Source organism: Eulemur rufifrons, chromosome 25 (genome assembly GCF_041146395.1).
Source record: "Eulemur rufifrons isolate Redbay chromosome 25, OSU_ERuf_1, whole genome shotgun sequence".
NCBI lineage: Eukaryota > Metazoa > Chordata > Mammalia > Primates > Lemuridae > Eulemur > Eulemur rufifrons.
Genome location: NC_091007.1, coordinates 1,606,350 through 1,667,718, shown reverse-complemented (window position 1 = coordinate 1,667,718; position 61,369 = coordinate 1,606,350). Strand labels below are relative to the sequence as shown.

The window sequence follows — 61,369 nt, the reverse complement described above, 5'->3', positions numbered from 1 at the left end:
GACTGGCTTAGGACTGGGCAGGTGGCCCCGTTCTGACCGAGATGTGAGGTCGGCCGGGGAAGCATCTGGGAAAGGTTTTCGTGCTGAGAGACCCAGAAGATAACGTCCCACCCCCGTTCCCCCCGGTCACCCCCATACTGCCACGTCTGAACACAACACCTGGAACTGCCACCGACAGCTGGTCGGGAGCGAGGCCGGCCTGGGGTGAGGCTGCCGCACCGGAGGTGACAGGCGGAGGTCGGAGCACCTGGGCTCCCAGCAACAGCGCCGGGCGGGAGAGGAGCCCCTGCAACCGCCCCCTCGGGACTCCCCGGTGGAATCAGAATGTTTTATGTTCAACACCCTCGAGAGATCTGCTTTGGGGTGATGGAAAGTGTGATGTCGTAAGACCCTCAACTGTGGAGCTGGCTGAGCTGGGGCGGGGACTGAAAATTCCATCTCTAGCGAGTTCCCAGGTGCTGCTGCTGCTCCGCTGGGACCACACTGAGCCCGGCTCGTGTCTGCGTCCGGCCCTCCCGCACCAGCCCCCGAGGGAGCCTCGGTCCAGCCCATCCGCTGCCATTTCCTGCCGAGATGACCATCGCTAAAAACATCCCCAAACGACAACTGGGATGATCTTAAAACCCCGATGTCAGAAGATGTTGGGCTCTGCCTGGCCCGGCTCAGAGACAGATGCGGTGAATCCTCTGGGTGGCGCCGTGTGGACCCCTCGGCCGGCCATCGGCATCCTGAAACCGCTGAAGGGCAAAACTGTCAAATGCCAGGTCGTGGACATCCACGGGGTGCATTTTCAAGGGTGGTTTCTGTACAAACGCGTAACTTGCCTTACAACACCCTCCCAGCACCCGAGCCCAGCGAACCCGGCACCAGCTTCCCACGTCTCCCCTGCGACCTCCCCTCCGCACGGCTGGCCGCCGCCACCTTCCCGCTCGGCAGGACAAGTCCGGCCACCGTCGCTCTGCACTTGTCTGTTTATGTGGTACGTGGCCTCCCTATTTAAATGTGTGCCCCATGATGACAAAGGCACACGCGTGTGACTCCCCACGGCACCAAAGTCTCATCTTTGATGTGCCAACCACTGAATGTCTCCGACTCCGCTTGGCCTATCACGTGAACCGTGGCCGAGCTACTGAAAAGAATACACAGGAAACAGACGGAGTTGGAGAAGGTTCCAGAACAGTGCCGGAGCCAGACGCCACACTGCTACAATGTTACGCCAGTGCTACAATGCCTGTTTAATTGAAACCTTGTAATAAAAGTTTAAATACATAAAATGTTTTTTTATCAAAAGAGCATCTCCCACTTGCCCAGCCTGATGCCCGGGGACAGGCGCGTGGGAACTGGCTGTGTGTGGGGCGGAGAGATGGCAGGTCCAACCCGGCGGGTTTCTTCCTCCTCCGAGGACGCTCTGTGGGTGGGCTCAAGAGTCCGGGTGCCGGGCACCCACCCCACGCGGCTCTCTTCAGCACTCGGGGTCCACGGCAGCTCCGCGCCTCGGCCTCAGAAGACGAGGAAGAGCAGGGCCTCGTGCCTGGGCAGCACGATGTTCTCCACGGTGCGCTCCATGGCGCGCACCTGCTCAGGGGAGGCCGTCAGGAAGGCCAGCGGCCCGATGCGCTGCTCTGCGCAGGAGTGGCAGAGGTAGCCGCCCTTGTTTTCCTTCCTGTTGCTCTGCAGGGACGGAGAAGACAGACAGGTGAGGGGAACCATCAAAGAACAGGATTTTCCACCAAAAAGCGCAGAATTATCGTCGTAGCTGCCCAGGGACAATGCGCAAGGATTCTGGTGTCTGATTTTCACACAAGTGCAAACCCTCCCACTTCCCACAGCGCTGTCTTCTCAGACAGACTCGACTCTACCAACTTCCCTTCGAGCAGGAACCACAAGTCATCCAGTGGAGATGAGCCCAGGAAAACTGAACTGGGCCCTCCAGGGAAGCAGCCCTCCCCTCGTGGGCAGCCACGACCATCTCCAGACCGCGGGCTCCGGCACATCCAGGCGGCGTCACCTGTCCTGCCCCGGCCCACGGGCACACCTCACACCCCTCATGCCCGACGTGGGAAAAGCCCCTGATCCCCCTCCCCCACAGCGCAGAGAGGCACCCGCTCACACGCGACTACATGCTGCCGAGCCCACGTACGTAAGTGATGGGCAGCTTCTTCATGGTGAGGACGGTGTCCACGGGGATGGCGTTGTTGCACTGGCCCACGCAGCAGCGAACCACTCCTGTTTTTAGCACGTTACTTGTCAGCTCTGCCTGCAAGAAGTACTCCTGAGAAGGAGAGAGAGAGACAGAGAGTGAGGGCGGTATCTCTGCTACACTCCACCTGGAAACTGCGACAGCTGAGGAGCTGTGCACACGCTCTGGACGCACCCCGAGTCCCAGAAAGACGCTGGCCGCCCCGTCCTCCCTTACTTCCGCCAGCTTTTCCCTGCCTGCAAAGCTACGGGCCGTCCACCTGGCTTCTTGGTAAAATTCATATTAAAAAAAAAAAAGATTTAATGGGCAAACATGTAAAACTATTGCCTGCAATGACATTTCAGGACGGGATTTTATCTTATGCTAACCCATCCTCAGCTGAATCATTAGAAAATTATGTGCACGTTCACTTTTTGAGCCAGGCAAGCTGACACAGAGGACCTTAAATAAACTTGCCCAGATCAACCCCGCGCATTTCCACCTTCCTACGCCGCTGGCTGTACCAGTGCGTAAGTAACCTCGCCTCAGCCTCAGCTCCTCCATCCAGGAGACGCAGGTAACACGGCGCCTACGTCACGGAGCCGGGGCTCTGTGAGGGAGAAACACCCAGCACACGCCACATGCTCACGCCTGGCGCAGAGCGAGCACCCAGACAAAACGCCAGTGACCCCCTAGGCTGGAAACCACAGGACGGGGTGGTCGGCTTCGCCGCCGCCCCGAGGGCCCCTGCTTGCGCTGGGACACCAGCAGGACCACGCCGTGTGCTGCCGTGAATTATGATTTCACGTTTTCTGGATCACGCCTGGCTGCCGATCTAACTTTCCTACAATCTGTGTCCCACGTTTTATTTAGTCTGCTCCCTGGCAGGACCTGCCTCCCTGCTACAGAAAATACACAGACACTCAAGCTCCAACCGAGTACTGACAACTAGCAGTATAAAAATCCTTTTTTAAATAAAAGTATAGATTTTGTCGAAGTCCCTCTGACTGTCATCGCCATTGCAGTGTCATGAACCTGGGGCGGGGGGCGAGCACTTCTCACCTGGTCCACTGCTCTCGAGGGCTCCAGGACCTCAGTCGCCTCGCCCTTTCACCTCTTGCCCATCCAGTCCCTTGGTGCGAGTACTCAAGGTCGTTTCCAAACTATTTCCAACAAGGTGAGCGTCCTTGTACGTGTTTCCCTGAACACTGCGCGTGCTTCTCCAGGGCTGGAGCTTTCCAATGCTTTAGACCCACTCACCATTACAATTCCACACACATGTGCACACGTGTAAGAACCGGAAATAAAAGTTTCACAAAATACTATTCAACTTTCCATGCAATGCACTCTGACTTCTTTTAGATTTTATGCCGTTTTCTTTTGACCTTCCGGAGCCCTGAGAGGTAAATCTGACTGCACCGAGATGTCACACCTCAGTGGGACAGGGTAACGGCCAACGCTGACTTGCCCTGTGAAAACACCCTTTGAGGCCCAGTTACTGCTGTTGTGCCAGTTTGACAGATAAAGACGCCCGGGATGGGCTGACCACAGAGGCACAGAGCGGGTGAGCCACACGTCCCAGGTCACACAGGGGAAGGAGTGAAGGTGAACCAGTCCTGACCGGGCCTGCACCCTTCCCCGTGAGCAGCCACAGAACGGCCCGGATTTAGAAATTAAGAAAAGTCACAGTTATCTCCAAACGAGAGGTCAGCAGACTGTAGGGCCACACCCAGACCAGGGCCTACTTTTGTAAATAAAGTTTTATTGGAACACAGCCATGCACGCGCGTTAACAGACCGTCTACCGCTGCGCCTGCACCACGAGGCCGAGCTGAGCAGCTGCCACAGAGGTCACATGCCCTGCAAAGCCTGAAATAGTTACTTTTTGGCCCTTTACAGAAAAGTTTCCAGATTACTTATGTGCCACTAAAGACGCAATCAAAGAAAAGGGGCTTTAGTCTGGGCGCGGTGGCTCATGCCTGTAATCCTAGCACTCTGGGGGGCCGAGGCGGGAAGACAGCTTAAAGCCAGGGGTTCGAGGCTGCAGTGAGCTAGGATCACAAAACCGCACTCCAGCCCGAGTGATAGAGCAAGACTCTATCCCCCGCACCTCCCAAAAAAGGTCTGTTCTGGTTTCCAACAAAGTTGGAAGACTACATGGTTTATACTCCAGCCGTGAAAGGCAAAAAACAGACGAAAGTGAGTTAAGACAGCAGGGAGAAGGTGTTTTGGGGGACAACTAGTGAGTGAGCCAGTGCTGACTAGCTCACACTTCTGCGTCTTGGCCGGTGACAAAGGCCGGACACCTGAACACTTATCCTCCCCTGGCCTGGACGTGCGTTGTGGAAAAAAACCCGTTGGTGGCGGCTGCAGCAGCCATTTCTGAAGGGACAAGGAGAAGTCTGGATGCAGAAAACATTCTTGCCATTTTTTCCCTGAGAGCGTTGAGAATTGATGGAGAAAGGAAGAAACTAAGAAATACATGAACACCGCTGATATTTTAAACAGAACTTCTTAGACTGAATTAGGAAAGAGCTTAGAAAAGAACGTTTCTGTTCCTGTGGTGACAATTCTTGCACCGTGATCCGGCTCTGCACACTCAAGAAGCCCTTCCCTTCCAACCCGGGACCCCGGTCCCTCACGCAGACCAGACAAAACCCAGGCGCTGCCAAAGTAGCCCATGCCACCCAGCCCGCTTACCCCGGCCAGCGTCAGGATGTTCTCCAGCGACTTGGTCATGATGAGACGTTTCTTGGCACGAGTTACTGCGACATACAGTAGATTCCATTCGTCCTCAGAAAATGACTCTGAAGAAAGGGGAAAAAAATCAACTCAAAAGCAGCTTACAAAAGCTTATGTTCTCACCTAAATGTTCACTATCCCTCACCCATCCCCCCCTCAAAAAACCACTAAAGGTTCGCTGTCTGTTTATATAAAATTGTCCTACGCAGGCCAACTCCAAAAACAAACCAAAACCTAGCAGACTGCTAGCACAAAATACCGGGTTTTATTTACTCCTGCTCTGTAAATCCTAGGGTTGTGTTAATTGGTTATCACACCGGTGACGTGCCAGGTGGATATTTACGTTCACTATCCCAGTCCTCCCCGCAACAAGCCTGTGAGACACACAGGGAAACTGAGGTTTGAAGAGGTGAAGTTGCTCGCACAAACAAGACCACGCATGGCTCTCCAGGGCCGGGAGCTGGACCCAAGACTGCCTGTGTCTAAAGTCCACACTCTTTCCGCTTCCTCAGGCTGCCTCTCTGGACAGAGTCCAATCCCGAAACACCTGACGGTGTCCCGGGACACGCACACAGACAAGTCTGCACGGCCCACGCCGCACCCGTCATCCAGGTCACGACACCCGCACAACAGCAGGGACTCGAGAGCAGCGTGGCTGCGGACACTCTAACGGCCACTGAGCCACACACTCCGAACGGGCCGGTGTGTGCTATGTAAATTACACCTCAATAAAGCTGTTGCCACAAAAAAAAAAAAAAAAAAAAAAAAATCCAGTATGTAAACATGTAAACCAGCAGGAAAAAAAAAAAAAAGTGGTAGAAGAATAAAAAACACTTCTCCCCCTCAATAAAAGCAGCTAGCATCTCCCGAGGGCCAGTCCTGACCCCACCGCTCCAGTCCACGCTCAGCACCACGATGCCAGCCCATGACTGCCAGCCCACGGCTGCGCTCCCCGGAGATAAACAGCGCTCAGTGTCTGTATTCCCGGCCCCCCAGTGTCTGCTGTGCCCCAAATTTTGAGTCCACAGTTAACAGCTTTTGTTTGTTTGTTTGCAGGGAAATTTCAAAAGGCTTTATTCTGAGATTTAAAACCAAAACAAAAAGCAGACAAACGATAAAGAGTGTTTACTATTTTGCCTTTTACGATTTCCTGATCTCTTTAATAAAAAGCAGCGAAATTAATCAAAGAAAGCACAGCTCGGTAAACAGGTGACTGTGTGTGTGAAAGCTTCCCCGAGACCGGGCTCCTTACCGACACGGAAGTGGGGAAGCTGGGGCAGGTTATGCCGGGCACAAGGCACTTTCACGAAATCATCCAAAACATGCACAGTGTCGAACTCCAAGCCTTTGGCTTTGTGCACGGTGCCCAGAATGTATTCTAGAGCAAACACACGGCATGTGGTTAGATGGGGGCTTCGCAGGGAAAGAAACAAAAGAACAACAACAAAAAAAAAACACACAAAACTGTACATGTCCTATTTGACCCTTAAAACTCTAAATTTTCTTGCCTATGTGCAGTTTTGTGGGGACAGCGGGACAGAGGAAGCCACAGTCAAAAGGAAAAGGAAAGGAGGGGAAAGTAGAGAATCAGTTGCAGGAGTCAGTACCTCTCAGAATCACACTCCAGAGGCCAAAGGGACTTTACGCACCCGCTGTATTTTACACGTGCGGGGACAGAGGGGACAGAGGGCTGTGTGCCTTGCCCAGAGTTACAGGTGGCAGAGCTGGGACCAGGGAATCCCACCCTACGGGCTTGGAAGGAAAACAGAATAAAGGGCCCCCGAGTAAGAGCGAGAACTCTGCTCCCCTTTCTCTTGAACGGCGAAGCATCGCTGCTCACAGGGGGTTCACGCAGGCGAGAAACATTGGACACCTGCGTCTCTCCTGGTGGGAAGGTAAAAACTGGCCACGTCCCTCACCTGCGAAGTCCAGGTCTTCGATGTGGCACTTTTCTATCCTTTCCACCAGCTCCGGAATCCTGATGTTGTACTTCTCCACGACCGCGATCTTCGCCTCCAGCTCCTTGTCCTCGGCCGCGGTCACGTACCTCTTGAAGCCGCTGAAGCCTTCTTTGTGCACCCACCTTCTGATAAACTTGTCTTTGATGACGAGGTTTCCTGAGGGGCACACACCACAGGGTAATGCGATACGGGCAACACGCCCGGAGGTTCTCGTCCTCACCTGCTTCACAAGGGACCGGACACGGCGCAGCGAACGGGAGAAAAGCCCTACGGAAGCGCCAGGTGCTACCACCTGGGCCCCCACGGAAGGGCCAGCGTGGGAAGCTGCCGGGCGAGAGGGGCGGGAGGCGGCCTGTGACCAGCGTGGGAAAGAGACGGGGGCCCCTGGGGGAGGGACGGGGACCCTGCGGGTGCCTCGGCAGACTCCCCGTTCTTCGTGGGAAAAGGGCACCGCCTGGGTCCCCTTCTCCGGAAGGAGAGCGAGAAGCCTGACCCGGAGCCGCCCTTCCCTCTCCCGCCCGACACCTGACGCGCCCCGCGGCCAGCGGGTACTCACCTTTCCTCCGTTCCTCCTCTGGCTGGAGGAGGATCCAGATATCGATGATTCTGTCCAATCCAAATGATTTGATCCCCTGAAAAAGATTTTTGGTGGGATCTTTGCTTTTTTGTTATTTTCTTGTTTTGCGGTCATCGTTTTAACAAAGCAAAATATGCCAAATGTAGGGATGGGATTTTGGAATGAGATGGTTTCTTGGAAGTGAATCTCAAACTGCACCCAAAGCATCAACTAGAGAACGGCTCCCGGCCGGACTGCTCTCTGTTCTGACAGGCCAGCTCCCGCAGGGGCAGCCCGACCGCACCCAGCCGGCCCAGCGCGGACGGGGAAGCACCTGCGGAGCACCAGGCCCAGCGCAGGAGACACGTGACAAGGGCTGCTGTCCGTTGAGGATGGACACGTAAAATCAACATAAAACAGAGACTGAGGCCGGGCGCGGTGGCTCACGCCTGTAATCCCAGCACTCTGGGAGGCCGAGGCAGGAGCATCGCTTGAGGTCAGGAGTTTGCGACCAGCCTGGGCAAGAGCGAGACCCCGTCTCTACTAAAAATGGAAAAATTAGCCAGGTGTGGTGATGCACACCTGTAGTCCCAGCTACTCAGGAGGCTGAGGCAGGAGGATCACTTGAGCCCAGGAGTTTGAGGTTGCTGTGAGCTATGATGCCACTGAACTCTAGCTAGGGTGACACAGCAAGACTGTCTCAAAAAATTTTTTTTAATTAAAAAAAAAAAGGAAATATGACAGTATCCATAATTCACAACCAGATGTGTGATCACGTTGTCATGACACACACTACAGGCAACAGGTGGAGGTGAGAGAGGAGAACAACTTACTTTATATTATGCCCAGCAGGGATGATATTCTAAAACTATTATCCTCTTACAGTAATGAAAATGGCTAAATTATGCTATATCCACTAGATAAAATATTGTAAGTTTATTAAAGTAGCAATGAAAATATATGCTTATGTGTTGAGTGAAAATAGCATACATTTTTACGTATACTATAATTGCGATTATGCAAAAATACACATCTATAAGGATAAGACAAAAATAATTAGCAAAAACGAGAATTATTATATGAAATACAGGGATCATGTGATTTTTTTTTTTTAGTTTCCAAAATTTCTATAACACGATTATATAATTTTTATAAATAAAAAACTCAAAACACATTTTGATTACGATTCACTATTGTATTTACTGAGTGCCTAACACACAGTACACCCTGGAAAATATTTTTCCCATAAATGAGTATCTTTTAGTGGTGTGACTTTGTTTCACAGTTTAAAAAGCCATGGAGGTGCCCTCTAATCCTCCTAGCTCCCCGTGGGACAGGCAAAGGAGAACCACTACCTTGGTCTTAGAGGTGGAGAGAATGAGGCACACAGAAGTTGTGACTTGCCTCGGGCCACACGAAGCTAGTGACAGAACCTAGAACCTAGACCTAGAACCAGACCTAGAACCCCAGTGTCAACTCCACGTGTGGTCGGCCCAGCTGTCCTGACGCTCAGGGACAACACACGACCAGAAAAGCCTGCAGCCTCATTTGCAACGTCAGGGTGAGAAGGACGTTCGTGTTTTAAGGAGCGGAGGACAAGGGCCTCGGTCCTCACGGGGTCTGCTCCGTGGGGAGGTCCCGCCAGCAGCAAGGAACGGCAGGGCGGAGACTGCAGTCGTGGCACCGCCTGACCAACAGGGTGGAAACCCCACACGTTCTTGCGCAATAACCTCAGACGGGCTGGACACGTTCACGGGGTCTGTTCATCGGCAAAGTCCCCGTGCAGGACGCCGTCAACAGAAACCTCCCCTCACCCCAATCAGATGTATCCTCGAAGGTACTTCTCCCTCCGTCACTCGCACAGCCTCGTCGAACACGTTGGCGTTGGTCCGGGACAGCAGGGCCACCTGCCCCTTTGCGTCCCCTCGGATGCCACCTTTGGGGGGAGAGCACAAACTGTACGGCAAATCAAAATAAAGAGGAAAGCTAATTTTTGCGACAAATGAGAGAGGAGTAACTGAAAGCCTTACTCGGATGGTTTCCTCCGACCAGAGTCTTTTTCCTAACTCGCTTGCAAACGTCCAAGATGGTGGCTCCCACGTAAGCTATCTCCACGCCAAATCTGAAACTCTGGCGGAAAACAGCAAAACAAAGGGAGTCAGCGACCGCCCAGCAAAACAAAGGGAGTCAGCTGCGCGCTGCCACTGCCGGGGCCTGGCCTTGCCAAACCCGGCACACGACTCCCACTCGCCCGACACGGAAAGGGAATTTGGTCCGTTTACTTTCAAGATCCTTCACTGCCTGGACAGGCTTCATTCTCCGTTATCCCCCAATGCCAACAGTAAGCTTTTCTTTTAAGCAAACCTATCCTTTTTTCCAAATCAAATCTAGTGACGTTTAAATTACACAAAGGGTCAAGAGAGGGCAGGGAGGGTTTCTCCCCTTACCTTTGAGACCCCCCTTACCTTAACTTTACAATCACCATCCGCACCCACCAGCCACGAGCAGCATCAGTGCGACCCGGCCCTCCCTACACGGCCCCTGCCCTGCTTGTGCTGGTTTTTCTGCCTAGAACTCCTTTTCTTCTACCAAAATCATTTCCTACCCTCCAAAACTCAGCCCCAGACCCTACACTCCCTTGACCATCCAGCTGGAAAGACACTGTTCTTCCCCAGCTGGTGGTATTTACTGCCTGTTTCTATGCATTCGCAACTTCAGGCAACAAAGTTTCATGTGCTTTGGCAAAGAGCAATAATACAGCCAAAGGGAAATCAGACTTTTAACAAACAGTAACTCTTCTGAATGAACCGTAACCCAGATTATAAACATCCGAGAGTCCATACTGAGATAGATGAATGACTGACTAAATCAGTGGGAGAGAAGAGACAAATCTCCTCCACAGAACAATTCCAAATAAGTTATGAAGATTCTCCGACACGTGCTCCGTGAGTGTGGACTGAGGATAGGGGCTTCCCACGGAGCACACAGCGTGCAAAGCAGGGCCTGGCGAAGCCTGCTCCGGCCAGGTGATCAAGTTCAACACTGACAGTCATGAACTGCACTGACTGTATATACGCTCGGTATCGTGTGACGAAAATGGCCCCTCCCCTCTGTGGTCTTCCTCCCAGAACCCTAGTCCAACCATGAGAAAAAACATAAGACAAATTCCAGTCCAGGGGCATCCTACAAAGCAAAGTACCTGACCAGTACTCCTCAAAACTGTCAAGGTCATCAAAAACAAGCAGAGTCTGAGAAACTGTCACAGCCAACAAGAACCTATGGAGACGTGACTAAATGTAACCTGGTGTACGGGAGGGATCCTGGAGTAGCACAAGACATTATTTAAAAACCAGGTCGGGCGTGGTGGCTCACGCCTATCATCCCCGCACTTTGGGAGGCTGAGGTAGGAGTATTGCTTGAGGCCAGGAGTTTGAGAGCAGCCTGAGCAACATAGAAAGACCCTGTCTCTACAAAAAAATAATAAAACATTAGCTGGGCATGGTAGCGCATGCCTGTGGTCCCAGCTACTTGGGAGGCTGAGGCAGGAGGATCGCTTGAGCCCAGGAATTCAAGGCTGCAGTGAGCTATGATCACGCACCACTGCACTCTAGCCTGGGCGACAGAGCAAGATCCTATCTCTAAAATAAAAAAAAAATTAAAAAAAAAAATCAAAACTTAGGAAATATGAATGAACCCTGGACTTCAGTTTATAATAATGTATCATTATTGGTTCATTATTTGTGGCAAGTGTTCCACATTAATATAAGACGTTAGTAACAAGGGAAACCGAGTGCAAGGTATACTGGAACTCTCTTCACAATTTTTCCATAAATCTTACTGTTCTAAAAAAAATATATTATCTATTACAAGAACAAAACTACTCTGAGCTGGGGCCACTGTAAACCACCACAGCAGAGGGAACGATGGAAGAGTCACAGAGCAGTCTACAGAACTTTTGGCAAAACCTAGTACAGTTTATACTTTAATATAAGTGAGACAAACCAGATTTTAAAGGAGCGGCTCCCAAACTTCTAGCCTTAGGACACTTCACACTTCAAAATTACTGAGGCCTCCAAAGAGCTTTTATTTATGTGAACTCTATGTACCTATCTATACTTATCATATTAGAAACTTTAATTCATCTAAAAGTAAAAATAAGCCTCTTACATGATAGCATAGAGCATGCATTTTTTGAAACAAACACAACTACAGTTCCCAGAACAAAAAAAATTTAACAAGAAGAGTGGCGGCACCGTTTTTCCTCTTTGCACAGCTCTTTAATGCCTGGCTCAGCGGACAACAGCCGGCCTCCTGCACTGACACCTGCCTTAGGTCTGCCGTGACCCACTGTCTCGGCTGAGGCACACGAGGAAAACTCAGCCTCACACAGATGTGCTGCTGGAAAGGGAGGAGCGTCTAATGTCCTTTTCACAGTTGTCATGCTCACCGTGGCGGATCTGAGTTTGCCAAAACTTTAATTTGACTTGAAAGCAAAAATGCTACCTTTGACAACAAACACTGTCAGTTATTCTCCCAGAAGTCACAGCTTGTTGCTTTCGTCTTTGAAAAAATGCCAAATACCCAAGTCGGAACAAGCGGCGCTGGGCTGTCAGTTGTCCTTTCGAGCACAAGTGGTGCAAGACGACAGCAGCCAGCTCAGCTCCCAGCTCTTCCTCTGACAACTGTCGTGCGGCAACGGCCACAGGAACAGCCTGGCTGCGCAGACCCCGGAGAACCACACTTTGGGAACCCCTGCTTGGGAGCGAAGATTTGCTGCAGGCTGTGAGCCGAGCAGGATGCCTCGCGCCGTGCGTAGCGCGTAAAAACGGGGGGGTGGGGGGGGGGCATAACATAACGCTTGCTCTGAGACGCGGCGAGCGCTTACCTGCGTGAGGTAGAAGACGTGGGTGTGGGGGACCGTGAACAGGGCGTTGACCGCACCACGGAACGTATAGATCTGCTGGTGCGGGTCCCCTACAAAGATTTTCCCACACGGCTGGGACAGAACTATGTTCATGATGGCTGCAAGCAACAAGAGGGACAGTGAGACACCTCGAGGCCTCCAGCCCACCCGGCAAACAGAAAAGGATGAAAATGCGTTCACAGGATAAGCCAGGGAACGCCGACAACAGAGCTGCCTTTTTCTTGCAGGACACACACACGTAGTCAAAAGAAGCAATTTTATAACGGACAAAAGAAACGGTTTTGGGTTCTAGAAATACAGATTATTTCTAGTTATTCAGTATAAGAAATTACATAGGCAACATATGAAATGAGGCAAATTGTCTAATATTGATTGTAACATAACACCCCGAAATGACCGCCAAAGTCACACTCATCATACTGTCTGTTCTCCATGAGCCGCTAGAGAAACAGGACAGATTTTTCACTCTAAATTGACTCTTTTCCCAGGGAGCATGAGCCCAGGTCCCCGTCATCCTGTGACCCCCACTAAGTCCACGTTTTAAGAACCACCCAAGCGAAACACGTGGAGGAAAATAAATGTGCTGTGGGTGGGGGACGGACGACTGCTGAAATCTTAAGCCACATAGGGAGGGTCGTTTGCTCCTCTTCTTCAACACAAATCAGAATCATCAACTCATGGCACACACGAGTCCGCTTACGTAACCACGAGGCTGTTTCTAGCATCTGAGACTATGGGTGTCCAGAACAGTTTATCACCTGGGGTGCAGTCCTGGGCCTCATCCACGAAGATGGCGTCGTACGAGGCCAGCAGAGGCTTGCTCAGCTGCCAGAGCTTCAGGTAGCCTAAAAGAAGGGAGTGGCGAGAGTCACACCGCGCAGGAAGGCAGTTCCACGTAACAGACGCAACGCCCAGAGCTTGCCTACCGTCATGAGTCATCTGGTACGCCTCTTCCGTGCACTCCCCCAGCTTCCGCATGTTGTCCCAGAGCCGGCTGGCTTCGAGGACACCGTTCTAGAAAGCAAGGGACACGGTAACCCATGGTTGGAATCCCTGGAAAAGGCAGCACCCTGCAGTCATGCTTCCACCCCCAGACAGCAGTGGGGGCAAAGGTGTCACCACCGAACGGTGAGCGGCCCCTGCCCGGCCTCCGGAGGCTCGGTGACACCTTTGCCCGCCGCAGAGGGGCTCAAGGGCGGCGATGAGGAAGCCGATGGGGCCACGCCAAGCCCCAACTCTGGATGAACCAGAAAAGGCTGGACTGTTTTTCTAGATTCAAGACTGATACTTAACTCATAAAAAGAATGGCAAAGGATTGAAAAAGACTTGATAAAAATAAGAAATAGCTTTTCCACTCTTGAGATAAGATCAGATTCTAGGTCCAGAAGCCCCAGCGTCAAGCTCTCGTAGGCCCTGAGCGGCCGTGTCCTGTCCTGTCTCTTGCGAAACAGGAGAACTATTGTGAGGATTAAGCGAGAGGCCCACGGGTGTTCCTCACGGGAGAAAACACCAGAGGTTGGCAGCTACCACTGCCGCCTTCCACCTCCTGCGGGCTGCTCTGCAGAAATGACAGAAATAACACGTGCCACGCCAGCCCCATGCCTGGGAAACCCTCTCGTCCCCAGGTCCCTGACGCGTAAGATGCTGGGATGCTCACCAGTTTCTCACTCTGCTCCACCATGACTCTCTGTCCCTGGCTGTTCTTACACCAGATAGGCACGTGGTCGATGGTCAGCTCCTCGTCGGCGGAGGCGAAGAAGTTCTCCAGAGTCTTGCACACGAGCTTGGCCCGTATGAATCCACCCTTCCCCTCGGCAAGGACAGAACTGACCATGAAGGGTGTCAACTTGAAGAGATTCAACTTCTTCTTCGACTGGTACCTGCAACGCACATCCCACAGGAACAGAGTTCACCCTTCCTGGTCCGGTGCTATTGACTAGCTGCCCCGTTCTCTCCAGTGACATCACAAGGTCACTCCAGGGGTCACATCAGCCAACACAGAATTTTTAAAAGCCAGAGAGGTTCCACAAGGTCCACGCCTGATCTGAAAGGGTTATGCTGGGCTTGCAGGGACTCACACGGAACAACCCAGAAGAGCAATCAGCTCGAGGCAGATACCACGATTCCAAGGGGTGGTCCGGGCTCCAAGAGGCCCCTGAGGGGACACTGAAAGTTTCTTGAAGTTTCTACACCCAGGAGACCTGGGGCAAGGGCACGTCCACTGAGTCTCCCACCCGCCGCAGCCCCCTCCCGAGGACAGCCAAAAACTGACCAGGACTTGTGATCGCCCAACTGTAAACAGGGCGTTTGGGCCTCTGTGCCTCAACTCCAAAAACATGAGAACACCCCTCTCAGCAAGAGACGGTCACATACAAACAACATACGTCATAGGCCAAAAGCACAAATCACTAAATCCATCAGTGGAGATAACAGCATTACGCTTCCCCAGGCTGCTGTGGCGTCAGCTCACACGTGACCACAGTGACGGTCACGGGAAGAACGGCAGGACGAGGGCAACACTCACTTGCGCCCGACGTGCCCGTAGGCCATGGAGTGGAAGGTCTTGCAGGTGACGTTGCTGGGGAAGACGCGCTCGGCCTGCTTGGCGATGCTCTTGTTGAACGTCACGTACAGAAACCTGCTCTGAGACCACTTCTCCGCGTACTTGACCAGGGTCGAGGTCTTCCCGGTGCCTGGGGAAGCCGAGAGGAAAGAGGTGAGCCTCTGACCGGGCAAAATGCGCCAAAGGACCCGCTAATCAGGTCCAGGCTGGTCCCAAAAGGGCAGCAGATTCAAAGCCAGGACCTCGGCCCTGGAAGTTTCCAGCCGAGTGACAAAGAGCCCCGGACCCACCGAGCCTCAGTTTGCTCCTCAGCAATACGTGGGTAACACTTACTGCAGGGTTTGTGAGGACACCGATGGCCATGGGGGAAGGGGAGGGAGAGGAAGGAATGTCTCTGGAGAGACCTGGATCCAGCTTTGAATTCTCCACCACTAGGTGCTTATTTAACCTGGCGTGACTCTCTCTGGGCTTCAATTTCCTTATCTACACACTAAGCGTAACTAGCCAAGCTTACAGAATGCTGTTAGGATCAGCACCACGCCAGGCACACTGCAGGCATTTAATAAATGCCGTTAGCAGGATACTCAGCCAGGAAAGCAGCACGATGGGATTTCAGGTTTTTTAAAAAAATAGCATGAGCGAAGGTTGTGACAAGAGAATGACCAAGTTCCTCAGGAGACTGTCAGTGGCTCGGCGTGGCTCACTAGTCAGGATAACAGCGGGAGACACATTTAGGAACACAGGTTAGGACAAAGGCAGGGCGGGCCCTCCAGACGTCACCGTACAGAGTGAGCGAGTGACTAAAACCCTCTGAGCTGGAGATCACCGCGGCCTCCCTCTCCAGGGCAATCAGTGACTGAGCGCACACGATGACGATGATGATGGGCTGGACCGATCCCGAGCGGCATCTACCCCACAGCTAACCCCTGCGAACCAGCTGCCCCAACAGGAATTCCAGTGCGGACGTTCACTAGAGGTGACAGAAAGCAAGTGTCCTGGGCCCAGCGCGTCTGAGCTTATCTGACCGAGGTGAGTGCTCTGGCCGGTAGCGGGAAGGGGACGTGGTGAGAAAAGGCAGAAAACGACCAACCACATCCTGAGCCTGACGTGCTCCCTCACCTGCAAATGCCATAATCTTGACCACCTGGAGAGGTTCCATCTTATGGTTCAGAATCAGCTGTTGTTCGTGTGTAAGCTGGATGGTTTTCTTGCTATAATCATTACGGAAGGGAAATTAGAAAAACAGAAAAGGATTGACAAACCCAGGGGACAGACTGCCTCAAAACCAAACAAACTGGGTAAACAAAAGGTGACCCACAAGACGCCTCCCCCTTAGGGGGATAAAAATGCTCTAAAACTAGATTACAACGCTGGTTACACAACTCAGTGAATTTACTAAAAAAAAAAAAAATGACTGAATTTTACTCTTAAAATCGGCGTGTTTCACAGAATGCACCATAGGCCTCCATACTGTTGTTGGAGTGAAACCAAACACCTCCCTCGGTAAGGACGGAAAGAGTCAAGAACGGAGGAGGAAACACACACCCAATTGATACGTATCCTCACCCTGGCCAGATGGATGGCTCCTCCTTAACTTTGGTGGCCTGAGTGCAGGAATTCTCCTGAAGATATAGGCAATAGAAAATGTTGTAGTGAATCCTAATAGGAAAGAAATTAGATTTAGAGAGTTTCAAATTCAAGGCACAGTCTGTATCTCATTTTTCCTCAGATGCATTTAAACTCCTTACCAGTCCTAAAAAGAAAACACTACCATCATTTTATTCAAAAAAAGTGGGGAGAGGGGAAAGAATTGAAATGTATCTACGGCTGACAAAGCACTCTGGGGACACAGCCTGGGAACGGTGCCCTGTTTCTGCACGTAACGCCACGAGGAGAACGAGACCGCAACAGGAGCACGGCCGCACCCTTAACAGACAAATAATCAAAAACTCAGTAAGAAAGAACCAGTGGGCAAAAATGTAAACTCTGCTCCTAGCGATGAGGCTCTTGTTTGGATGGTATTTACGACACGTGCAGATAAACGTAACCTGAGCACCTTCCTGAGCTTCAGCGGCTCTGCAGGGCTCTGTTTCTCTGCCACGGGGGGGACACAGCGAGAACCTGGCCATCTTGCAAGCCAGGAAGCTGGTTCCTAACCAGGAGCAGAATCTGCCAGCACCTTGATCTTGCACTTCCAGCCTCCGGAATTGTGAGAAAGTAAACGTCTGTCAGTTAGGCCCGCCGGGCTGTGGCACCGTGTCACCGCAGCCCCCGCAGACCACGGCATGTGCCTCCCATTCCTCAGCTACGTCCACGAAAGCATGCAGATAATCTGCAGGTTCAGATCTGTACGTAAGGACGTTATTCGTCATTTCTGCACTTGCCTTGTGCAAATCATACCACACGGCTCCTTGCCTCGATGCCGCGGGCAAGGACAGCGTGAGCCACAGCTGACAAACCGGAACACAACTCAGATACACAGCAAGCGCTCGGACGCTTCTGGAGAATCACGCTCCCTCCTCGCACCTCACCAAGAATGACGGCACCACTCCTCCAGGGCCACCAGCCGTGTTGCCCGGGGGGGCTCACTAATTCCAGGGGCCACTGTCTCTCCCTGGAGGTGGAGAGCCCTCTGGCTTCTCCTGCTCCTCTGGGGCTGGCCGCGTGACGGAGCTGCCTGCCCCCGCACTCCGGATCGGGGCTCGGGCCCCTCCCCAGCACCCAGCACGCTTTGGATTTTAGTCCAACCTCCAACCGCGGCCCTGCCCACCTCTCGGGATCCTGTCCTGGCCTCCCACTCTTGCCACACTGGACTTTTTCTCTTCCCCACACGTCCCAGATTCATTCCATCCTTGGGCCCTCGAATTCTCTATTCCCTGTCCCGAGACTCTCTGCCCCAGTCTCAAAGCAGTGGCTCTCGACACTCGGATCGGACGTGACTCCTCAGAGACGCTTTTCCCACCCAGCGCAGGCAGCTGCCCCTGCCCCCATCCTGTCCTATTTCCCTGCAGTGCCTCATACTCAGCAAAACGTGCTTGCTTCACACGTTTACTCACGTGTTCCCCGCCTGCCCTCGCCCGAGCAGGAGCCTGTCTGACTTTTCCACAGTGGGCCTGCTGGTGCCTGGATGCCTGCTGGGCACGCCGCAGGCGCCCGGTGTTTGCCAGATACACGTCCCTCCGCACACGCGGTGCGCGGCCCAGGAGCACCCTCGAGGCACTGGCACAGGAACCCACACGCTACGGCCTCCCTCACAGGACTTTCCCACAACCCGCACAGCCCACCCCAAAAGTGAGACGGGGAGGAAGCAGATCCTAACGTTCTCCCGGGAAACCGTGGCCGGGTGAATAAAGAAGGCTTCCCTCCGCGAGGGGCTCCACCTAAGGCTTCAATACCTGCGAACGTAAAAACTGCCCCAGGAACACCGTACAAGCACACGGTGGCACTGTGTCCCCACGAAGCGCTGTTCCCTGCACTCCACGTCAACCTCCCGCCCTTCACCCTGCAGGGGAGCCGGGGGTCGAGCAGGCGAGTGTCAGGGCTCGCCCGAGGCTGGGCCTGTGCCACGCCTACGACTCTCAGTCATCGCGGGGTTCCCTGCCCTCCCCCCGGGGTTACCTGTTGCTGATGTTGATGCCTTTCTCCCGCATGGCGTACAGAAGCACCGCTATGCAGTACAGCGTCTCGGTGACGTCGGGCATGGTCACCGTGGAGCCAGGTCTCCGGAGGCAGAAGAGCAGCTGCTGGATGTCGTTCACGCTGCCGGAGAGCAGAACCACGGCCGCCACCAGCGCCCAGACGTTGGTGCCCTGCAAGCCACGTGCACCGGGAGGGAAGAGAGACCCAAACACAGGCCGCAGTCAACACGAGTCGCAGCAGAAAGCAGCCAGGAAAGCCGGGCTCGGGGTCTAGGTGCCATCTACAGATTGCCTGAACCGAGGCCGAACTTCCCGAGTGACGTGTGGGACACGCCAGAACCTCTCCTGGACTCCTTCTTCCCATCAATTTTGGACGTGGCATCTTAGTTTTCTTTAACTCAGTAACTTTTATGAAGCGTCTAATATAGGACCTTGCACAGAGACGTGTTCCCTCCCACCGCCCCGCCCTCCTCTCCCGGTCGGCGTGAGCTCTCAGGCCCACGCGTGCTCCACGGGGTCAGAACAAGACACCGCAGAGCCCGCCGGGGGGGTGAAGACGGAGGGACAGAGAAGACAGGTCTTCGGGGGCCAAGACCGACAACTCCCTAGCATTACAATATTCATTTGCTATTATTATTAATGATTAACTATTAAGTTAAATATTAAATACATTCTTGAAAGTTTATTTTGTGAAGACTGCATACCCAGCTTAGTAATGACTAAGTAAATGTTCACTGCCAAAGAAACAGGCGGGAGTGGACAAAGATCTTTATCACTGTCATGTTGCCACGCGGTCCCTGTTAAAGAACACGTCCCACGGCAGGACGGTCCCACGGCGGGACGGTCCCACAGCCCGCTCACGGCAACCACCCTGTGGAAGAAAACTCACTCCACCACCACAGCAAGCATTTCACGCGAGAGAGAGCAACGCAGACCCCTGGATTTCCCACCCTCCGTGGCCGGCGGGGTACGGGCGGGGGCTGCGTGCAGCTTCCGGGATAAAATCCGGAACCCGGAACTGGACCGGGAGCAACAGGACTGAGACTCGGGATGCTGAGGGCTCCTTCCAGCTTCTCATCACCTCACTGCGTGTCTGCAGCAAGACCCTGAATTTCTCTGTCCCTTTCAAATAACCACTGTCGTCAACGATGGAATGGCTGTCTTACAAAGAAATCCTATTATTCAAAGCGTTCAGAGGCCAAAGGACCACCTTTCAGAAACATTTCAGAGACGATTCTTCAACAGGATGGGAAATCAGATTAAATTTTTTTTTAAAATTCCTTCTAAATCTAATAATCCATAATTACATGGCCTTTTATTTCTTTTATTTCTCCAATGACAAGATTAATGCTTCGAAGTGTTCAGAGATTAAAGGTTTTGAACATAAAGTCGCCCCCAGCTGACCCTAATCACCAACACACTCTCTTCCTGCGAAAAAGACGCCGCCTCCTCCCGCAGCCTCTCAACGTACCCCGGCGGCAGCGAGGAGGTCGGGCAGGTGCTGACGTACACACGCTTCTGCCTCAGGAAGCAGGGGGTGGTCCCTCAGGCTCCACAGCACCCTCTCCGGGTCTACGCTCGGGGAGCACTTGGTGGTGGCTGTGTATCTGTGAAACGTCCACAGAGAGTCCGTGAGGAGGAGGATCACAAGCACCGAGCACGGGGAGGGACTGCGAAATCGGCCTTCCCTGCGCGAGGAGGGCGGCTCACCGGATGAGGTTCAGCACACACAGGTCCGACTCCTTCTCTATGCCGCAGCTCAACAGGATGCCGTCCACCTTGCTCACGGCTTGCTCTTCGTTCATCAGGTATCGGTGATACAGCTTCTTCCAAGGAATGAACTGTAGAGTTTAAGAAACCCAAAACAACACGCAGGCAATGGCTGTTAGAAAGCAGACTGAGGCCGGGCGCGGTGGCTCACGCCTGTAATCCTAGCACTCTGGGAGGCCAAGGCGGGTGGATCGCTCGAGGTCAGGAGTTCGAGACCAGCCTGAGCAAGAGCCAGACCCCGTCTCTACTAAAAAAAAAAAAATAGAAAGAAATTATCTGGCCAACTAAAATATATATAGAGAAAAAATTAGCCGGGCATGGTGGCACATGCCTGTAGTCCCAGCTACTCGGAAGGCTGAGGCAGTAGCATCGCTAGAGCCCAGGAGGTTGAGGTTGCTGTGAGCTAGGCTGATGCCACGGCACTCACTCTAGCCCGGGCAACAGAGCGAAACTCTTTCTCAAAAAAAAAAAAAAAAAAAAAACAAGAAGAAGAAAGCAGACTGAGCCACCAATACACAGACAACCTTCTGACAACTGAAAAGCAATTATAGCTCACAATTCAAAAGCTGTGCAAATTAGGTAGAAATATAATGCAAATTTTGGTTGGAAACCAGGAGAACTCGGTCTTGGTCCTGGTTCTAACATTATTTTGCTATAGAATTTGGGAAAAGCTAGTGCAGTTTCCCGGTCTGAAATATCAGCACACTGGTAGCTCAGAGTTTCAAAAATAAAATAATATGAGAGCTGTGGCTACACTAACATCAGACAAAACAGACTTTAAGGCAGACACTGCTATAGAGACAAAGGACAATACGTAATGATAAAAGGGTCAGTTCACCAAGGCAATACAACAATTGTAAAATCATATGCACCCAATTTCAGAGCTCCTAAATATATGAAGCAAATATTGACAGAACTGAGGGAGAAACAGGTAGCAATACAGGAGGCAGGAGACTTCAACACCCCAATTTCCATAACGGATGGAACAACCAGACAGAGGATGAACAAGGAAACAGGACTTGAGGAATGCCACAGACTAACTGGATCTAACATACACACGGAGCATTCCACCAATAACTGCAGAATATACATTCTTTCAGTGCACGTGAAACTGTTGCCAGGATAGATCATGTTAGGCCACAAAACAAGTCTTACAAACTCAGAAAGACTGAGGTTATACAAAGTGCCTTTTTCAATCACCATGGAATGAAATTAAAAATCAATAGAAGGAAAACTGGGAAATTCACAGAGACATGGGAATTTAACAAACACTCAACACTTAGAACAGCCAACCGGTCAAAGAAAAACATCACAAGGAAAATTAGAAAATGCCTTGAGACGAATGCAAATGAAAACACTACATATGGACACTCCTGGGATGCAGGAATGCAGTGCACACAAATGCTCACATTGGAAAAGAAGATCCAAAATCAACAACCTAACTTTACCCCTCAAGAAACTAGAAAAAAGAAACAAAGCCCAAAGTTAGCAGAAGAAAGGAAAAAATCAAGATGAGAGCAGAAATAAATCAAATATAGAATTAAAAACAGGAAAGAAGATACACAAAACCAAGAGCTGGTTTTTGAAAAACTGAAATCAACATACCCTTAGCTAGACTAAGAAAAAGTGAGACAAGACTCGAGTCACTGTGATCAGAAATAAAAGAAGGGACATCGCAACTCATGCCACAGAAATGAAGGACTACGAGACTGTGAACAAATTGGACTATGTAGATGAAATGGAAAAGTTCCTAGAAGCACAACCTACTAAGACTGAATCGTGAAGAAGGAAAATCTGAACAGACCAGTAACGAGTACAGAGATTGAATCAGTAACCAAAACCTCCCAACAAGGAAAAGCTGATGGCCAGGTGGCGTCACGGGAGAATTCTACTGAGCATGTAAAGAAGAATTAACACCAAGAGTCCTCTTCCAACGCTGAGGGGGAAGGAACACCTCCAAACTCGTTCTACACGGTGAGCATTACCCTGACGCCAAAGCCAAAGACGCAGCAAGAAAAGAATACGAGAGCTACGACAGCCTATTGAAAATACACACATTGCGTCGTGAGGACAGAAACGACACTATTCCAGCATCTCGGGACGTTAGCGCAAGCAGGGACACGGTCCCAAAGAGCTGCCCAAGCAGATTGAAGAACATTCTCACTTATTCCCTCCTGTGACCATTCGGTTCACCCCGCAGTGACCTCAATTCCGTGGCACAAACACTGTGTCACATGCCAGGTTCACATCCAAAGGCAGAAGGACATTTCTTAGAAACTAGGAGGAGGTGGGACCCCAAGCACAGAATGGAGCCAGAGCGACAGGACGTTTCCTCCAAAATCCTTTGTGCTGAGAAGAAAAGTGAATCGAGTCTTGAGATCTCCACCTGCACTCTGCCCCTCCATCTCTAAACTTCAGTACCGTGGCAGGGAGATTTCTCTGACTTATTCCCAGTGGCTCGTCTGAGGGACACCGAGGCCAAGCAAAACGTGCTTGCCGCCCTCAGGCTCACCTGGGACTCTGAGCCTGGGACAGGAAGCAGCATAGTTACACAACACAGGAGAGGGCAGGGGGTTGGCACGGCGACAAAAGGTACTTCCACGCAACACTCATTTATTAATCACCTGCTATGTGTAAAAAGTCACACGGCACCATGGAGAATGCAGAAAAAAATAGGGCAACTGGCCTTCAACAAATAAACAGCTTATGTTACTGGCCTCTATCCAAGAGCAAATAATTTAAAGTGGGGAGGAAAACCGTAACAAAGTATGTGATGAATCCCCTAAGAAAGGTGTAAATTGCTACAGTAGCACAAAGAGGAGAACCCGATTAATTTCAACGGGCTAACATAGGAAGGAAGAGGTAGCAAGAGCGAAGCCTTCAAGAATGGCTCAGGTGTCACAGGGACGTGCGGGGCCCTCCAGGTGGGGTGGGGGATTAGAGCAATCACAGCAGGCGGGCAGGACACAGGGAGGACGTGCTGAGGCTGGACAACGGGGTGGCACTGACACGAGGCCATGAACGTCTCTAAGCAGCTGGGACGTCACTCTGAAGGCAGGCGGAAACCACCCTTTCCGAACAGACCCTCGGGTCAGAAGTGTGCATATGAATTTACGTGCTTTCAGGGACGGCGTCCCCGAGCACTGCACTCACCAGCGGGTCGCGGATGATCTCCCTCCACAGGTGGCACACCAGGCTCAGGTTCCAGTAGAGGTCCTCCACCGGCAGGAAGGCGAAGACGTGCCGCAGGACCTCGCTGGGCAGGCTGCAGATGTGGCTCGGCGCTTCCTGGCCGGGCAAGGCCCCGAGAAGCCCATAGTACTCGTCAGGCTCGGGATCGGGACCAACGTCCCCTGCGTCCTGGTCGGTTTCTCCAGACTCTGCAGAGAGCCGTGACGCGCAGTCCTCCACCTCCTGCCCCGCCTCCCTAGGGCTTGTGCACAGCAGGGACGGATGATGCCGCGGGGTTTTCTTAGAAACTCCATCCCACTGGCTGGCCCCTGTGGCCTGATTACTGTCGTCCTCAAAGGACCGGGACCGCTTCCTGGTGGGCAGGGGAGACCCTGACGCGCCCAGCCTCGCTTCTCCATCGCATCCCTGGGGCGGGGCACAGCTGCTCTCTGCAGGAAAGATCATGTCACCCTCCGAGTCCTGACAGCTGTCCTGGCCAACAGAATTGCTTCTGGCCATGTCATTGGTGCGCGGCTGCCGGCCAGCTAGGAAGAACTCAGGGTTGTGTCTTTGACATCCTCGACCTGTCGAGAGAACCCAAAAAGAAGGGAAGGGAAGTGAGCAATGATGGCCCACCTGCCGTGGACCCAAATAAGACAAACTAATTTACACTTATCTTAGCATCAGCGTACAACTAAGTTTCAGACGGCCTCATACAACTGGCTGTGGCAGTTCCCCAGAGTGAGAAACACACATATGATTTAAAGACTAGTTAATAGCTGAGTTGGACTCTGAAATTAGATATATCAGAAGGAAATAAGGCAATCCAGATGATACACCAGGCATTAACTAAACTAGGAATCCGTGTGGCACATAGAGGGAGAATAAGAAACTCCAACTGCTAGGAGCGGGACTGTCACGTGTTGACGAGACCTTCGTGGTGATGGCGAGTGTGAGCTTGAGTCCATCACTGTGTCTCGGGTTCCTAAGAACGGGTGTGACATGATGGAAAACGACCATATCCAAGAAGAGTGACTTGATGACACATGTCCCAGCTGATTTGGAAGAGAGAAAACCCGCAGTCCCGGAGAAGGGTCCCTGCAGTGGTCTGGGTACCAGGTGACAAACAGCTCAGGAAAAGTCATCACAATGACAAACTGGACCAAGACAACCAACGAACAGTCCAGTAATCACAATGTTTCTAGACTGGAATGACGGTGATACTGACCTCTGTCTTCTACCATTTTGTAACTACACAAGCTAACGAGACTCTGTCTACCGCATTTTCCCAGGGCTTTTACCAGCCACTGTGACTGGATAGAATTTTCATGGAAAACTCACAGATAATGAAAAAAGTGTCAAACTATTGCAACAGGACTACAAAATCACAGCAGCAGCATTTACAAATGCTTTTAAACTGGGAGACAGTCAAAGGCCACATCCACTACAGATTTTGAAATGCAAGATGCTTTTTTGGAAGACCTACCCCTACTCCCTCTTTTCGTCCTGGGTTTAGGATAGAGTCCATGGTTCGGGTCTCTGCTGGTCCATCTTTGACCAAAGGGCTGGGTCGCACACAAATGACTCAGAGCCAAATCCTGGCAGTCGAGGGCTGTAAGATGCTTCCGCTTAAATGGTCTCACTGTTTTGTACCGACGGGCAGAAGAAATAGGACACTCGTTAGTGATCACCAATTCTACAAGGTAGCCAGCAGATTACTCTCAACTTTCTGTATAGTGAACAATGATTCTGTGGATCACCCCAGCCAGCCCTTTCTCTGCCCCTATAAGCCAACCAACTTTTATTCATTTCAGTTTCTTGGCATTTCTTCCTTAAAATTTAAGAGAGAACCCTAAAATGACATTTTAAGATCCTTAAATGACTTTTTTTTAACTTATACTTTCTAGAAGTCTTGATCATGAAATGCTCATTCAAAAAGAAGCTGCCACTAGTGGATAAATTGTTATTTGGCATCTTTTCCTTAACTTTGTTCAGACCATTTATGTTCTTATAATCACCACAAATATTTAAGAGTTAGCTATAGTTTTTTAAAAAAGAACGATAAAAAACTTGTGTAACTTTTCTTTGTCAAATGGTTAAGGGTTTTTTTCTTACATTGCTGTAAAAAACACATAACATAGAAGAGTTGGCTCACAATTCCCTACACATACCAGTTTCCCCAAGTCTCAGAAGTAAAATGCAGTGATGACGAACAGGCTATAAATTCCTTGCAAGGAGGACCACGCTGTATAGTCCAGCCCCTGGTGTCTCAGTATCCAGAACTGACTTAAAAGGAAAAGAGCAAACCCTCCACCTCACAGCAAGTGGAAGAGAATCAAATGACTTTTCAGGACCTTCAGCAGAGGAAATTTCCTATCCTCCCATAACAACATATTATAGCAGCAATTGTGCCTAGAATTATTTCAAGAATACTAAAATATTTAGTTTTATCTTACTTATTTCCTTGTTTTTTTCTATTTTTTTTTTTTTTGGAGACAGGGTCTTACTCTGTTGCCTGGGCTACAGCACAGTGGCATCACCACAGCTCACTGCAACCTCAAACTCCTGGGCTCAAGCGATCCTCCTGCCTCAGCCTCCCGAGTAGCTGGTGGTGTGCACCACCATGCCCAGCTAATTTTTCTATTGTTTGTAGAGACAGGGTCTCACTATATTGCTCAGGCAGGTCTGGAACTCCTGGCCTCAAGCGATCCTCCCACCTCGGCCTCCCAAAGTGCTGGGATTACAGGCGTGAGCCACCGTGCCTGGCCCCCGGCTCATTTTCTGTCAGATAATGCTCTTTCAAACCAAAATGCTTCATGCTTCTGTATCTGTTAGTGCATGTGAAATCTAGCCACCTCCTTATGGTGTCAAACATTAAAATATAATGGATACACTTTTAAAAAAAAAAATTATAAAAGTTACCCTTTATAGGAGATGGTCAAGAGAGAATAAAACCAGTTCCCGCCAGCATCCTGTTTTTACAAGTCCTAAAAATACTCAAGTAAACTGCGGTATCAAATATTGGAATCACACTTCACATTTCCTTTAAGCTTGAAAACACATAAAACCAAGACACAAGTGAACAGAATTGGTATAGTTTACATTTTCTACCATTATTCCCCCCTAGCCTCTAGCTTCTTTAGAAATCATCCTTCCAAATTTCAGTCAATTCTTTCAAGATTTACTAAAAGTTTAAAAAAAAAAAAAAAAACTGTATATTTTAAGACTTTTCAAAAAATAATTTTACACACAGAAATGGTTCTGAAAGCCCCTTTAAGAGGATGCTGGAGACTTTCAACTACCTGAACTTGGAAGGTGCAGTGTGACACCTGTTACACCCCGGCAGCAGCATTTCGGAAAGCGCTCGCTCTAAGCACACGGCGCGGCACCGTGTGCACCTGCCGGAACTGGGCGTGGCCCTCAGCGGGCCACTTGGACACTCTATTACTTCAGGTCACCTCACTTCTGTAAGTCTTAGAGGTGTCATCAGGATTAAATGAGAATATATACCCAAAAATGTTTGTCAAACTATAAAACCCTACGCGAACACACTTATCTGCTTCTTCTATTTAGCAAGGCTCCTCTGACTGTTCATAACTTGCATAAAACACTGAAATATCTTTCAGATTATAAAGATGCCATCTAATGGCAAGACAGGAAATACAAAAGCAGCCCAATTATACCCAATTCTGTGTCATCAGAAATACCTTTAAAAAATAAGTAACATGTCTCAACTACTTATTATGAACAGAAAATCAAACAGCCCCTGTGCTGTAATGGTTTTGCAATGTTGTATGGCAGTTTCTCTACACTAGATACCAACAGTCTTATTCACACAGAGGCAAAATATGAATGTAAAGTTTTTCTACATTAAAAAACATTTGAAATTTTTCGATATTGGGAAAAAAACGTAAGCTTAAAGTCTGATTGTTCTCTTCTAAAAAATAAGGCATGATGTCAGGCGTGGTGGCTCACACCTGTAATCCCAGTACTTTGGGATGCCGAGGTGGGAAATCAGATCAGCCTGGCCAACATAGTGAGACCCTGTCTCTAGGGTAAGTTTAGAACAAAATTGGCTGAGTGTGGTGGTGCGCACCTGTAGTCCCAGCTACTCAGGAGGCAGGAGGATTGCTTGAGCCCAGGAGTTTTGGGCTGCAGTGAACTCCGTGAGCTACGATCACACCACTGTACCCCAGCCTGGAAGACAGAGCAAGACTCTGTCTCTAAAATAAAAATTTTTTAAATTAAAAATAAGACATGAAATTTTAGTTTTCTGTTCAAAACGCTTCATATTACATGTCGCTCAATTACTATTTTGCCTGAATGGGGACCTCTGGTCATACTGGCAAAAGAGATAAGGTACAGCTACAGTGGGAGTCCAGAATACAGGTAAATCCTGGTGCCCTGCACACGCTTGGCTTAACTACAGGAGCAGCTGCAGGACTCCAGCCAACACACCCAGAGACCCTATCAACCCAAGATGGCAGACTGGTATCTGCTCTGCTCTCCCTTCAAATCTTCCCAATTGCTTCAGAGCTGGCGAATGTAACGTCTATAATTAGAACTGGAGATGTCAGAGAAAAGTTACCAATAGAGAATGTCTCACTTAAACAGGAGGTGACCGTCTACTGCCAACCTGGCCGGAAGAGGGAAGGCTTTCATGAACAAAACCACCAAGGAGCAAGACAAACATCAAACCACTCAAAGTTATATTATGGGATCCAGGACCTTGAGGCCGGCTGCAGGCTGCTCAGCGGAAGGGTGGGTCGGGTCACGGCAGGATTCTGGAAGTGAACAGAGACACACAACCAATCAGAACGCCAGGCTCAGTCGAGGGTTCTGATGCCCATCCAAGTCTGACAGACTCCTAAATTTGGACATAGTTTTACAGAAGGAGCTGCCAAATGTGTAGAAGAGTTACTCATACATGCACGATGAACCCCGGAACTTTTCCTGTCAGTATGTAAGAATGGCTTTGGCCCAGCCTTCCCCAGCCAACTGCAGGGAGTGGTGCCCTGCTACAAAACACTCAGGTATTGATGACCGTCAGCTAGGTGGAGATGTCCTAATCACACACCTGGGAGTCAAAGATGGTGTAAGTGTGCTCCAAAATAAGGAACGAGTGCACCTTATTCACGCCTGGACCCTCTGCACATACCACTGTGCCTGACACATAGCACAGGGCATGGACTGAATGTTTGTGTCCCTAAAAATTCGTAAATTCAAAATCCTCCCCGCCTGAGGTGATGGTATTAGGAGGCAGGAACCTTGGGAAGTGATTAGGTCATGAGGGTGGAGCCCCCACATGGGATTAGGACCCTTATGGAAGAGGCCCCAGAGAGCTCCCTCACCCCTCCTGCCACATAAGGACATAGAGAAAAGGCACCATTTATGAACCAGGAGGAAGGCTCTCGCCACACACAGACTCTGCCGGCACCTTGCTATCGGACTTCCCGCCTCCAGAACTGTTAGGTGGGATTTCTGTTGGTTATGGCATTTTGTTACAGCAGCCCAAATAAACTAAGACAGCACATGCTCCATGAACACTGAATAAGGGAACAAGGCTGACAAGGACAGCAGGTGGAAGTGTCAGGTTGGGAAGCACAGGACCTATGCCCTGGATCACCAGGAACGTGCTGCACATCTACTCTCATGTGGAACTTGGAAAGGGCAGACCCAAAGGGGGACCTCCCCAAAAATACCACGCCAGACAAGACAACATCAAGACTGTTCAGCCCTGGGCAGGTGCAGTGGTTCACACCTATAATCCCATCATTTGGGGAGGACAAGACGAGAGGATTGCTTGTGCCCAGGAATTCAAGACCAGCCTGAGCAACATAGTGGGACCTCGTCTCTACAAAAAACTTAAAAATTAGCCAGGCATGGTGGCACGTGCCTGTAGTCCCAGCCACTCGGGAGGCTGAGGCAGGAGGATCACTTGAGCACAGGAGTTCAAAGCTGCAGTGAACTATGGTTGGGCCGTTGCACTCCAGCCAGGGCAACACAGCGAAACTGTCTCCAAAACAAAAAAGACAAAAACAAGTTCAACCCCCAAAGGCACTGTTTTGCAAAAGTAGGTAATATGGACAGATTTTTATTTATGTTTTTATGTCATAATATACATCTGAATCTAAAATGCTTTTTGAAAAGATTAAATGTTTGCCGAAATCTAACAGCACAAGAGTAAAAGGAAGAGCTAATGGGAGTGTTGGAACATAATATTCTGCTTCCAGAGAGTTCTGGTATATTCCATTGTGTTCTGGCAAGAAGCCATGGAAGGAGCTAAGGTTAACCCCTGGGAGAGGGGCACCTAGACGGGAAGATCTGGCCTTTGTGTACTCATGTAAGTTGTCTATATCTGTGGTCCCCAACTCTGGGTACCAGTCCATGGCCTGTTAGGAAATGGGCTGCCCATCACTGTCTGAGCTCCGCACCCCACCCCACAACCCACGACAGCCCCGGTCTATGGAAAAATTGTCTTCCATGAAACCAGTCCCTGGTGCCAAAAAGGCTGGGGACTGCTGGTCTATTTTATACACGTGGAATGGTGTTACCTGAGCCATGACTTGGCTGGGAGGTAGAGCTGGCACATTTCTTGGATTTACATATCAAAAATAACTTTTCTAACTTGAGCTAGAGGTCAGGAAAACTAAACTGTACTTCAGGTCTCCAAGAAATAAAGGCCGTGACGCATTGCACTGGGAGCCAGGAGCCCTGTGTCCACCTCCTCCAGTTACACGAGTCACTTAATGTCCCCTCCAAACCCACAGAGGCTGTGTGGTACATCAGAAGGCCTCCTACACTTGGCAGGTGTGCCCACCACCAAAGCCCGGATTGCGTCCCTCACCTATGAAAGTGAGGATTATCATAACCTGCCATACTGAATTCATGGAATGCCACAATATATATGAAGTACTCACGACACCCGGGTTGAAGGTGACGACACCTGTCTCTACACCTACGTCATACCTAGCAACGGAAATGTCAGAAGAAGTCTGTGAATACCACATCAATCTCAGTGTCTCCTAAAAGGCACCATCAGTTTTATTTTAATAGCATGAATGTTCTTGCTAAATGGTTTAAAAAAAAAAAAAAAAAAAACACTACCGTGAAATTCTAAGCACCCTTCTATTCTTAATAGGCCTTTTTAAAAAGCAGTTCAAACGTAACTTTATCTAAATAAAGATGCTCAAATACAACCTTTTCCATAAAATTGTTCTTCCCTGAGTCACCCAAACCTAACAGAATTCCTCCCTCTGTACACAGCAAGTACATTTCACACCTCTCTTAAAGGGCATTTATTGTTAGAAGCCGTGTGTGACTCTTCAGGGAGCGAAGCTAAAGGGTGCGACGTGACGAAGACACACAGAGGGAAGCCGTGTCTAAACCAGGGGTTCTCGTGTACGGGGAGAGATCAGAACGGCTGGTGGGGCTTGCCAAACTGGATGAGGCCCCCAGAGACGCTCCGGCTGATCCCCTCCCAACCAAACTGGGTATTTGTACCCTCCTTGACTCTCTAACATAGTGACTAATATAAATGTGTCATAGCCCTCAGGTGTCAGGCCAGGAAACCACTGAGAATGTACAAAAACCATTCTGTCAAACAGAAGTTGCCCAGGCTCAAGGGAGCCCATTCACACACTGCCTTTTCTGTGATGGCTTTCTTGTGGTGTGACTTCTCTCTGTCTCCCACTCCTGGGGTCACCCTTTCCAGGACCCACGTAAGCTGTAGTGCTCAGCCCACGCCCAGCAGACGGGCACCCCAGCTTCCTGGTCCTTGCTGACTTCCAGGTGGTCATCACCTGGAGTGTGGCCCTTCACCAGTGCCCACATGTCCTCACCCTGACAACGGTCTGGTGCATCCCAGGCCACTCCACTCCTCTGACGGAGATGAGACCAGCCCCCCAGTCCTCACTAAAGCTCCACTACTGGGCATCAAAAGGCAAGGAGCGCGTCTCCCCAGCTCATCCTTCAAAGTGCTCGGCACATCGTTTCACAAACAACAGATGTTCAAACGCTTGAAGGAGGAGTCCACGGCTGTGATTCCTCCATTACACTTTCATTTGCCTGGCTCCATTTTTCTAATCTTCTTTATTGGAAAACAATTTACAAAACAAGTCAGAGAAAGTAAAACTGAGTGCTTCAGATTTTGTTGCAAAGACTGTTGTTCCTCTTCTCCCTGAGCACAGGGCCAGTCTACGCTGCCCAGTCCTGCGTGCATTTAGACATCGCCTTACGACTGGGCCTTAGCCAGCAGAGTGCAAATAAAAGCGGTGTGTGCCTCCTCCAGGGTTTCCTCCACTCTCCTTCTCTTCCAGCTAACTGGGAAGCTGATTCCCAGGACATCTTGAAGCCACGTGTTCAAAATGGAAGAGGCTCTAGCAGCCTGAGTCCTCCAATTGTTGCTTTAAAGACAGCCCCCCCAACCCTGCACATACACACACACACACACACACACACATACACACACACACACACACAAGCTCCAACCACCACCACCAACTGGCACCTCTGCAGACTGTCATGGGATTGAGAAATACACTTCTACTGAGGTCACTACATGTTTGGATCTATTTATTACTGCAGCAAAGCTTACCATAACCATTCTAGGATTGTTTGAAATTGATCCCAAATAATTCCCTTTCTTCCCCTTCCTTTACTAATCAGAATTCACATCAAAAAGTCCTCTAGAACTCATAGGTTACAGACCTAAATGGGTAAGAGGAAAACACTAAGTATCTAGAATTCCTGGAAGTAAAGATTATTAAACAATTGCTTTAGGGGCCGGGCACCGTGGCTCATGCCTGTAATCCTAGCACTCTGGGAGGCTGAGGCGGGAGGATCGCTCGAGGTCAGGAGTTCGAGACCAGCCTGAGCAATAGTGAGACCCCATCTCTACTAAAAATAGAAAGAAATTATCTGGCCAACTAAAAATACATATAAAAAAAAAACTTAGCCGGGCATGGTGGCACATGCCTGTAGTCCCAGCTACTCGGGAGGCTGAAGCAGTAGGATTGCTTAAGCCCAGGAGTTTGAGGTTGTTGTGAGCTAGGCTGACACCATGGCACGCTAGCCCAGGCAATAGAGCGAGACTCTGTCTCAAAAAAAAAAAAAAAATTGCTTTAAAAAACAAAAAAGTCAAATTAACTCTCTAGTACAAAGTACCTGATTACTGAAACTGCTCACAACACCACACCTACTTTAACGAAAGCCCACAGAGGGCAGCTTTGCTAACCTGGGTAGTTTACTAAGTCACCGAACCTCCCCCTGGTTGTTTCCCCACAGGCCTCCACTGTCTCCTGTCCCCGGGAACAGGCTCTGTAAGAGCAGCAAGTGGACCTTTAGCCTCCGGTGTCTCCCGAGAAGGTGACAGTGCACAGGGACAGAGCCTGTTTTCACAGGGATTCTGCTGTTTGACAGGTCCAGTCACAGCCCGGGAAGCCCAAGAGCCCAACCTCAGCAGTTAACTGTGTTCTCTCTCAACTCCAGCACTGTAAAAGAACAAGCTAGGAAGCACTTCACAGGAATAAAACCACCCTGCCATTGAGATACTTACAATCATTCTTTGTAGGAGTATGCATTTAATGTGTGACTTGCACAAATTGTTTTTAATATACTTTCATGTTGTTATTTTATACCATCCCATTAATAACAATTATTTGTATAAGTACGTATTTAACACATCTTCCACCCTAGATTGAAAGCTCTATGGTCTAGGGGCGAGCAAGGAGCTTACCCCCAGCATATATGGCCGCGTGAGCAACTGCTGATTAAACGAACAAATGTGCAACTGCAGCACTTCCTTCTAAGTTCAGCCTGTCTCCCTTGGCTTTGGAGCTCTAAACTGTCTTATACTTCCTAAGTGCTCTACGGCACTTGCAGTTCTTTCCCTTCTCTGTCTCTCTCTCTCTCTCTCTCTCTCTCTCTATATATATATATTTTTTTTTTTTTTTGAGTCAGAGTCTCGCTCTGTAGCCCTGGGTAAAGTGCAGTGGCGTCATGGTAGCTCACTGCAACCTCAAACTCCTGGGCTTAAGCGACCCTCCAGCCTCAGCCTGCCAAGTAGCTGGGACTACAGGCATGTGCCACCATGCCCAGCTAATTTTTCTATTTTTAGTAGAGATGGGATCTCGCTTTCGCTCAGGCTGGTCTCGAACTCCTGAGCTCAAGTGATCCTCCCACCTCAGCCTCCCAGAGTGCTAGGATGACAGGCGTGAGCCACTGTGCCCGGCCTCTTTCCTATATTCTCATTTGATCCTCACAGCAACCCTATGATTGCGCCATGATTAAACTGGGGCTCACAGAAGACTCGCTTGACGTCACAACATAGCTCATCTGTGATGGTGCCCACTCCAGGACTTAGGTCTCTGACTCCCCAACCCCAGTGGGCTTCCTACTGTAACATCCTTTCTTCTATAGCTGGAAGGCTTTAAAGCAGCTTCTAAAAACCTCGTTTATCACTTTTTTAATCATTGTGAAATATCAGAACCAAATAAATTTAATAACAAGTATTTAGAAAACATAAGGAACATATCACTAAATACTGTAGACTCAAAATGGAAAAACTTCAAAATATTTTGCCCCCATAAGCTCTAAAAGAAACAAATGCAGAAAGAAAACACTACAGTTCTAGCTCCTTCCTGGGTATGCACTCTTGACCAAGAGCCAGGTCCCTCCCGGCCACCACATCCTGCTTCTCTGTAAACCCAAAAGGTCCAAGTCAGCAGGCTCAATCTTCCCCAGGTCCTCTGACACCCTGAAATACCTACTATTCCCTTGGAGACAGCACTCATTTACGACAGCAAGCAAAAATGGGGCAGGGCTTTTCACATTATGTTTCTAAAAGGAAAGAAGGAATGTTAGAAAAAGGGAAAAAAAAAACACTATTTACTGTCTAGAATACATTTTTATATATTTAAAAGCCTTTTTCTATACTCAATTTATTCCACAACCACTTTTAAGTATCTACTATGTCCCAGATTCATTATAAACTCCATGAGGCCTTTCTCTTGTGGTATCCTTGGTGCTAAATGCTATTTTAGACATTGACAATACAAAAATGAATTACCCTGCCCATAAGGCGGCTACCAAAACAAACACACGTTACTAAACATAAGGCAACATATAAGTGTTACATAAATACATGCATGAAGTGCTACGGCAGTAAAGAAAAGCAGGCAGACTTAGGAAAGTTGAAAAGGCTTTATGAAGAGTCGAGCCTTGAAAGATTAGTGGGATTCAGTAAGACAGAAGAAACAGTATGTGCAAAAATACAGAGGTATGACAATGCACTGGTGTGGAAGAAAAGCTGGGTTTCACTGACCGGGAAATGACAGGAGACAAGGATGGAAAAGGGAACTGGAGCCACAGACTACAAAGGTCCTTAAATAAAATGCTAAAAAAAAAAAGAAACTGGACTTTATTGTGCAGGCAATTCTGGGCATCACCCAGTTTTCAAGCAGGCTCATTACATAATCAAATTTACACTTTAGAACAGCGACTCAGGAGGTATGCTGCAGGATGGACACAGAGATTGTCAGGAAAACAAGTCAGAAAGCCACTGGACCAGCCCAGGTGAGAGCTGGCAAAGACCTGAGAGCAGCAGAAATTGGGCAGACCAGGTGGGCGAATACCAACAAGGCTTTTTTGACGAGACTGGAAGAGCAAGATAAAAGAGAAAGAGCAGCAAAGATAACTGACATTTCTAGCAGAACATTAAGAGAGACGATAACGTCATTAACCATGCTAAGGAGTAAAGAAGAAAGTGGTTTTGTTTTAATTACTTTTTCCTGGAGTGAGAGGGAAGGTCTAAAGTTTCAGTTTGGAAAATAATTTTTGTTTTGATTTTCAGTTACCTGTGGAATACCACGTTAAGTTCCAGGGGTACTTTGAAATATGAGACTGGTCTTCAAAAGGCACAGGGATGACAGTTGAAGATAAGAGATTTGAGATGCTTAGGTGATAAATTTCTAGGAGTAGGTCACTTCATAGCCAGAAGAGCAAAGACAGAATCCAAATTCAGTTTCCAAATAAAATCAGCCTAGGAAGGATAGAGGGATACGATAAACAGACAAAAGATGACGGCAACAAATCCGAAATTAGAATTCTAAGTCTAATACCAGTAGTTTGGCGTCCACACACGCTCACAAATCACGAAACATGTCAAATGATCAATATACCAATGAGTACAGCTGAATACTCCATAACCATGAAATAGGTGAGAAAAAGGCAAGACAGCCAGGTAGCAAATCACGTCAATAACGACTACATAGGAAATTAGTAAAGGCCAGACCACAAACTCCAAAAGCCTGCACAAAAGAAATGGGCAGCCCAACCAGGAAAACAGCGAGATCCCAGAAATAGCTCTCTATCCGTCAGCTTACTGTGTAGATCCCACCCCTCTAAACTGTGCTTCTGCTCCAGAAAATCACAAGGGCTGTGGGACAGATTCATATACATTATTATCCAGCTATCCAAAAGAGATACAGACCAAAATAAGTACATAAAGAAGACAGGAGAGGTAGAATTGGATTTAGAACACCAATTAAGTAACCCATTATTCTGGACTCAAATATTCCAGTCTATTGTGAACCCATGTGTCCCAATTATGTTTAAAGTAACAGGGAAACTGGAGACGTAATGCAAGAGAAAATGTCGTTTGTAATTGGGTTGGAGGAGAGCAGAGAGAAGACAGTATGAAGCCACCAGATGCCTCAACTTCCAGTTTGTACTGACTCCAACACTGCTCTGCAGTTCTAAACTTTTGTGCATTTCACAGTGCTTTTATATCTTCTTTTTTTTCTGAATGACAAGAGACAATGCAACAACGCCAGCAAAGCTGATACCTGGACCTAGTTCTGTTTCCAGTGACTACCCACATAAGCAAGTTCCCTTAACCAAACTGAATCTGCTCATGAGTAAAATGGGCTTCTTTTCATGGGCTCATACCAGAGATCTTTTTTTATTCTGTCTCCGCTTATTTTAGCACAGTGTCAGGCACTAGCAGACACTTCAATAGATCTCAATAGATCCTACCTGTCTTTCCAGAAGACTTTATAACCTATATACTTTCGTGGGAAAATCACTAACTTCATTAGGCCTCAATTTCCCCACCTGTAAAACCAGAGTGATGCCTTACAGGGTTGTTTGCAGATTAAAGTGCTTTGTAAACCTCAGAGTACAATGTAAAATGTAAACGGTAATTGCTTTTAAGCTTGGCAAATAACAGCGACTCCCATTTTACCCCTAAAGGAACTGCAGACAGCAAGAGTTTAAATGATTAGCACCTACTAAGGTCGGGTAAGGAACCCAACGCCCACCCGAACCTCTTCCACCACGCATACAGCTTGCTCAGATCTCCACGTACCCTCCAAAAGTTCCAGGCCTTCCCACACCACCTTAGTCTCCTATGTTCAGGTAAGACAGAAAGAGGCTGCAAAGGAAAGCGGGACAAGGGGCAGCATAAAATGACTCGCCCAAGGTCAAACGTCGGAGCGGGCAGGAAAGCCTGGCATGCCCGCAACGGAGGCCGCGTCCCCCGGGCATCCTCCTACAACCCCCTGAGCAACGACGAGCTGCCCGTCCTGGGCCTCGGGGAGCAGCGCGGGGCCGCGCCCGGCTCGAGCTTGGCGGGCACCCCGGCCTGCCCGTGCACCCCGCCGCGCCCCGCACCTGCCCGCGGACGGCCGGGCCCACCCCCACGCTCGGCCCGGCGCCCAGGGCCCCACCCCCGCGCCAGGACCCCCGCGCAGGACCCCGGAAGGCTGAGTTTCCCACGCGGCGGCGCCCCGCCCGCGCTCCCTGCCACGTCTGCGGCCTCACGCACTACGGCATTCCGCACCGGGGCCCCAGCCGCCGCTGCCGCCGCCGCCGCCGCCGGGCCCGCGCCGCCAGCCGCCCAGCCCAGCGTCCCCCGGTAGCCAGCTCCTTCTCGCCCGGACCGCGAGCCCGAGACGGCCGCCGACTTCCTCCGCGAGCTCCGCCCCGCCGTAGGCCCGGGAAGCGCCCGCCGCCGGAACGGACGGACGGACGGCGCAGCCAGTCGGGACGTACGACCAGAGGGGGCGTGCTGACGGACGGCCCCCGCGACCAATCGGAACGCACTATAGGAGGGGGCGCGGCCACTTCTACCGAGCCACGCCCCATCTGCGCTTCCGTTCGGGCCGAGGTGGCGAGGGAAAGTTTCCCAGAGTTCCTCCGAGCTGCCCGGGTGCCCGCGGGGCTGCGGCGGCCGAGGGGCGGGGACGGGGCGGCCGCGGGCCGGGTTGGGGGGGGGGGGCACCGGGTGACGGGTGACCGAGTGAGAGGGGCGAAGACGGCGCGGCCGCGAACCGGGTGAGGGGGTGACTAGGTGAGGGGGGCGAGCACGGGGAGGCCGCGGGCCGGTGAGGGGGTGGGCACGGGCGGCCACAGGCCGGTGAGGGGGAGACTCGGTGAGGAGGCGGGTACGGGCCGGTGAGGGGGAGACTCGGTGAGGAGGCGGGCATGGGGCGGGCGAGAGGGAACTCGGTGAGGGGGCGGGCACGGGCGGCCGCGGGCCGGGCGAATGGGGACTCGGTGAGGGGCGGGCACGGCCACGCTGGGCGGTCTCCGGAGCCACCCCTTCCCAGGCGTAACGGCCCGGCGCGCCCCTTGCAGGCCGCTCCGGCCCACTTCAGGGCTGGGCGGTGGAACAGCGCGCCCCACCCTGTTGTTTTCAGCCCTGAACCACGCCGGTGCCGTGGCAGCTCCGGAAGCGGACGCGCCCGGCTTCCCGGCGCCGCGTGCCCTCTCCCGCTCCCGGAGCCGTGGTCTCCGCGTAGACGGCCCAGCGCCCCTGGGAAGGCGCCCCTGCGGCGCGCTCGCCACCGACCGCCCCGTCCCCTGAGGAGTCGCCTCCCCACGCTGGGGCCCGGGCGCCCGTGGAAGGGTCACGTGCGGGAAGCGGAAGCCGGGCTCGCTCTGGGCTTCTCCCAGCCGGACCGCCCGGGTCCCTTCCACCCGCTGCCAGCCTGGCCACGTTGATGGCCCCGCCCGGGGACCCGCGGCGCCTCTGCAGGCTGGTGCAGGAGGGCCGGCTGCGCGCCCTGCAGGAGGAGCTGCAGGCGGCCGGTGGCTGCCCCGAGATGGCCGGGGACACCCTGCTGCACTGCGCCGCCCGCCACGGGCGCCGGGACATCCTGGCCTATCTGACTGAGGCCTGGGGCATGGACATGGAGGCTGCCAACCGAGACTACAAGCGACCTCTGCATGAGGCCGCCTCCATGGGCCACCAGGACTGCGTGCGCTACCTGCTGGGCCGAGGGGCGGTTGTCGACTGCCTGAAGAAGGCCGACTGGTAGGTGGCGGGGTCCAGAAAGACACCTGGCCTCCCCACTCCCTCCAGAATTGTAGGTACTATATTTCTGTGTACTTTGTCCCCTTGGACACCATAGCTTTTCTCAGCGACTAGTTCTCCCCCGAGACCTGCTCCGTGGCAGGGTCGTCCTACCTTTCCCTACTGTATCGCAGATGATCTCCGATGTACTTTGTTTTTGCTCTTGTGGGTTAACTAGTCCAGGCGGTTACTTCCCTTTGTATAGAATACAATCAAGCAGAACGTAGTCAAACTGCATTGTGTGTACTAGGTACAGCCCTGGGATGCAACGTTCTGGGGACTTCTAGCTAAATTACTAGTGTACCAATTGTATTGTTTTAATTGGCATTGCTGCAATCAGTATCCTTACTCAGATTTCATCAGTTACGCATGCCTTTGTGTGTGTAGAGCACTACGAGATTTTATCACCCAGGTGTAGCTTTGCATAGCCACCACCACAATCAAGACGCTTTACTGGGCCATCACAGGAACCAGTTACATTTTGTTTTTTAGATTAACATTGTTTTTATTATTTTTATTTTCTTTAGAGACAGGGTTTTGCTCTGTCTCCTAAGCTGAAGTGGCATAGTGAATCATAGCTCACTGCAGCCTCAAACTCCTGGGCTTAGGTGATCCTCTGCCTCAGCTTCCTAAGTAGCTAAGACTACAAGTGTGCACCACCACACCTGGCTAATTTTTATTTTTTTTTTCGGGATGGGATCTTGTTATGTTGCTCAGGCTGGTCTCCATCGTCTGGCCTCAATTAATCCTACTGCCTAAGCCTCCCAAAGTGCTAGGATTATAGGTGTGAGCCACCATGCCTAGCCTCGGCATTGTTTTTAGTACTCACTGTGTCAGGTTCCTTAAAGGCTGTGAATCTCTTAAGGTTCAGGAACATACCGAAGTCCATCTTCCCCACTTGGTCGGGGATATAGACCTGGTAGTTCTGAGGATTGTCTATGGTTTTTATTATCTATGCTCCAGTTCACTGCTATCTGTGAAGTGGTTCATAAGCAGCTTGGCCTCCCAAGAACCCCCTTTCTGGAGGTGCACATTCATCACAATCATTTTCCCGTTGTTATTTCTCCCAGGGTCCTCACAGCAGGCAGAGAAGTGGCCAGTCAAAGCTCCGGCTTCCCAGACCCCTGAATCCTCTAGGTTTTCCATCTGTGCTAAAGATACGCGTTTTCAGAAGACCTGGCCCCTCACTTTTCATGTCCCAGCTGCTTCCATCTGACAGCTTGTCCTGGTTGGCCTTAGGACTCCTCTGATGATGGCCTGCACAAGGAAGAATCTCGAGGTGATCCAGGACCTTGTGGAACATGGCGCCAGTGTTCTCCTGAAGAACAAAGATGGCTGGAACAGTTTCCACATTGCCAGTCGAGAAGGTGACCCTCTGATCCTCCAGTATTTGCTCACTGTTTGCCCAGATGCCTGGAAGACAGAGAGCAAAATTAGAAGAACTCCTCTGCACACCGCAGGTACAAACCACAGCTCTGCTGGCATGCAGGTACACATGTGCAGCCTGCTTCACCCAGCACTGCCGAAACCTCTTCTTGTTCAAGTCACTCGCAGGGGAACAGAGGTCAGGAAATAAGAGCATTTTGGGGCCTGTAACCATAGTTATTTTCTGAAGCTAATGTAACTTGGCTACCATGCTCTTCTGGTATCAGTTCACTTTTCATGTCTAGCTGTCTCATTCACCCTAGATAGTTAGCTTGTAAGCTGATTCTGTTCCTCATAAAGTTCCTTGGGCAAGGAAATTAGTCTCTCTCATTGACAAAATAATGATGGTAGTGATGCCCATGTCACAGGGTTATTTTGGGGTTTAAAGAGCATGATATATGTAAATCCCTCAGATGATGCTTGGCACATAGCACAAAGAACTGGTTGCTGCTATTTTCTTTATCATTTCCACATTGTCATTGCTAGGGGCAGGAGGAAAAGAGACTATATTTTCTCATGTCCTTAGTAATGCCTACTGCAGTGCTATACATTTAAATAGATAACTTATAATTAAATATCTGGGCCCAAGTATAGTTGACTTATAGTGATAATGTCAAATATAAATTTGGGATATAGTTTTCCTTATTTGGAGGAGTCATCCTTAACTCTGGATTATCTGTTTATAGATTATTTTAAATTAGTAGAAAATAAAATTGCTGTGATGTCAGAAGTGGATATTAAGGAGCCCAAGAGTCCAGATCTAGAAATTTAGAAAATAATTTTTAGCCTTCTAGGTAACACACTGAATTAGGATGCAGAGCTTTTAGTTTCTGTAAAAATCAAGACCTAGAATATATAGTCTAGGAAATATGTGTGCAATCATTCTCTAGCCACAGTTGGCAGTTAAGGACCAAGGAAACCTTTTTAAAACTTAGCAAGTTAGTAGAAAAACTTTTCTCCAGCTTGTGAATTATTTGACCAGCTTCCTGGAGAAACAATTAGCACCCCGTCGTTCACCCAAAATAGTGGAGGACAGATAGTCAAAATCTCTGTTGTTGAATATAGTTACTTTAGTAGGAGAATTAAATTAGCACACCTTGCTGCTAATTCACACATAGGTTGAGTGAACTCACTTCCACTATAGCTTTCAGCACATCGTTATCCACCCTGGTCTCAGGTCACCCACGTGGCCCATTTTCAAGATTAAAATCACCAGAACAGAACATTTGAAACCATCAACATGCTATGTGTTCATTAGCCACATCCTTCCTAAACACTTTGTTGATATTTTGAGCTATCTGCGCTGCATTGGTTCTATAACAGAACTCATATTAAAAAAATAACTCGAATTTTTGACTTATCCATAGTTTCTCAAAAAAAAAAATTTGAAAGATAATCACAAGCCAAACTCTGCATTTGCAAGTCTGAGGATGTACCTTCACAATAAAAATTTTCTAAATTTCTCGATCTGTGCACCAAAAAGCTCTAACTCTCAACTCTCTTCTCCTAGCAATGCATGGCCACTTAGAGGCAGTAAAGGTGCTTCTTAAGAGGTAAGAACAATACAACAAATTGGGGAAAATATTTGATATTTATGATAATTACTAACTCATAATTATGATAATTGAGTTTATACCAGTGCTAGGTAAAGAGCTCAGACACACTGTTAAGAAAGAAACTACAACCTGAGCAAGAGTGAGACCCCGTCTCTACTAAAAATAGAAAGAAATTAGCTGGACAACTAAAAATATATAGAGAAAAAATTGGCCGGGCATGGTGGCGCATGCCTGTAGTCCCAGCTGCTCGGGAGGCTGAGGCAGGAGGATTGCTTAAGCCCAGGAGTTTGAGGTTGCTATGAGCTAGGCTGACATCATGGCACTCTAGCCCTGGCAACAGAGTGAGACTTTGTCTCTTAAAAAAAAAAAAAACTGTCAAAAGAAAAATGAGGCCAGACACAGTAGTTCATGCCTATAATACTCCACTTTGGGAGGCCGAGGCAGGAGGATTGCTTGAGGCCAGGAGTTTGAGACCAGCCTGGGCAATGTAGCAAGACCCCATCTCTTAAAAATTTAGCCAGGCATGGCACGGTGGCACACATCTGTAGTCCTATCTACTTGGAAGGCTGAGGAAGGAGGATTACTTGAGCCCAGGGGTTCAAGGTTGCAGTGAGCTATGATTGTGCCACTGCACTCCAGCCTGGGCACAGAGTAAGACCCTGTCTCTTAAAAAATATATACACACAGATACATAGATGTATAAAACAAAAATAGCTAACGAAATGCATGAGAAAAACATGTTTTTGATGGCAAAATTATCCATTTCTCTATTTATTCAACAAACATTTACACATTCAGTGTCTCACTTAAACTAAGCCCTGCCCCTTATGCAGGGGCTACAACAGAAATGACGACAGACGTGGTTGCTGCCCTCCACGAACTCACAGACTGGCAGGGAAGACGGGTTGTGAACAAGTCCTGTTAGTCTGAGGAGCATTACAGGAATTGCAGGATCCCTACGGAGTACTTAACAGGAAGACCCAACTTGGCCTAGGAATAAAGAATCTCAGCGGCAGCCATGTTTCAGCTGTGACCTGAAGAAAAGATAGAAATTAGCAGAGAGTGAAAGGCAAGGGAGCATCCCAGACAGAGCTAACAGCATCTGTGGATGTTCTGAGCCAGGAAAAAGCATAGTACATGCTGAGACACTGAAAGACGTCCAGAACGTGCTGAAGCCTGAACAGTGCAAGGGAGGACAGATGCTGTCAACCATGTCCAGGATTTCAGAGTTTATTCTAAGTATTTAAGAAGTTGCGGAAGCCAGGCACAGTGGCATGCTCCTATAGTCCCAGCTACCTGGCAGACCAAGGCAGAAGGATCACTTGAGCCCAGAAGTTCTCGGCCAGCCTGGGCAACATAGCAAGACCCTATCTCTAAAAGACAAAAACAATTGAGGGGGGAGAAAAAGAAGCCATTGAAGGGTTTTAAGCAAAGGGATCATAAGAAATGTGCAGTTCTCAAAGATCCTCTGTCCTGTAGTTGCAAAATAGAGAATGGATTGGCGGGAGGCTGGAGGGTGCTGCATGAAATGAGGGGAGAGATAATGGTGGCTCAACTAGGGAAATGACTGCAGGGAGGAAGAGAAAGATTGGGGAGGTTTAAGGAGCAGAGTCCGCAGGGCCAGGTGACTAAGCCTCACCCAGGCGATAAAGGGGCTGGGGGAGAAGTCAGGATGTCTTGCAGGTGTCTAGACACTGAGGTGTCTAACTGTGGAGGAGCAGGTTTTGGGGGAGAAGACGATCCTGTCACTTCTGGACACACTGAGTGTCATGTGCCCGTGGGATATCCAAGCAAAGGCGGCAAGCAGCCAGGCAGACGCAGGTGGGCCGAGGGACAAGCGTGGGACCATCACCGTAGAGACGGTGATTGAAGCCAGAAGAGAAGAGCGCTTAGCACTGTGCCCCGACAGCGTTGCCATGTGCAGGGCTTGCCTGCCCCAAATGGGAGCATGCTGGGTTGCCTGCAGATTGATAGATATTCTTTCCTGCATTCATTCAAGAAACGTTTTTCAGGCACTTCCTGTGTGTTAGGTTCTGGGTGATAAACAGTCCTTTCTGTAACGGAGCCTATAGGCTGGTGTGAGAGACAAGTATAGACGGATAATCCCACAAGGAAATACCATATAATTACAAACGCAATACTGCAGAGGAAAAGTACAAGATGCTGTGAGAGCAAAGGTCCTCGTGTAGATCTGGGTGACGGGGACAGCCCGTGGGGAGGTCCCATCCACGGTGCAAGTGAGAGTGCGCTGGAGAACAGTGGGCGCTGCTGCTCCCGCAGAGGCGCAGCCATGCAAAGGCAGGAAAGGGCTCCGCACCCGGGGCCCAGGGAAGAGCAAGGCCAGCCCAGGCAGGAGACCTAGAGAGGGAAGCAGGTGCCATGTTATTCTGGCCCTTGGAGGTCATGCAGATACTGGAGGTTTTGTCCTTTGTGCAGGGTAGGGGGCAGTTTTAAGGCTTTTTCCACTTGGAGTGTGGCAAGAGGACGGTGGTTGCTGTGGAGAACGGCTCGGCAAGGCAGGAGTTGAGGCGAGAAGCAGGTGGGGAGGCCATTGCCAGTTGACTCGGTCTTAAGGGGTAGAAGTGGAGTGGAAAGGAGGAGACGGAGGTCTTAAATATTTTGGCTGTAGAATTGAGAGAGGTGGGGGGTCGGTTGGGTATGAAGAATAAGGGGAAGGTGGTGGCAAGGCTGACTTCGAGGCTTCTGGCATGATAAGCCGGTGAGAGGAAGGTGCCATCAAACGGGATGGACAAAGTTAAAGGAGCAGCGCGTTTGCCGGGGGAGATCTTGTGCTCTGTGAGCACTCCAGACTGCCCTGGGTCATTTGTCGGCATGCAGGTCATCAGGTGTCACCTGTCCCTTGGGGTTGAGGTGGTGAATTTTCTCAGCTCTCTTACTTGGGGTTTTGGCTCTAGGTGCCAATATGATCCTGACTGCAAAGACAACTGTGGCGTTACCCCCTTTATGGACGCGATTCAGTGTGGTCATATCGACGTGGCCAGGCTGCTCCTGGAAAAACACAAGGTATAAATGGTTTTGTCTGATTCTTTTGGCCCTTCCTACGCATTTTAGATGATAGGATAAGCAGAATACATTGTTATTTGGATGGTGGGTTCAGACCCCAGTTCTGCCAGCCTCCCCGTGATCTCTTTAAGCATCGTGTTCCAATCTGTAAAACACAGACAAATTTAATTTTGGAAGGTTCCCACCAGAATTAAATAATGCACATAAAGCAGTTAGCAAAATAAGTATTCAATGAACAGTAGCCATTTGGTAGTAGTAACAACAAACTGTCTCTGCTGGCTGCTTTTGGCACCATAGCCTGGAGCACTGAATCTTAACCATTTTTTTGGTTAGAGAGTCCTTTGAGAAGCAGGCAAAAGCTGCCTCCGAGTTTTGCCACAATGTCAATAGGTGCCCAGACCCAGGTTTCTCTGCTTCTCAGCTTCTTTGCTCCTCTCTCCTCTGTCCCATCAGGTTTGCCTTTCAGCCGAGGACAGGCTGGGCGCCCAGGCTCTGCACAGGGCAGCAGTCACAGGGCAGGATGAAGCCATCCGATTCTTGGTCTCTGAACTTGGCGTGGAAGTAGATGTGAGAGCAACATCAACCCACCTCACGGCGCTTCATTATGCAGCGAAGGTTTGTTTTCCTCATGACAGCATCCCTGCTTCCCCAGGCTTGCCTCACTCCACTGAGGGATACCTCCATAGCCTTGGGTTCTTTGGATCTGTTTCTGTGGAAGAAATTGCCCACGATGTACTCCTGAAATAGTCATGATTCTGAAGTCCTTTATCTCTTTGAATAGAAACCTGGCATTATTTTGTCTCTAGGCAAGAACTGAAAAAAACCTTTTACTGCATACAATGCCTGGGCTTTATGCCTCCTCTCCCCCCAGTTTTTTGTTTTCAGGAATAATGCTTTTTGAAGCCATAAAGATCTATTGTATGAAATTCCTGGCTCTCTCTTTAATCCTGGATTTCAGAAGTTAGTATCTTTTTAACTGGGGCGAAGGAATTGCATTTACCAGGCTGTCTACTGTATAAAATATTGAAGATAAGTAAAAATGTTTCACTAGAAAAGTCACCATTTTAAAGGTAGGAGTCTTTTGTGTATTGTCTTTAACATTTTTATGAGAGATTATTATCTATTCTAGTTTGCCCTAAAAATTTTAGCAGAGTATATTTGCTTGGGAAGTTTTGGAATTACGGATTCTGTATGAATTACAAGATTTATGCTACTTACTCTAATGGAAACCCAAATGCATTGGGTCAATAATTTTGCCCAGATTCAGTCATCTATATGCTAATCATTAAATGTCACCAGAATCTTTATTTTGTGACTTATCCTAGAATTTGAGAGTGACATGTTGTCTTCCTTTACATAGGAAAATTCAGTTTTAACACTTGACTATTTTAGAAAAAGCACCTAATATGCATTAGAGTTTGTGTTTAAGGGTTTCCTTTTGTCTTTATCACAGTGATAATGAGTTTATTTCAACACTCAGGAAGGACATACAAGCACAATTCAAACCCTCTTATCCTTGGGTGCTGACATCAGCTCTAAAGATGAAAGAAATCGATCAGGTATGACTGATTTCTACATATGCCTTGAAAATAATAAATTGAATTTAAATAATACATATACTTTTATACTTAAAGCATTGGTTTTAATATTATTCTTCTAATAGCTCAGCAACTTTTCCTTAAAATGGCCTTTGCTCTGTTTGCAAAGCCGTAGAACTATTGCTATTACCATGACGATGGTGTTGACTGCTACTCATTACTGCTTTTGTAGCTACTGTTGTTATTTTAAACCCGTAACAATGTTTGTGTCATAAAAGCACTTGCTAATCCATTATCACACCTGCTATCCAGGTATTATATAGATTTTTCACAGGTCATCTGTCTTTGGGGTATATTTAGAAACTATGTTCACTATAACTGTTTAAGTTTAGGGCTCAGAAGTATATTCTCAGAGCTAATTCTTTAGGCTTAGACTTCAGAATAAACCCTCTAAGGAGGGTTGACCATCTTGCAAGGGTTTAGTAGGATCTTTAACATGTTTCAAAGACTGGCAGATAACTACTCACTCTAGGTCTGGAAAGGGCAGCCACCAAGCCCAGGAAGGGACGCAGACCAGCGATGCTCTCGGACTCTCAGTGATGATTTCTACACCCAGAATGGGAAGCTTGGTCAACAGTTTTTCTTTTTGTCACATCATTCTTATTCATGGTGATATTTTGTACTCACAAAATGAATTCAACAAAACTTTGAGAAAGTTTTCTGTACCATTTAAAATGTGTTTCTATAGCACTGAGGAGTGAGTATAAGGAGGACGTCTCCTGTTTCTCATTAACTTGCTCTGTTGCTTTAGACAGTTTCTTAAATCCTCCCTAATAGTATTTTTATCTTTAATACTATATTCAACCCAATCAGGTTAAAAAGAAACATGTTGACCCAGTATAAGCAAAGTCATGGGGATGGATTTTGGCAGTACAAAATCTGTATAATTGAAAGAATCAATATTTCTACTGGACACAGTCGACTCCTGAGGTCAGTATTGCTCCAGGGATCACGCACTGAGTCTGTGTGGTTTCTGTCACCCCTCAGCCCTGCATCTGGCCTGTGCGGGTCAGCACGTGGCCTGTGCCGAGTTTCTCCTGCAGTCAGGCCTGAAGGATTCCGAAGACTTGACGGGCAGCCTGGCTCAGCAGCTCATAGGGGGAGCAGCTCCAGCCACAACGCGATGACGTGGACATTTCTGAAAGGAGGTGATAAAGTACATGGTAATTTACGTCCCACTTCTTAAATCATGCGCAGATTCCGTGAAACCAGTCGGTAGCCGCTTTCCATCTCCTCCCCCCCCTGCCCTCCTGCACACCCTCCCCCTGCTGAGGATTTCCTGATGCTCGGAGGCTGGGTTCCTCGCCCCCAACTGGCACCCTGTGGAGTCCGGAGCACAGTCATAATCTTTTCATAGTCCACATCTCACTTTTTATACCCTTAAAGTGGAATTAGATGTTTATGAGATCAGTCTCTGGAATCCTTAGATGCATGAATATAATATAGTCTATATACTTTTACAAATATATGAAATGTTTTATAATACTGTATGGTGAGGCAATGATAATATTAAAAATGTAACATAAATTGCTATTAGTTTGAGCCATAAAACATAATTGGCCTGTTTATTTTCTTCCTTCGTAGGCTTGTATTTGGTCATTACAGCGGACCAACTTTTGGTTTCATAGCCAGGAAGGAAATGCTTATAATCTGTTTACACAGACATTTACAGGGAATTAATGAAAACTTTTATATATTATAAGCGTTGCTAGTTAAGCTATAAAGTTTTAATCTTGAGGGTTTTTGTTTGTTTTAGCAGATAAGTTCTGTATTGGCACCCTTTCGTTCTTATGTAGAAAATAACTAAGGTATTTCCAAAACTTTTCTATCAGCCTGAGTTGAAGAATGGGGTTTTTGTTCTTATAACCTACAGGTTACATTTCCTGTCCTGTCCCATTCGCCCACCAAAGCCCCTGACTATTAAGGAATGAAGCGCTCAACATTACAACTTTTTTTTTTTTTTGAGACAGAGTCTCACTCTGTTGCCCTGGCTAGAGTGAGTGCCGTGGCATCAGCCTAGCTCATAGCAACCTCAAACTCCTGGGCTTAAGCAATCCTACTGCCTCAGCCTCCCGCTTGGCTGGGACTACAGACATGAGCCACCATGCCCGGCTAATTTTTTCTGTATGTATTTTTAGTTGGCCAGATCATTTCTTTCTATTTTTAATAGAAACGGGGTTTCGCTCTTGCTCAGGCTATACAACTTTAAAAAATATTGTAGCCTCTTAAACAGATCAATGATAGGATGAGCCCTCAAGCATTTGGACTCTTTTTTCTTGGCTTTTTTCCTTTTCTTTCTTTTTCTTTTTTGATCATTTTCTCTGAATTGCTAAGAGTAATTATTAATCTGTCTTTTGAAAAATTGCATGCATCAATCACAAGCGAGATTTAATCTCCTTGTTCATTGTGACCCAGCAAGTACTTACCACACACCCACCTTGTTCTCAGCGTTGCGCTCAGCCTGGTAAGGAGCGAGAATTTCCAGTTCCTCTTAATTATTCCCAGACGCTGGCAGATTCCCATCCCTAACCACCAAATAAACGTTCTGGTAGCAACACCATCACACACTCTCTCTCTCTGCACTGATCTGAAATTCGATTACCATTTTCCTGTTGCGTCAGAGGTACCTTTGCATCGATGCCCTTGGGTCTGAGGCTGATCCTGTTGTGTGGCTGTGTCATCTGTGCCAGTGGGGCCTTCTCCCCCTCAGCACACACATAAGCGGCTTGTTTGCAGCCGCTACCTGCGCGCTCAGTTCCCATTCGTAGCTTCGCTTGAAAATAGCTAGGATCTATCATAATGTTACAAAAAAAATTAACTTATACAAGAAATTATTTACAAAACAAAATGGAAGAAGAATTACAAGATGGAAAAGAAATGGCAAAACTCAGGCTAAAGAAACGGGAACACAGGAGTGGGAAGAGGAAGGGCAGGCGCTGTGTGTGACTTAAGCTGGGGCGTTGCTGGAATTTACCAGCAGATGGCAGACCAGAGAAATGTCCCTTTGAGTCTCCCAGATTTGTTTTTAAAGCTTACTGTAAAATGTAGAAAACATAGAAAGTAGTAAAAGAGAAAACAAAAATACCCTACAGTTCTACCACCCAGAGAGAACTACTCTTATTTCCTTCTGTCTTTTTAAATGCATGTAGTTGAAATGATGCTGTATATGCAATTTTTTCCCTAACTTTATATTACAGGCAAATCCTAATGCCCTTAAAAACTTTGTGAACTTTGTTTTTAATGGCTGGCTGATGCTCCACCATGTTAGTGTCCATACTGATTCTTTTATGTTGCCATTTTGGTTTTCTTTTTTAAGATGTAGACAGGATCATCAGTCAAATTTGACTGGAAGCAAGGGTGACAGGTTAGGGATTTAAAAAAAGGCTATTGGATTTGATCGCCAGAAGTTCAGGGCTAAGCAAGCAGAAGACAGGGACTTGAGCAAGCCTGTGCTGCTGTGGATGTGTGGTGTGGTGAAGGAAAGGAAAGAGAAAAGATAGTTTGACAGGAGAGTAGGTTTTTTCAGAGAGGATGAGATACCATGGCTCATTTACAGACAGCAGGAAGGATCTGTGGCGGGGAGGGAGCAGCAGTGAGGGCTCCCTGTAGGGCCAGGCCCTTCCAGGGCTCTGGGAAATGGAGTCAGAAGCCCTCGGGAAGGCTCAGCCCCGCATGAGGAAGGAGTGTGTCCATCTGAGAGGCTTTAAGAAAGGAAGCAAGGCTGGGTGAAGATAAGGGGAAAGGCTGAGGCAGAGCCCACAGTCATGCCTTGCTGAGTGTCAGTATCTTGAGGGGGCTGGGGGTCGTGGAATATGTGTCTTAAATTCCCTACAATAATGAATAGTATGGATTTATTTGACAGTCTTTACACTTTTTAAAATTGCATTCATGGCCAGGTGCAGATGGCTCACGCCTGTAATCCCAGCACCCTGGGAGGCCGAGGCGGGAGGATTGCTTGAGCTCAGAGTTCCAGACCAGCCTGAGCAAGAGCGAGACCCCATCTCTACTAAAAATAGAAAAATTAGCCAGGCCTTGTGGCACATGCCAGTAGTCCAGCTACTTGGGAGGCTGAGGCAGAAGGATTGCTTGAGCCCAAGAATTTGAGGTTGCTGTGAACTAGGCTGACGCCGCAGCACTCTAGCCCAGGCAACAGAGCAAGACTCTGTCTCAAAAATAAGTAAACAAATAGAATTGCATTGTGTCAATTAGAGAGAGGGATGTGGCTTTTATTGAGAAGAAAACAAGTTAGGAGTGAGGGCTGGCCCCTGCTTGGCATGTGGTTGTCCGCACCACACAGCATTCTCGGAGCCCCAACTCCTTCCACCATCCCGAGAAAGGTGAGTGACTGTCCACCAAGAACAGGCCTGGGCATTCCTGAGGAAAGCGCCAGGGAGTAATTACACTCATCAGCCAGCAGCTCCTGCCACTGCGTGTTTTCTGGCCGGAACACATCCACCTGAGGTGCCTGCAGGTGTTTCAACCAACAGGATGCCTTCCACGGCGTAGATCCCATGTAAATGATCTAGGGCTCTTTTTCTTTCTTCCCAGTCTCTGGAAGGCTCAGAATCCTCAAGGGAGTGACACCCTGGAGCATTTGAAACAATGTAAATAGCACGATAATTCACTCTTGTATAGGGTGTTACTGTTTCCAAGAGCTTTTCAAGAAGGGGTGTATAGCTTGGTTACCAGTGTAAGCTCCAGGCTCAGGTTCCTGAGTGCAGACCGCACTCTTTTGCTCACCAGCTGGTGGTGTGCCTTGGGAACCGTGCTCCTCTGGCTCAGGCCTTGCTCCCTCCCCTCTGAAGTGAGAGCCTGGGTGCCCACCACAGAGGGTGCCCATCTCCAGGAGGAAGCGGGGCCATCCACACTCACTAAGCAAGTAGCTGTGAGCACCTCCACACGCCAGGCATCGAGGATCCAACACAGAACATGCTAGACAAAGGCTTCTGACTCACTGCAGCGGCAGGAGGTGGACTGTAAGCCAAAATCTAGTGAGATACATTATCTATTGGGCGGCAATAAATAGTGTGAAAAAATAAAGCCAGGAAAGGGACAGGAAGTGCCAAGGGCCTGGTGGGGGGATTTATTCACCTCTGAACAGAGAGCCCTGTAAGCCCTGAGAGAACATTCCAGAGCCAACAGCGCTTGCCCAGGCCTGTGAGGCAGACGTGTCTGCCAGTAGAGGGAGGGAGGAAGCTGGAGTGCATGGTAGGAGATGAGGTCAGGAAGGAGGTGGGGGAGCCAGGTCACACTGGCCCTCCTGGGCCATTTTCCTCTGGCTGTGATGGAGGAAGCTGTTTTTGTTTTTTTGACAGAGCCTTGCTCCATCTCTCCCGGTAGAGTACAGTAGCATCTTTGTAACTCCCTGCAACCTCAAGCTCCTGGGCTCAAGGGATCCTCCTGCCTCAGCCTCTCGAGTAGCTGGGACTACAGGCATGCACCACGATGGCTTGGCTAATTTTTCTATTTTTGGTAGAGATAGGGTCTCACTCTTGCTCAGGCTGGTCTCGAACTCCTGACCTCAAGTGATCCTCCTGCCTCGGCCTCCCAGAGTGATAGGATTATAGGCACAAACCATCTTGCCCGGCCAAAGAAGCCTTTTGAAAGTTTTGAGCAGAGGAGTGATTAAACCTGACCTGGATTTTAGGAGGATCATTCTGAATGTGGGGCAAAAGCAAAAAACCCACGTAGGAGGCCATTGCAATTTGCCATTTGAGACATGGTGGGACCTGGACCAGGATGACAGGGTGGAGGGGAGTCCACGGGGAGATTTTGGTGAAGCAGTGGGCCAGGTCTGATGAGAGCAAGTACCAGAGAGAATGGAACGGCAGGAACTGGAGCTAGAAACTGAAGCCGTGGAGAGGGACGTGGATTGGTATTTTTTTAGTGGAGCAGATGGAATGCTGAGAGAGTGACCCAACAGAGAGGGGAAGTGATGGGGAGGAAGCCATTGTGTGGGGTGACGACCGAGAATAGGAAAGAGGGAAGAGGGTCCAGTGCTTATTAAGCTGAATGTCCAGAGGACGCACCCAGAGTCTTGTGAAAAATGCAGATTCTGCACTTCCAGTAAGCTCCCGGGGATCCCGCAGCTGCTGCTCCACGGACCACAGTGAACAGCTTCCAGTGCCTGAGGGGAGAGGCTGGCGTTGCCTGACGGTTCGCCCCAGTCTCAACCGGGAAAGCTTAATGGAAGGGTGCAGGGCAGGTAGCTGGGGGAATGGGTGCTGGGAGAAGTGGAGGGGTCTTCCGGTTGCTCCAGCTTTACTCTGTGAAATAGGAAAGACCAACTGAGAGTGAGGAAGGGTGGGAGGTTTGAGGAGTTAGTTAAGGGAGCAAAGTCCTGGGCAGTGGCTCGAGCTCACACCAGAAGCTTGTGGGACATAGGTCTGGGTTGGAGTCTGGAAATTTGCATCTCTTTTGTTCTTTTTTTTTTTTTTTTTACAGTTTTATTCATGTATACAAAAAGCTACACATGCTCGGTGCAGCTGAGTTTGGACATGTGCACACCCATGAAACCACCACCACAGTCAAGGCAGTAAACGCATCCCTCACCTCCAGAAGTTTCTTCATGTCCCTTCGGGTTTTTTGTTTGATTAGTGGTATGAACCTTTAACGTGAGATCTGCCTTAACAGCATTGGAGCGCATAGCGCAGTCTTGCACCGTGGGCACCCTGCACACCTACCTGGGGCCGATTCCTCTCGCACAACCGTGACTTCGCCCACCCTGAGCAGCAGCTCCCCACCTGCCCCTCTCCTCTGGAATTTGCGGGTCTCCCAAGTCCGCAGGGGAGCCCACGTGCTGAGAGCCCGAGGCAGGACTGGGAGGCTACATGGGGGTCAGCTGAGGTTCCCTGTCGAGTTTCTCGACCACAGTGAGCCGTTCAGGGACAGAGTAGGTGGAAAGTTAGATTTCGTGAAGATGGGAGTTTCCCAGGCAAAAAGAGCAAGAAGATCATTTACCACAATGTCTAGTACTTGGTACATATATGCTCAAAGAGCATAGGTGGTTATCATCTGGGGCCGGCCCCTCCGTCCTCCCTCCCTTGCAGACTCCGCGATGTGGAGGTGAAGAGCCAGGCCCTGTGGCCAGCAGACCTGCGTCTAGCTGTGGGACCCTGACCTGGTTCCTTAACATCTCCAAGCTTTAGTTTCTTCATGTGTAAACCGAGGCTATAGGAACTCTTGCTCACAGAGTTGCTGGGAGCTTTAAGACACTGCATCTGAGCCACTCAGCACTGTGTCTGGCACGTAGCAAGCAACAAATGTCAGCGAACCTCAAAGACCAGAGAGAGAGAAAGCACTTAATAAAAGTTAGCTCTGGGCGTAATATCTGCTCATCCAAGCACAGCAAAGTGTCAAACATCCTCCAGATTCACAATAAGAATTAATTTCTCCTCCTCTGTTCTTGCTTTGCACTTTGTAGCAATTATCACATGGTTTGCCTTATGTTAGAACTTATATACAAATAAATATATGGGGGTCAAGACCAGTAAGCCTTGGTGGTAATTATTAATGACTTTTTTATTCTAAAAGTAGTACTTGCTCATGACGAAATATAATACAAACAGTACAAATAAAAATCAGATAAATATTCCAAATAGGATTATACATACTCTTATAACTTTTTTTTTTGAAACAGAGTCTCACTCTGTCGCCCAGGGTAGAGTGCAGTGGCATCATTGTATCTCACTGCAACCTCAAACTCCTGGGCTCAAGCGATCCTCCTGCCTCAGCCTCCCGAGTAGCTGGGACTACAGGTGCGCACCACACCTGGCTAATTTTTTCTATTAGCAGAGATGGGGTCTCGTTCTTGCTCAGGCTGGTCTAGAACTCCTGAGCTTAAGCAATCTTCCTGCCTCGGCCTCTCAGAGTGCTAGGATTACAGGCGTGAGCCTCTGGGCCAGGCTCTTGCAACATTTTTAACTTAATAGTGCATCTTAGAGATTGTTTCTCATTAGTTCTTATAGGTCTACCTCATTCTTTTTAACATTGCAAAGTATTGTGTTCTTTCTAACATCCCATCCTTCCAATGTACTATAATTTATCTAAGCTGATTCCTATTTATGGCCATTTTAGGATGCTTCTAGGGTTTTTAAAGTTACTGGTGTAAACAGTGGTGCAGTAAGCACATATCTTTGTGTCCTCCTGTGATGAGAAGATAAACTCCTAGAAGCAGATTAAAGGATCTATGCATTTTTTTACGTTACTTTCTCGGTCACAGTGCAGGTAGCAGAGAACAGCCTGCATTCCAGCTAGCTTAAGTAGGAGATTTGTTATAGGATACTGATGGTAGGCGGCGGAATCGTTTGGAAGGCTCAAGAGCAGATCTCGTTTGAACCTCCAGAGATGACTTCAAGAGCAATCCTGCAGACCTGGGCCTCAAACAGCACTGCCTTTTCAGTGGGGAAAAATCCTTGCCAGCCTGGGAAGCCAAAACAATCAGGAAGATTCCACTTTCATGACAGCCTTTGCCAGTGGAAGAGGCAGAATTCCGGCTTCCGCTTCTGCTTTGCAAAACTCAAGCAGAATCCAACTCACATCCGGAAATCTAGCTCTGAGGGCGCCTGGGAAATGCAGCTGGAAACTTCCCTACTTCTGCAGTGCGGGAATCACGGGAGGAGGTCGGGATGGGTCTTGAATGCCACAGACGTCACCACATTGGCTGTTACCAGGATTCCTTCCCAGGCCTGTGTGTGTGAAAATGCGGGATTCCTCCACGCCGTCACCAAAGCTGCGTGTTGCCACGCTTCTCATGTCCACTAACTGAATGTAATACCTCATTGTCTTTAGTTCGGCATTTCTTTATGAATCAAATTGAAGATTTCTAAGTTTGTTTATTGGTCATTATATTTCTTTTTCCTATTTTTATCTGTATCGGTTAGCTGTAACTAAGTGACAAACCACCCCAGAACTCAGTGGCTTAAAACAGAAGCCTGCAGGTCATCTGGGTGAGTTTCCTGCTCTGGGCTGAACGCAGGTGCTCAGCTGGGTCACTCCTGCGTCTGCCATCAACTGGTGGGTCCCTAGAGCTGGCTGGCGTAGGATGGCCTTGGCTGGACAGGGCTGGCTCCGCCCCAGTGGTCTCTCTTCCTCCGTCATGCTAGCCGAGACTTATTTTCACGACAGTGGCAGAGATTCAAGAGAGGAGAGAGCTGGGCACGATGGCTCTCACCTGTAATTCCAGCATTTTAGGAGATTGAGGCAGGAGGATTACTTAAGGCCAGGAGTTCTAGACCAACTGGGCAACAAAGTGAAACCTCGAGACCTCATCTCTACAAAAATAAAAAATAAAAAAAAATTAGGTCAGGCAAGGTGGCTCACACCTGTAATCCTAGAACTCTGGGAGGCCAAAGCAGGAGGATCACTTGAGCTCAGGAGTTCAAGACCAGCCTGAACAAGAGTGAGACCCCGTCTCTACTTAAAATAGAAAAAATTAGCCAGATGTGGTGGCACGCACCTAGTCCCAGCTACTGGGGTGGCTGAGGCAGGAAGATTGCTTGCGCCCAGGAGTTTGAGGTTGCTGTGAGCTAGGCTGATGCCACTGCACTCTAGCCTGGGCAACAGAGTGAGACTCTGTCTCAAAAACAAAAAGAAAAAGAAAAATTATCCAGGTGTGGTAGTGCGCCTGTATTCCCAGCTACTTGGGAGGCTGAGACAGGAGGATCTCTTGAGCCCAGGAGCTTGAGGTTGCAGTGAGCTATCATGATGCCACTGCACTCTGGCCTTGGCGACAGACCCAGACCCTATCTCAAAAAAAAACACAGAGGGCCGGGCGCGGTGGCTCACGCCTGTAATCCTAGCACTCTGGGAGGCCGAGGTGGGCGGATCGTTTGAGCTCAGGAGTTCGAGACCAGCCTGAGCAAGAGCGAGACCCCACCTCTACTAAAAAATAGAAAGAAATTATATGGACAGCTAAAAATATATATAGAAAAAAAAAATTAGCCGGGCATGGTGGCGCATGCCTGTAGTCCCAGCTACTCGGGAGGCTGAGACAGGAGGATCCCTTGAGCTCAGGAGTTTGAGGTTGCTGTGAGCTAGGCTGACGCCACGGCACTCACTCTAGCCTGGGCAACAGAGTGAGACTCTGTCTCAAAAAAAAAAAAAAAAAACCAAAACACAGAGGAGAGACTCCAATGCTTTTTGTAATCTCTACTCTGTGTAGATGCTTCATCCCATTTGCCCAAGCAAGTCACATGGCCGTGCCCAGAATCAGTGTGCGTGGGGAGGGGGCACCCAGAAGCCTGGACACAGGCCACTGATTGAGGCCATTAATCAAACCAGCTCTTGCATTATCTTTTGACCATTGTTATGTTGATTTGCAAGAGTCCTTTTTTATATTGAGTTAATTAGCTCTACACATAATTTCACATAGTGATGGTAAAATTTTTGCTATACATTTATAAGTGGAAAAACAGACAACAGTATAGCAGAAATAATCCCTTCTATATATCTTTTTTTAAAAACTCTTGAATAGATATGGACATACACCAAGGCTAACTAAAATGATGGGAGTTGAATGGCACAGATTCCTTGGATGTGGTAGGGTATATCTATTTTGATTATATTGTGTGTTAACTTTAAAGCAACTCTGAGTTTTAGAGATTTCATCTGTGCCAGCCAACCATATGCATATTGTTTTTCCTAATTTTACTGAAAATTCACAATCAACTAAGATGGAAATGAGGATAAAAGACTTAGGAACAAAGTCCAATTTGTGGATCATCCTGCCTCTTGGGTACACAGCTCTGGGTCTACTGTATCCTTCCCTCTCTTCCAAGTGATACAGATTTAGATAATTCAATTTTGCAATTTAATATTAGATTAAGGCTGGGCTCGGTGGCTCACACCTGTAATCCCAGCACTTTGGGAGGCCCAAGCAGGAGGATCACTTGAGGCCAGGAATTGAAGGTTACATTGAGCTATGATTGCACCACTGCACTCCAGCCTAGGTGACAAAGCAAGAGCCTGTCTTTAAAAAATAAAATAAAAATGTTAGATTGAAACAAAAATCAGTAAGAGAATTCTGCAGGTAAAGAAAAACATATTCCAAAAAGCAAAAGAAAAATTGATCACCTTCCCCATTCGAGTGGCTACCATATTTTCTCAAAATGCGCCACTTCCCTGACCTTATATACGGGCAAACACGCCCACACCGAGGTGTGGAAGGATCAATACAAATGTTTCACACATAATTATTCCTTCTCTGAGCTTCCATAGCACTCTGTTCATAGCTCCTCTGCGGCCCACGGTATTTAGGCTATAGATTCTGCTGCTGTGACTAAGGCCCAAAACAACAGTGGCATAAAGCAGAGTGTATTTTCTCTCCCACATGAGAGTCTGGCCGCACCCAGCGCAGGTTAGTTGGGCAGACCCTGGGTGCCGGGCCGGGCTCCTGCTGGGGGTTCTGCGTCCTGAGTGTGTCACCCTCCCCTGCACGTTCCGAGACGGGCACAGGGGAAGTTGGGTCTCCACCTTGTTAGGTATTTGTGGTTATTTAGAAACAGGGTCTCACTCTGTCCTCTGGCGGCCTCAGAGACTCACGTGGCTTCTCCCCAGGGTCTCCGCATGTGGGCTGGTGTGAGCTGAGAGAGCAGGAGTGCCAGGCAAGGCCTAGCTTTGAAAGCCACACCGAGTCACTTCCCCACATCCTTTTGTCAAGGCAGCCAAAACCGTCTCCCCCAAGTTCAAGGGGAGGGAGATAGAGATGGAGCATTGTGACAACATTCTGGAAGAACATGGGAACCAGAAATAGCATGAGAACACCTTCTGAGCACGGACTGCCACGTTTCTGTTGCCTGGATTACTGAGACGGCCTCCTCACTGGCCTTGCTGTTTCCACTTTTGTACTAACCCTCATCCAGTTCTCGCAGAGCAGCCTGGAAAAGCGCTTAACAGGTCAGATGTGTCCCCCTGTCTCCCACTCCTTCACTTGGGATGGAATCCGGCCCTACCAGCCCCACCGGGCCAGGCCTGGGGCAGCCCAGCCCCGCCCGCACCTCCCTCATCTTCCTCTCTGCAGACACCCTCCCTCCCGCTGCTCCCAGGGCACCACCCGCTCTCAGTTCCTCAAACAAAACACCCAATTTCCACCCACCTCAGTGCCTTCCTGGAAATTTCTTTTCTCGGTTTGCCGTGTGGTTGACTCTTGTTCATCCTTTGGGTCCCAGCCTGAATGTCACTCCCCCAATCCCAACCTAAAAGTGCTTCCTGAAATCCTGTCACTGTGACAATGTGGATGAACCCGGAGGATGTTATTTAGGTGGAGGGGGCAGAAAGACAAATACCGCATGATCTCACTCACATGTGAAATCTTAAAAAGTCAAACCCACGGAAGCAGGGAGTAGAGGGAGTTTGCCAGGGGCTCGGGGCAGGAGGCACGGGTAGATGTTGGTCAAAGGACTTGAACTTTCAGATACACAAGATGAGTAGGTTCCAGAGGTCTCCTGCACAGCCTAGAGTCTGTAGTTAACACGGTGTTGTATACTGTAAAATTTGCTAAGATGGGGCCGGGCGCAGGGGCTCACGCCTGTAATCCACTTTGGGAGACCAAAGCGGGAGGATGGCTTGAGCCTCAGGAGTTCTAAACCAGTTCAGCTTGGTAAATATAGTAAGACCCTGTCTCTACAAATAAAACAAAACAAAATAATTAGCCAGGTGTGGTGGCACATACCTGTAGTACTAGCCAAGGAAAATCTTGAGCCAGAGTTCAAGGCACAGTGAGCTATGATCATGCCACTGTACTCTAGCCTGGGTGACAGAGAGAGGGAGAGACCCTGTCTCTATTTTTAAAAATATTTTTTGGTTGGTCCGAGTGCAGTGGTGTTTACAACTAATTGATCACAACCAGTTACAGATTCCTTTGTTCCTTCTCCACTCCCAACTGCTTCACTTGACCAGCCTAAAAAAAAAAAAAAAAAAAAAAAAAATTTTTTTTTGGTGAGTTGGTAGAGCTCATCCTAAGAGTTTGTATTAGTCCCTTCAGGCTGCTGTAACAAAATACCATAAACTGGGTGGCTTATAAACAGCAGGAATTTATCTCTTCCAGTTCTGGAGGCTGAGAATTCAAGAACAGGGTGCCAGCAGATCCGGTGTCTGGTGAGGGCTGATTTCCCAGTTCACGGATGGCACCTTCTCCCTGTGTCCTCCCATGGTTTGAGGGAGCTCTCTGGGGCTCTTGCTGTCGTCCAGGCTGGAGCACAGTGGCGCAACCACAGCTCACTGTAACCTTGAACCTCTGGCCTCAAGCCACCCTCCCAGCTCAGCCTCCCAACGTGCTGGCTCTACAGGGGTGCACCGCCATGCCCAGCCCATATTTTTATTTGCTACATCTGGCGATTGTAAGTGAGATGCTAATGCACATGGCAACTTTGGCTCTTTTTTAAAGGGCAAAAACGAACTTAGCCTAACATGGCAAAAAGGAATTGAACTGAGTTTGGAGCCCAACCTCCCAATAGTTGCTAAAACAACCTTAAAATCTCAGGTGCTTAATAAAATAAAGATTTTTTTTTTTGTGACTTATGAAATGTCTGATTCGATGTTCTTGTTTGGTGGGTCTCCTGGACAGTGAACTCAAGGACTTGTGCCTCTTTCTATTGTGCGGTGCCACCAGCCTGGAGTCTTTGTTTCTGCCACACAAACTGGGGAAAGAGACAGCATGAGATGTTGTGCGCACTTCCGTGGACAGGCCTGCAAATGGCATCAGCGACTGTGGCACATTCCATCAGCAAAGCTGGAGATGTGTGACTGCAGCCCAACGCAGGGAGGGCCTGGTGGTGCGCGACTGTCGTCCCAGCTGCTCGGGAGGCTGAGGCAGGAGGATCGCTCAAGGCCAGGAGTTCGAGACCAGCCTGAGCAAGAGCGAGACCCCGTCTCTACTAAAAATAGAAAGAAATTATCTGGACAACTAAAAATATATATAGAAAAAATTAGCCGGGCATGGTGGCGCATGCCTGTAGTCCCAGCTACTCGGGAGGCTGAGGCAGGAGGATGGCTTGAGCCCAGGAGTCTGAGGTTGCTGTGAGCTAGGCTGACGCCACGGCACTCTAGCCCGGGCAACAGAGTGAGACTCTGTCTCAAAAAAAAAAAAAAAAAATAGAAGGAGGAACCAGGGTTATTATAAGAGTAAAACTGAAGTGTTAAGTTCCTTGTAGGTAATAAGTGTTTATTCTTTTGTGAGAAAATGTGTCTTACGTTAAGAAATTAAATGCTTCATATATTTAGAAAATCAAGAAAGGATACTAAATATTCTTTTAGTATTTATTAAAATGCTCATAAGACATTAAAAATATACATCAGATTGCTAAAAATTGAAATTCAAGTCATTAAGTTTAATATGAATAAAGAGGAACTGTGGAAACTTTTTTTTAAAAAAACAGCTTGATTGAGCTGTAATCCACATACCATACAATCCACCCATTGAGTGCACAAGTCAGTGGTCTTTAGCATATTCAGATGCATGCACATGTTCACTGCAGTCAGTTTTAGAACATCTTCATCACCTCAGAAAGAACACCCCTACCGCTCGTTATCACACCCTCTACCGCGCCCACTCCCCAGCCACTAACTTATTTTTTGTTTCTATAGATTTGCCTATTCTGGGCATTTCATATAAATGGAATCATGTAACATGTGGTCTTTTGAGTCCAGTTTCTTTAATTAGTGCAAAGTTTTCAAGGTCCACACATGTTACAGCGCGTCAGTGCTTCACTGTACGGACAGACCACATTTTGTTTATCCACTCCCCAGTCAGCGGACGTTTGGGTTGTTTTCGTCTTTAGATTATTACCATTAATGCTGCTGTAAACATCCTTTTACAAGTTTTTGTGTGCACGTATGTTTTCATTTCACTTGGAATGATACACATACACATATATATGTATGTAGACATAGCAGTGGAATTGCCGGGTCC

At 48.9% G+C, this 61,369-nt stretch overlaps 2 protein-coding genes across 6 annotated transcripts; one reads left to right on the top strand and one right to left on the bottom strand.

Moving 5' to 3' along the window:
* Nucleotides 1–1,215: 1,215 nt before the first annotated feature.
* Nucleotides 1,216–37,443, bottom strand: FBH1 (F-box DNA helicase 1). Of its 2 annotated transcripts, XM_069458910.1 has the most exons (22): nt 37,329–37,364; nt 28,110–28,287; nt 24,990–25,145; nt 23,486–24,087; nt 20,273–20,403; nt 20,034–20,169; nt 18,543–18,733; nt 16,491–16,583; nt 16,044–16,135; nt 14,886–15,054; nt 14,019–14,241; nt 13,288–13,375; nt 13,120–13,206; nt 12,323–12,459; nt 9,468–9,567; nt 9,252–9,373; nt 7,438–7,513; nt 6,840–7,037; nt 6,173–6,298; nt 4,879–4,985; nt 2,141–2,272; nt 1,221–1,671 (listed from the first exon to the last, which is right to left on the bottom strand). In XM_069458910.1, coding segments are annotated over exons 2-22 (3,138 nt in total). In that variant the 5' UTR covers nt 28,111–28,287; nt 37,329–37,364; the 3' UTR covers nt 1,221–1,500. The 2 variants fall into 2 exon arrangements, with proteins under 2 accessions (XP_069315012.1, XP_069315011.1); XM_069458911.1 differs by lacking the exon at nt 28,110–28,287 and having other exon boundaries at nt 1,216–1,671; nt 37,329–37,443.
* Nucleotides 37,444–37,802: 359 nt separating this feature from the next.
* Nucleotides 37,803–47,905, top strand: ANKRD16 (ankyrin repeat domain 16). 4 transcript variants are annotated; one of them, XM_069458715.1, is made up of 8 exons: nt 37,803–37,853; nt 38,203–38,819; nt 40,098–40,318; nt 41,794–41,836; nt 44,755–44,863; nt 45,317–45,478; nt 46,344–46,422; nt 47,449–47,905. In XM_069458715.1, the coding sequence occupies exons 2-8, from the start codon at nt 38,506–38,508 to the stop codon at nt 47,586–47,588; spliced, it is 1,068 nt and encodes a 355-aa protein (XP_069314816.1). In that variant the 5' UTR covers nt 37,803–37,853; nt 38,203–38,505; the 3' UTR covers nt 47,589–47,905. The 4 variants fall into 4 exon arrangements, with proteins under 4 accessions (XP_069314816.1, XP_069314815.1, XP_069314817.1 ...); XM_069458714.1 differs by having other exon boundaries at nt 37,813–37,837; XM_069458716.1 differs by lacking the exon at nt 37,803–37,853 and having other exon boundaries at nt 38,040–38,819; nt 40,098–40,225.
* Nucleotides 47,906–61,369: the final 13,464 nt, after the last annotated feature.

Coding starts and splice junctions, on each gene's coding strand:
- FBH1 (XM_069458911.1), bottom strand. Junction 24,088..24,989: donor GACGAAAAGAGGGAGTAGGG/GTAGGTCTTCCA, acceptor TTCTCTCGACAG/GTCGAGGATGTCAAAGACAC. Junction 14,242..14,885: donor TACGGGCACGTCGGGCGCAA/GTGAGTGTTGCC, acceptor TGTGCGTTGCAG/GTACCAGTCGAAGAAGAAGT.
- ANKRD16 (XM_069458715.1), top strand. CDS start 38,506: ATGGCCCCGCCCGGGGACCCGCGGCGCCTCTGCAGGCTGGTGCAGGAG. Junction 38,820..40,097: donor TGCCTGAAGAAGGCCGACTG/GTAGGTGGCGGG, acceptor GGTTGGCCTTAG/GACTCCTCTGATGATGGCCT. Junction 46,423..47,448: donor AGATGAAAGAAATCGATCAG/GTATGACTGATT, acceptor GTCACCCCTCAG/CCCTGCATCTGGCCTGTGCG.